The sequence below is a fragment of the Amblyomma americanum genome, chromosome 6 (assembly GCF_052857255.1).
Source record: "Amblyomma americanum isolate KBUSLIRL-KWMA chromosome 6, ASM5285725v1, whole genome shotgun sequence".
NCBI classification, from domain to species: Eukaryota; Metazoa; Arthropoda; class Arachnida; order Ixodida; family Ixodidae; genus Amblyomma; species Amblyomma americanum.
The window spans coordinates 141,110,855-141,182,943 of NC_135502.1; positions in this window are offsets into that span (position 1 = coordinate 141,110,855).

The following is a 72,089-nucleotide window of genomic DNA, read 5'->3' on the forward strand; positions in this document are numbered from 1 at the left end:
CTGGGACCTGGGTGGGCGTTTCCAGCGGAAAGAAAGAAGTAGGTCAGGAAGCTTTGAAGAGAAAAGGGATTTGCAGCCGACTGTTCGCAGCTCACGCATTGTTTTTTCATGTTCATAGGCTCTGAAAATTTCGAGAAGCAAGCGACCAAGCGACGACACGAAGATTGTGGCGCTCCAAGCTGATAGCTGGTCATCGGACCACCTTCCGAGCAGCCTCGTGGCTACAGCCTGATCGCCTTCCATCGCGCAGGCGATCTGCGCCCCTACCCAGGCAGAAGCGGCTGACACCGCACGCAGCGCCCTCCACTCAGTCGCCTACAAAAGGGATCGTCCACAAGCACCGAACGGGATTTGCAGCCGACTGTTCGCAGCTCACCCATTGTTGTTTCATGTTCATAGGTGAGTGGGTTGTGACAACAGCTTCTTCAACTTCGGTACTGTTTAGGCTGCAAATCCCGAAGGTCGTTTGATTCACCATGGGCATTGATCTGTGTACTTACCGTGCGCGGATAGGCCGCTTTGTAGCGCATGGCCATTTTGCCAGTGGTTGTTCGCCAATATTGCTTAGGCCTGCCTTGGCTACTAGTTGCTGGCGCGTGGGTGGACGCTGTTCCTTGGTTTTGTTTTGTATTGCTCATTTGATACTCTCCGCTGGCGACGTAGAGACCAACCCAGGCCCGGATAAGGTGGACCAAGTTCTCGCGCTTCTTAAAGAGTTAACGTTGTCAAATGAAAAATTTCAGAAAGACGCTTCAAACAAACTAAAGGATATTCAAACGAGCGTCACTGACATCAAAAGGCGACTCAGTGGTGTCGAAGAGCGACTAAAAGCAGTTGATAACCTGTGTCATGACGTCACCACCGTTAACTCAGGCGTTCAGGAATCGCAAGAGCAGCTGAAGACCATAGAAACTAAACAGCTGGAGCAGGCCAATCTGGTTGTTGATGACCTAAATAACCGTATGAGCAGAAATAACCTAATATTTAAGGGAATCCCGGAAGAACCAAAAGAAACATGGGTTGACTCTGAACGCATCATCAACCAGTTCGTGTTAACTAAGCTAGGCTTCAATGCAGGCGAAATAGAGCGAGCCCACAGAATAGGTCGACCAATTGTCGTGAAATTTCTGAATTTTAAAGACAAGATTATCATTTTAAGAAATGCTTCCAAATTGAAGGACCTGCAGAAGCCACGCGTGTGGATTGAAGATTTTTCGGCCCGTATGCAGCTCATCAGGAAAAAACTTAGAGATTTCGCTCGCGAAGCACGTAAGCCTAACGAAAAATATACTGTGGTCTACGATAAACTCCTTCTTGGAAGCAAATGTTACACCCTTGATTCATCACAAAACAAAGTAACCTGTCTTTCAACGCGCAATGAAGCCGAAGTATGTCGCCTGAGTGCGCAACCTACTGTTGGCGCACGAGGGGACGAAACAAACCAGAATGATTGACACAGTCATGCTAATCAAGGTGATTCCTTGTCACTCCTGTTGTGCAACTTTCGAAGCATGTTTCACAAACAAGACCAGCTATGTGCATTTATTGAGGCTTGTTCTGTAGATATTGTTCTTGGGACAAAAACTTGGCTTACACCCGATATTGGGGACAACGAGCTGTCGCTCTCTAGAAATTTTACTATATTTAGAAATGATAGGGTGGGCGCACGGGGAGGCGGTGTTGTAGTTGCCGTGCAATCTAATCTATGTGATCGCGTTGTTGACACACAGTCAAATATTGAAATTTTGTGGATTTCACTTCAGGTCTGTCCCTCTGTGACTTGCGCAGTCGGAGTCTGTTACCGTCCGCCTGATGCTACTTCTGAATTCATCGAGAGTCTTAATCATTCCCTAACTTTAATGCAAGACAAGTATCCAACTTCACCTATAATACTTGCTGGCGATTTTAACTACCCCACAATAAATTGGCAGAGGTGTACGCCCCTAGGTTGCGCAAGGAAGAGCGAATGCAAGGAATTTCTCGATGTTCTTTGTTCATTTGATCTGCATCAAATAGTTTGCAAACCAACACGTGGAAAAGCTATTCTAGATCTAGTCCTCACAACCAAACCGGAAAATATGCTTGTTCACGTCCTTGAATGTATTAGCGACCACAACGTAGTACACTGTGAATACCAATTACAAAGTAGTAAACCAGAAAAGGCAACGAAATCAATTTACGATTACTCCCGTGCAAATATCGACGCGATTCTTACAGAGCTGTCATATTTTTCTGTGTGGCTCTTGGAAACCATGGCTTATCGCAATACAAATGATAACTGGCTCGCTATCCGAAGGAAGCTTATTGAACTGAAACAAAAGCACGTTCCCAAAATTAGAATAACGTCATCAACACAGAGCATATGGTTCATGTCCCAAGTGAAGAGAGCAATAAATAAAAAGAAATGCCTTTACTCTAAAGCTAAGTTGTCCCACTAGGATGGTGATTGGCAGCGATACCAAGAACAATCAAATAAATGTAAAGCTGAAATTGAAGCATCTAAAGACAAGTTTTTTAACGGTGACATCGTCAGCATGATATTGAACAATCCGAAAAAGTTTTGGAAAGTAATTAACCCTAAACACTCTTCTCAATCCACTATACCAATCGTTAATAACGGTGTGCTACTCTCACCATCTGAAGCTGCGACTGCATTAAACTCGTTTTTCAGCTCTGTATTCACAAACGAAAATCCAATTCCACCTGACCTTACGTTTCCTTCAATTAACTCATCTATGAATGATCCCATAATTACACCAGAGGGAATAGAATCGGCCATCGATCGACTTTCTAATAACTCAGCGCCAGGTCCAGACGGCATCTGCACAAAGATGCTTAAAATGACTAAACCTATATTATCTCCCGTATTAGCCACCCTTTTCCAGCAATCAATAGATACAGGAATCGTACCAGATGACTGGAAGGTCGGTCGTATCACTCCCATTTACAAATCAGGTGACCGATCAGTGCCCTCAAACTATAGACCTATATCCTTAACTAGTATTCCATGTAAATTACTTGAGCATATCATATTTTCCGCAGTTATGAAATATTTATCTGAACATAACTTCTTTTCTAACAATCAACATGGATTTCAGAAAGGACGCTCTTGTGAAACACAGCTTTTTGAACTTATAACTGAACTTCATCAAGCTGTTTACGATTCCATAATAATCGATGCCATATTTATTGACTTCAAGAAAGCATTCGATAAAGTTCTCCATTCTCGCTTAATGACGAAACTTAGCCGGTTTAACATACATGAAAAAATTGTTAATTGTATCTGAAGTTTTTTAACCGATCGCTACCAATTTGTTTCCGTAAATGATCACTTTTCCGCTTTAGCACAAGTTAAATCTGGCGTTCCCCAGGGATCCGTACTTGGCCCAATCTTATTCTTAATTTACATTAATGACATCAGTAACAACCTGACCTCAACAGTTCGATTGTTTGCAGATGACTGCGTGCTTTACAGACAAATTATCACCTCTGAAGACGCTAATATATTACAGGCCGACCTAAACAAAATTTCACTTTGGTGCGAGCAATGGCAAATGGAAATTAATGTTTCTAAAACAAAAACTATGACATTTACCAGAGCCAGTAACGTTCACTTAAGTTCATATTTTATGAACAGCATATGCATAGAGAATGTGTATACATTAAAATATTTGGGAGTCCATTTAACTTCTAACCTTACATGAAATGATCACATTGATGAAATAATTTCGAAAGCAAATAAAACAGTTGGTTTCATTAGACGAAATTTATATTTAGCAAATCAGTCAACTAAATTATTAGCTTACACAGCTCTAGTTCGCTCAAAGATTGAATACGCTTCCATAATATGGAATCCAAATCAGACTTACCTAATAAACAAGCTGGAATTTTTACAGTCCCAATTAACTTACTGTATAGAATCATGGGGGTTCACTTACATCACTTACATTGAACCTGTTTTACGCCTGCAGAAGCGGGCACTGAGAATAATGACTTGCACAACACCATATACGCCTTCTCGCCCTTTGTTTTTTAGACTCCAAATAATGCCGGCATTGCAGCTTTGAGATTTTCGCGTTGCACTACTCGTACTAAGAGTCCTCTCCGGCACCTCCCCCTTTCCTTTGAACACATTCCATAGAGCCCCAACTAACAGCCGTTCAGCAGCACAGGGAAGATTTCTGGTTCCTACATCTCGCAATGACTATGGCCAGCGCCGCTTCGAGTATCAAGGGGTAAAACCTTGGAATAAAATCCCCTGTGCAGTCTTTGCACCGTCCAATCCTTATATTTCACTAAAGACCTTTTTTCTGTCACAAATAATTACCTGATTTACAATGCAAATCGCTTAGTGATTGTCTCTTATTATTCTCTGTAGTGTCTATGTTGGGTTTGCCATTCATATGTCATTGAATAATCATTTCTAAGGCAACTGCGTTTATTTTGTATAAAAAATGCTGTTCCTGTCTTCATATGTTTTTTTGTCATGAGCCCTCTTGTATTTATGTAATTTGAACCATCTTGCTTGTACGCTTTGCATTTTTCCACCATTCTTATGTGTATTATTTTGGCATGCAGTAGAAATCATTTGTCCTCACTAATCTCTTTGCTTTTATTGCATGGATCCATAACTAGCCTTTGGCTAAGGATCCAGACAGTGATGTTATGTACTGTACTGAATAAATGATAATAAAAAGAATTGAATTGAATTGAAAATAAAGCAGCACGCTTCATCACTAAAACATACTCTAGAACATCCAGCATCACGGCTATCAAAAAGTCCCTCCAATTACCGTCTCTAGAAACACGACGACTGTTAGCACTACTTTCCCACTTCCACAGATTGTATCATGCCCCGTCATCCTTTACAGCATCCCATATCAAACCCCCACAAAAAATTTTCCCCCGCCTCGACCATCCCTTCGAAGTGCGTCCCATGTTTGCGCGTACGAATCTCCTGCGACAATCACCGCTCTTTCTAGCTATTCATCACTGGAATAAGCTGCCAAAAGAAATTGCTCCTATACGTGATCATGACTCATTTGTAAGTAATTTGAAACGCAGTTTTACGCATGTTGGGTAAAAGCAGAATTATATGCCTTTGACGCATTGTAAGTGTATCTACATGCTTTGTACGGAGTGTTTTTTTTTCATCATGTATGCAATTCTCTCTCCTTTTTTCTTTTTATTTTCTTGTATTCGGTGATCCTTACCGCGATGTTCTATATTGCCTTGCCCCCCCCCCCCCCCCCCTAATTGTGTTTGAAATATCCTGTTGTTAACCCCCCCCCCCCCCCTATGTAATGCCCATAAGGGCCTTTAGGGTATCTGAATAAAAAAGAGTTATTCAAATGTGCCGTCTAAGGAGTATGCAGCATTAGTGAGAAAGGTGGTAAGGCAGGAGATCAAAGTCTGAGCCACCGGAAGGGTAGTACAGAAGCGCGACAGTGTTAACAGCAAGCAGGCTGGAGAACTTGGAGGTGAAGAAAAGATTACTCACGTGGTTATCGCTTGCGGCTACAACATGAGAAGGTGCGCCTGAACTTTGTTGGAGCGCTTAAAGGGAGATACGTGGCTGGAACTAGAGATTTTACTCGGGTGGAAGCTGAGGGCGGTGCTGCGCGAGACAAAGGGTAAATTGTCGGATAATGTGGCGAGGCGTACCCTGCGAATGGTCGCAGCCGGACGCAGTGATGATGAAAACATACAGGCGGCACAAGTGATGGAACGATTGGAGGAGGGCCTTGAGGATATGCAGAAAGTTTCGTCGCAGGTACAGACTGTGATCGGCCCGGTGCGGAGAAGGAACTGCAGAGAGCACGTGTTGGCAGTTTGGGATGAGATGGCCTGCGTGTTAGTGGAAGGGTGGAAGCAGACATGGGCTGGCTCCTGGCAAGCCGTGCAGTGGCTGCGTTTCCAGGTCCACAGGAACGCTGTGCGTAGAAGTAGGTGATGGCTAAAGAAATCTACAAATGGAGACCGAGCCCAACAAAATGGCAGCTAAGAAGATCAAGACGAAGCACCAGGATCAGTTACATCAACATGGAATGGGTGGAAAAAGGGCTAAATGGTTAGAAATAGAATAGCTTTGAAATGATTTAAGAAGCAAAGTCCGTATACGCTCTGTGAGACAGATCTCGGGGATCTAAAGGAACCACAGTTTATCGCAGGCTTTGTCTGCGAGAGGTGCACTAGAGCCACAAAAGCGAAAAAAGTGGGATGGTTTGATATGCTGGCCCATAAAGGAACAAAGTGCCGAAGAATTCTGTCAATTTGCAAAGAACATATCCGTGTACCAGGGCCATTTGCCGGCCGAAGGTCATGGCTGGTGGCAGGTTATTTATGAAAAGGGGACAAATTACGGCAAGAAAACACGAATCAAATTGAATGTCGCAATAATGGTATCAAACAGTGTGGAAACGGTGCCGAGACTATTCATTTCGAGAACATGAATGGCTATATCTATGATCTAATTGGATACACTAATTCTAACCGAAAGTTAACGCTACCGCTCTTGTGAGCAACGAAACACTGTTATTTCAAATTTATTGCAAGTAGAGAAATAAAATATGGGGGACAAATCACGTGTGGCAATTCTAGAACAGACAGATGACTATTAACTAGTGCCTAATGTCGCAGGAAATCTGTAGCAAGCTAGAAAAAATGAAATTAGATGACGAAAGGGAGTACAGCTTCGGAAGTGCTCAAAAATGTATTAATCTGCAGATGGGACACTTGGTCAGAAAATAAATGCAGGAAAAGAAAATTTAAGCCCTGAACGTATAGCCTTACTAGCACCAAGCGTTGAGGAAGCAAAAGGGAAGCGCCGTTTTAAAAAGTCGGGCAGGGCGGCACTACAGGTATGCGGTTAAACAGGTGATTGTCACTGTGCTGTTGACGCCGGTGGCCCGGCATGATTCACTGCTACGGTCAACGCCCGAAAGGATGCAACTTGTCTGCGATCACGGTCGGCGCGAGGCTGATACGCTTCCCATCCCGGACATGCGCATCGACCGACTCTACAGCATGGCACTATCTCCGATAACCAATGGTGATGATGACAGCGCCTCCATGGCGGCTGATCGGCCACGGCCCTACATAACAGCAACAGACGAACCCGGATGGCTTTGTGGACACAGCAAGGTAGATGTACACTGGTAGCGAAGGCTCCATAGACGCCCATTGGTCCAAAAAATGGCGGCTCGTGGGCACTCCAGCGCCCCCTGGATTTTGGGGGGCAAACTACGCAAACGTGACGTAGAATGACGTCACGCTTACGTATGCTTTTGGCGCGAATTATAAAGCGGTCTTTCTGTAGAATCCGCGTTTTCGAGCCCGTACCTCTCGAAGGTTGCTGCCATTCAGCGCGCCCCAACCTTTGCCAGTCAAATGTGCTCGAGTTCCTGCTAGTTATGGCCTTGTTAATGTGCAATTGGGAACGCAATGAAAGTGACTGGTAAAGGAGGGGCAGCATAGAAAGGCAGCAACACTTCCAGACACTGGCGTGGCTGGGTTAGCCGGGTATCGAAACAAGGCCTGCAAAGACGCGCTGTAATGCACCGCACACTCATGAATAGGGGGCAGGTCAAGAGTGTTGCAAAAATACAAAATTTGCCAGGTTTTAATAAAATGACTTACCTCTTTCATAAAACAAGGTGCTAATATATTTTTTCTTTTCTATTGGCAGATTACATTTCAATTTTGTAGCTTTATCATTTCTTTATATGAGTGTTTTGCCCCCCATCCTCTGGTTGTGCTGCAGTCGCGCTAAACCACTTTTCGGCCCAGCCTTCGCCACCACTTTAAATCCGCCTTGGACACAGCGGCACTTCAGGCATGCGGTTCACCAACCCGCTGGTCTTTTCAGTGCAGGTGGGCATATTTTAACGGTCTAACGACCCTTACCTTGTAGGGCTCCCGTGCCCAGGGCTGGTGTGCACGGTGTTCTGTGATTTACTGTATGCTTTGAATCTGTACTATTCGCAGGTATTATTAAAAACAACTCCGGACTTCAAATGGTGCAGCTAATGAAGCAGCTACATAGTATCGCCGCTGCCTTATAAGAAATAAAGGAAGAAGGGCTTGTCTCTATAGACACAAAACTAGAAAACTTCCCCGTACTTGACAGTAAAATATCAACGAGTCAGCACGAGATTGGTATCCTACAGAAAACTGTGATAATCCTTGAAATTTGAATAGACGAGCTGCAAAATTCTCACGATGATGTAACGTAATAATGTATCAAATTTATGAGGATGAAGCTGAGAGTAGTGACACACTGGAGAAAACAGTCAACAGGAAAATAATTCTAGACATTCTAAAAATAGAGTCCGTCGCTACCGAAACAATTCATAGACTGAGTCACTCTACGTGTTCAAATAAAGCCGTCCGGTTATCCTTAAACTGCCTAACTCTCAGAATAAATCTCGATTCATGAACTGCACAAAGCTAAAGAGATCGAAAACTTGGTCAGTGAGGATTACTCGGGTCGCGTACGTGCCGTAAGAAAGAAGTTATGGGAGGCTGCGAAGGATTACAAAGACAGCGGAGACAAAGGTTCTCTTGTCTTTTATAAGTTACATGTTCACAGTCAATTATTCTATTGGGATGATGAGCACAAGTGCGTAAGGCCAGTCGAATCGAAAGTCGGTCTTACTGACGTGCGAACGAACTTTCAAAACGATGCAAAAATATTTCCGCCACGCTGCAATCACCAGAAACCGAAATAAAATTTGCTTACTTAAACGTTCGTAGCGTCCTAAAAAAACTTGTTTCCTTGGAAAGCTTACTTATTGGCATCAAACATGATTTTATGGCCGTGAGAGAAACGTGGCTCACGTCAGATATCATGGGCGCCGAGGTTACGCCCCCAATTACGGATAATTCGCAAAAATTGGAAAGCTCATTGAAGCGGCGTGGTCATTTTTGTTAACAAAAAATACAATACACTGTACTTGCCGAACTCCAAGGCATGCAGGTAATCTTTTCCAAACTGATACTCGGTTCCTGCAGTGTAGTGTTGGCCTGCGTTTGTCGAAGCCCCTAAAGCGGTCGTGACTTCATGCTTGCATTTCATCGCTGTATGCAATGTAATCTTGTAGGCACCAGAATAATCATGCTTGGTGACTTTAACTTAACGGATATTAACCGGCCTTCAATGCAACATCGCTTCGCTTCTTCAGACTCTATTTTACGTATATTGCTACAGTTTAATGTCACTGAGATTGTAAATGACTCAACATGTGGGCAAGGTTATTCGAATAACAAGCTTTATCTGGTATTCTGAGTCACCACTTTTCGCTCCATAAAACGGAAACAGAAATACTAGATGGAAACTGCGATCACAAACTGATCTGGCATAGGTTCTCTATTAGTAGCACAATTTATTCGCCACGGCCGCAAACTATTATTCATGAATTCACTGAAGTTGACGATAATAGTGTTGTTTTAAATACCTGATTAATCATGCTTAGTGAGTTTAACCTCACTGATATTAACTGATCAACAATGCAACATCGCTTTGCTTCCTCAGACTCTCTCCTAAATACTATGCTACAGTTTAATCTCACACAGATTATAAATCATCCAACACCTGTGCAAGTTTCTCCGAATAACACGCTTCATCCGGTATTTCTGAGATACCATTTTCCGTTCCAAAAAAACAAAAGCCGAAATACAAGTTGGAAGTTCCGATCAGACTAATCTTGTGTAATGTCCCTGTTAGTACACTTTATTCGCCATGACGGCAAACTATTGTTCATGATTTCACTAAAGCTGAGGATAATAGTAGAGCATTCTAGATCCTCTTTTCTTCGATTTCGACATAGTCAAATAACTTGCAAGCGATGATTTTTATGACATTGAATTCTATAGGCACAGCTCTGAAACGACCGTGTCATATTGCATTCATTAGTTCAATCCTTGCAGAAATAAGGTAATAAAAAAAGGTAACCTTTGGGGCATCCGCACTTCACACTTGCCAAACGTAAATTTAACCGCTGCAAAAGAGCTCCAATGTTCAAATATTTCGTGAGAACAAGGACCATTGCCCTTGCAATACAAAGCATGAAACATCGATTACCTAAATTTCCCTAATTTAATAACACCCTCAATAATATTATAAGAACGTCCCCATGAAAACTTTGGAGTTGCCTAAATCCGAAAAGACGAACTTAAAAGCCGGCCTCAAAAGAAGAGAAGCTTGAGGTAGCCAATTTGCTGAATAATTATTTTTCGTCAATTTTTCCTTCGGTATAATAATATAGTCCCTCACCTGAGCTCACATATAGCGGGACACATTGAATCTATAAATCTAACTGAGAGTGGAGTGCTTAACCTGTTATTAAATGTGACACAAAATGGAAGCACGACCAGATTAGCAAGTATTTGTCCGAGAGAACACAATTTGTTGAAATTAATCATCAAGCCTCCAATCAAGAAAAGTTTGTGTTTGTTGAACTCCAGGGCTGTGTCTTGGCGCCTGCGCTCTTCCTCATTTTCATAAATGATCTAGTGACTTATCTCAACGTTAATATACGACTGTTCGCAGATGACTGCATAATTTATCGAGAAATTAATGCATTATAGGATCATGAAGTTCTTAACAACGCACCGGAAACCATAACCAAATGGTGCATCAACTGGCAAATGGCACAAAACACTACTAAATCTGCTGTTATGACAGTTTCTAGGAAGAGGCATAAATCCTACATTCAATACACTATAAATGACACACCACTTACTGCAGGAACTGAACATAAGTATCTTGGCGTACTAATAGCACATGAGATAACCTTGCGAATTCTCATGTGGATGGAATCACTTCAACATCTCTCAAACGATTTGTTTTATCCGACGACGCCTCAGATTAGGCCCTTTTGGAACTAAGCTATTAGCTTACAATGCTTCAGTTAGATCTTCTCTTCTCGAGTATACTAACGCCATTTGGGTTCCATATGCTAATCAAGATATAACCAAAGTTTAGGCAGTTAAGTGAAAAACATTAAGATTCGTGTTTAAAAAATACAAAATAATTGATTCGCCTACTGAATTGAGAGCAGAAGGAATCAAGTTATTGCAGATTATAACTGAACTCACTCAGCTTAAAACTCATATTACAATTAATTAATCGTCATTTAAAAAAGGCCACTACTAAATATGTCTCTCTCTTCGAAGCAAGATCAACGCGTCATAAACATTCACATGCCTTGAGTTTTATACTCGCTTGAAATACTAATTTTTTCCGCTTTCAATTAGAGAGTAGAATAACCATATTCATTCTAATACTAATATGTCATCAGGGACATAATTTACTATTACTGTTCACACAAGATGTCGGTATTAAGTCCTGATTCCTGCAGTTCTGTTATTATACCCATGCTTATGCCGTTTTTTTGTGTTGAAAATTTTTATTTCAGCTATGCAATGTTAATAGACAACTAAAATTATATGTCAGCCTCTTTGAAGTGTACGTTAATACTATTTCTTGTTTACTTATTGTCACTGTGTTCTAAATAGTACCGTAATTTTCTACATATTGTTATTCTTTGTATTATTCTAATAACAATATTTTTACTTCATGTGACAATAACAATATTTTTACTTCGAACCTGACCCCGGCGGCTGTGTTTTTATGGAGGCAAAACGCTAAGGCGCCCGTGTGCTTTGCGATGTCAGCGCACGTTAAAGATCCCCAGGTGGTCGAAATTATTCGGGAGCCCTCCACTACGGCACCTCTTTCTTCCTTTCTTCTTTCACTCTCTCCTTTATTTCTTCCCTTGCAGCGCGGTTCAGGTTTCCAACGATATGAGACAGATATTGTGCCATTTCCGTTCCCCCAAAACCAATTATTATTATTATTATTATTATTATTATTATTATTATTATTATTATTATTATTATTATTATTATTATTATTATTATTATTATTATTATTATTAATATTATTATTATTATTCCTTCATGGCTTATTTCAATGTCTACGTCAAAGTTGTATTGTATTTGCGTTGTATCATTTGTCTTTTTTTCAATATGTTTACCTGCGCAATGTTTTCATTAATACTACGCACCTTTCTTGCTGACTTTACTATGCCTTCCTGCCACAATTCCAAAAGGGATTAGCAGTATCTTTAAATAGGAAAATACATAACAGACTCATCTATCAGAAGATAAAAGACGTAAAATTAACAAACTGCAGGAAAAGAAAAGAACGCTACGAAGATTGTGGAATAAACAAATCAAGAATCCCATAGAACAACGATGGGTGGCTGGCTTCATGGGAACACAGACAAGCAAAAGGAGCAGTTATCTCAAGAGGAAATTGACCATGAACTGGGAATATTATCAACAGGAGGAACTGGAAGTACAGCTCCTCGTCCAGGTTAAAATAAAACAGTACATTGATAAGTGGACAACTGAAGTCCGCGATGCAAATAGAGGGTGTCCAAGAAAATTAAGGAACCCTGTAAGCAGTCTGGGTAAAAAAATCAAATAAACAAAGAAGGGATTCAAGATGCAGTTTCAAATGTTTAGAGGGAAACAGCTGCGTGAGAGGCCCCGTAAAGCATTGTAGCCTTTTAGCCTCTGCCCCTGCAGCTGGCCTTGAATGTCTATTAGAAACAATTAAATAAACAAAAGTGCTGTACACAAGTTTTAAATCATTAATTTAGGAGCGACGATAAGGTAATCTCTCTGAAAGACGAAGCAGCACAGGACCTCATAACAGAACGGAAACACAGAACAACTTTTACACGAACGATGTGCAGGCGAATGTTCCTAAATGTACCAGCGCCAGAAAAGATGAAGCTCTGATCAAGCTGATTAAAATACTTGGTCCAAGCAGCAACGACGCATTGTAAAATGCAATGAAACCAGTCATACAAAATAAGCAAATTCCGGACTGCTGGCGAAAGCGTGCGATGAATTTGATCTATAAGGAAAAGGGATAGGGCCAACTTAAAGCTCTTCATACCTATCACGAAATCTTTGGTTAGAAGGGTATATGCTTGGGCTTGTTGGTTCATAACTTCAAGGTGAAAAACGTAGCGCAAAGAAACGAGGACGCAGAAAGACGGACAACACACGGCGCTTACTTCCAACAATGGTTTATTTCAGAAAGAAAAAGTGGTTTTATAACGAAATCACGACCAACACGCTGACAAACCATGTGCTAGCAAAGCGTATCAGCCAGATATGCGAGCTCTTTCGCCATCAATGATACAGAGGGGGTACTTACACAATCACCTTTCAAAAGTGATATCCATCCAGCTTCTATGATTTCTCGTGTCAACCGGTTATTGTGCACTTTTCAAACCATGCATTGTTCAAGAAGTGGTATGCAGTGACATGACCGGCAGTGGACTGACAACCCTTTTCCACGCATATCTACGTCACGCCCATGCTCTCGAAGCCTATCATTCAGGCATCTGCCGGTTTGCGCTACATACTCCTTGCCACAGGAAAGAGCAATTTGATAAATGACATTTTCAATACAATGGACAAACTTTTTCCTATGTTTTTTCGTACAACCAACACCGTTTTTAGATTTTTTGAAATGTTTCGTACACAGATGACTCAACTTCTTAGGCGCCGAAAAAACCACTCTGGCTCCCGAACGTTGCGCTATTTTTTTGAGATTATGAGAAAACTTATGAAAATAAGGAATGACGGCAACTTTTCTTTCTTACTCATGGCATCCTGGTTATGCTGGCCTTTTTTATTGCAGACTTTCTTCCAAACACCTTCCGCCACATACACTAGGACATGGGAAGGGTAACCAGCATTCTCAAGCCTCTTACATTGCTGAGAAAAACTTTCATGCATGAGGTGCGGGCAAGACTTCTTCAAACAATTACAAAATGAAAGGCTAGCAATAGATCTTTTTACGAGCTAAGAATGGGCTGAATGAAAAGGTAACAATGGTTTTTCGCCGCGGGGTTTGAACATCCAGCACGTCCGATCATGATGCAATGTGATGCTGATGTCAAGGAATTGGATTACCCTGTTTTCAGGTAGTTCCAACGTTAGTTCAAGAGGACTAAAATGGTTACGAAAAAGGTTGAGAACAATAAGAACATCATCCTTAAAGGAACTGTCACAACTGTTAAGAACAATCAGAAAGTCGTCAACGTACCTAAAAATATTGATTACATTGGTATCTTTTACAATATCAGCAAACGACCTATCCAAACGGGCTAAAAACAAATCGCTGAGGATGGGTGCAATGCAGGAACCTATACAGATGCCATCTTTCTGAAGATAAGGTTTTTCATCCCATACAATGAACGTTGACTTGAGATATAATTTCAAAAGTTCTATAAATCCATTCACCGAGATGCCAGAAGCATTTTGAAAAGCAATCGGCCCTTGCTGGTCTATACATTCTTCAATACAAGATAAAGCATCATGCGGAATGGAATAATACAGATCTTTTATGTCCACAGAGAAAGCGCATAGGCCTTGTCCTTCATGTGACCTGAAAAAATCTAGAACCTGCTCAGAATTACGGACAATTAAGAAAGGGATCTTGAATAGAAAGCAGCTTTAGTTTTTCTTGTAGGCACATGGCAACCGATTTTTGCCAAGTACCATTCTCGGATACAATAACTCGGAAAGGAACATCAGTTTTATGGGTTTTTGCATTGAAGAAAACGTGAAGGAAGTCCTTTTTACAATCCGTAATTCTTTTCAAAACAGAACCAAGGTCTAACTTTTTGCACAGTTTCTTCGCTTCAGCTTTTTTCTTTAAAATGTTTACAGTTGGGTGGCAGTTGAAAGCGGAGGACAGAGCTTCACACGCTTTTTCATTAAACAAACCAGACGGAAACACGGCAAACCCTCCTTCTTTATCCGCAGAAAGGAGGCACAATGAATGCTTCTCGAGATACGACTTAACACGATTTACAGGAAGTCTGGAAGGCTGCCACTTACATCTCACTAAGGTATCGACGCCTGCCGAAACACACCGGTCAGCCTCTTGTTCAGGGACGATTCGGGAAATCTGGTGAACGAACGTGAGCCGCTCTGCTGAAGATGTACTTGGTTCCAGAGCAAACTTAGGACCCAACGATAGAACAGATTTCACATGGTCAGGAAGATCCAGTCCTTGCGGGGTATGGATGACATACCGGGGTGAAGATGGCTTGTTGCCAAGCTGACTTCTGAGAGAGCTCAGTTGTCGCTGCCAAACGAAGTCCGTAGTCTGACTGACAAGCCGCTGGCACTCTCGGAGCTTGTTCCTTGCTGTGGATTGGCTCGACCTTTGGTGAACAAGAAGATGAAGCAATTCCTTGTAGAGACGAGCTTGTCGAAATGACTCAGCCTTCAGAATCTTGCACACTCTGACGCCATGTCCTCGTGAAGGGATAAACCCACCGAAGAGACGCTTCACCTCATCTGGTAGAAGATTATTCCGGCAGCAAAACGAGAATGTCCTAGCGCGACTGGTTGCGACAGCAATGATGGCTATGACAGTCGAAGTATCCACAGAACACATAAAAGGGCCCGTTGTATTAGAAATATATTTCAGAAGGGTATATGCTTGGGCTTGTTGGTTCATAACTTCAAGGTGAAAAACGTAGCGCAAAGAAACGAGGACACAGAAAGACGGACAACACACGGCGCTTACTTCCAACAATGGTTTATTTCAGAAAGAAAAAGTGGTTTTATAACGAAATCACGACCAACACGCTGACAAACCATTTGCTAGCAAAGCGTATCAGCCAGATATGCGAGCTCTTTCGCCATCAATGATACAGAGGGGGTACTTACACAATCATCTTTCAAAAGTGATATCCATTCAGCTTCTATAATTTCTCGTGTCAACCGGTTATTGTGCACTTTTAAAACCATGCATTGTTCAAGAAGCGGTATGCAGTGACATGACCGGCAGTGGACTGACAACCCTTTTCCACGCATATCATCTACGTCACGCCCATGCTCTCGAAGCCTATCATTCAGGCATCTGCCGGTTTGCCCTACATACTGCTTGCCACAGGAAAGAGGAATTTGATAAATGACATTTTCAATACAATGAACAAACTTTTTCCTATGTTTTTTCGTGCAACCAACACCGTTTTTAGATTTTTTGAAATGTTTCGTACACAGGTGACTCAACTTCTTAGGCGCCGAAAAAACCACTCTGGCTCCCGAACGTTGCGCTATTTTTTTAAGATTACGAGAAAACTTATGAAAATAAGGAATGACGGCAACTTTTTCTTTCTTACTCATGGCATCCTGGTTATCCTGGCCTTTTTTATTGCAGACTTTCTTCAAAACACCTTCCGCCACAGACACTAGGACATGGGAAGGGTAACCAGCATTCTCAAGCCTCTTACATTGCTGAGAAAAACTTTCATGCATGAGGTGCGGGCAAGACTTCTTCAAACAATTAAAAAATGAAAGGCTAGCAATAGATCTTTTTACGAGCTTAGAATGGGCTGAATGAAAAGGTAACAATGGTTTTTCGCCGCGGGGTTTGAGCATCCAGCACGTCCGATCATGATGCAATGTGATGCTGATGTCAAGGAATTGGATTACCCTGTTTTCAGGTAGTTCAAACGTTAGTTCAAGAGGACTAAAATGGTTACGAAAAAGGTTGAGAACATTAAGAACATCATCCTTAAAGGAACTGTCATTACTGTTAAGAACAATTAGAAAGTCGTCAACGTACCTAAAAATATTGATTACATTGGTATCTTTTACAATATCAGCAAACGACCTATCCAAACGGGCTAAAAACAAATCGCTGAGGATGGGTGCAATGCAGGAACCTATACAGATGCCATATTTCTGAAGATAAGGTTTTTCATCCCATACAATGAACGTTGACTTGAGATATAATTTCAAAAGTTCTATAAATCTATTCATCGAGATGCCAGAAGCATTTTGAAAAGCAATCGGCCCTTGCTGGTCTGTACATTCTTCAATACAAGATAACAAAGCATCATGCGGAATGGAATAATACAGATCTTTTATGTCCACAGAGAAAGCGCATAGGCCTTGTCCTTCATGTGACCTGAACCATTGTTGAACCATTGTTGGAAGTAAGCGCCGTGTGTTGTCCGTCTTTCTGTGTCCTCGTTTCTTTGCGCTACGTTTTTCACCTTGAAGTTATTAACCAACAAGCCCAAGCATATACCCTTCTGAAATATATTTCTAGAACAACGGGCCCTTTTATGTGTTCTGTAGATACTTCGACTGTCATAGCCATCATTGCTGTCGCAACCAGTCGCGCTAGGACATTCTCGTTTTGCTGCCGGAATAATCTTCTACCAGATGAGGTGAAGCGTCTCTTCGGTGGGTTTATCCCTTCACGAGGACATGGCGTCAGAGTGTGCAAGATTCTGAAGGCTGAGTCGTTTCGACAAGCTCGTCTCTACAAGGAATTGCTGCATCTTCTTGTTCACCAAAGGTCGAGCCAATCCACAGTAAGGAACAAGCTCCGAGAGTGCCAGCGGCTTGTCAGTCAGACTACGGTCTTCGTTTGGCAGCGACAACTGAGCTCTCTCAGAAGTCAGCTTGGCAACAAGCCATCTTCACCCCGGTATGTCATCCATACCCCGCAAGGACTGGATCTTCCTGACCATGTGAAATCTGTTCTATCGTTGGGTCCTAAGTTTGCTCTGGAACCAAGTACGTCTTCAGCGGAGCGGCTCACGTTCGTTCACCAGATTTCCCGAATCGTCCCTGAACAAGAGGCTGACCGGTGTGTTTCGTCAGGCGTCGATACCTTGGTGAGATGTAAGTGGCAGCCTTCCAGACTTCCTGTAAATCGTGTTAAGTCGTATCTCGAGAAGCATTCATTGTGCCTCCTTTCTGCGGAAAAAGAAGGAGGGTTTGCCGTGTTTCCGTCTGGTATGTTTAATGAAAAAGCGTGTGAAGCTCTTTCCTCCGCTTTCAACTGCCACCCAACTGTAAACATTTTAAAGAAAAAAGCTGAAGCGAAGAAACTGTGCAAAAAGTGAGACCTTGGTTCTGTTTTGAAAAGAATTACGGATTGTAAAAAGGACTTCCTTCACGTTTTCTTCAATGCAAAAACCCATAAAACTGATGTTCCTTTCCGAGTTATTGTATCCGAGAATGGTACTTGGCAAAAATCGGTTGCCATGTCCCTACAAGAAAAACTAAAGCTGCTTTCTATTCAAGATCCCTTTCTTGTCAGTAATTCTGAGCAGGTTCTAGATTTTTTCAGGTCACATGAAGGACAAGGCCTATGCGCTTTCTCTGTGAACATAAAATATCTGTATGATTCCATTCCGCATGATGCTTTGTTATCTTGTATTGAAGAATGTATAGACCAGCAAGGGCCGATTGCTTTTCAAAATGCTTCTGGCATCTCGGTGAATGGATTTATAGAACGTTTGAAATTATATCTCAAGTCAACGTTCATTGTATGGGATGAAAAACCTTAGCTTCAGAAAGATGGCATCTGTATAGGTTCCTGCATTGCACCCATCCTCAGCGATTTGTTTTTAGCCCGTTTGGATAGGTCGTTTGTTGATATTGTAAAAGATACCAATGTAATCAATATTTTTAGGTACGTTGACGACTTTCTGATTGTTCTTAACAGTAATGACAGTTCCTTTAAGGATGATGTTCTTAATGTTCTCAACCTTTTTCGTAACCATTTTAGTCCTCTTGAACTAACGTTTGAACTACCTGAAAACAGGGTAATCCAATTCCTTGACATCAGCATCACAATGCATCTAGATCGGACGTGCTGGATGTTCAAACCCCGCGGCGAAAAAGCATTGTTACCTTTTCATTCAGCCCATTCTAAGCTCGTAAAAAGATCTATTGCTAGCCTTTCATTTTTTAATTGTTTGAAGAAGTCTTGCCCGCACCTCATGCATGAAAGTTTTTCTCAGCAATGTAAGAGGCTTGAGAATGCTGGTTACCCTTCCCATGTCCTAGTGTCTGTGGCGGAAGGTGTTTTGAAGAAAGTCTGCAATAAAAAAGGCCAGCATAACCAGGATGCCATGAGTAAGAAAGAAAAAGTTGCCGTCATTCCTTATTTTCACAAGTTTTCTAATAATCTCAAAAAAATAGCGCAACGTTCGGGAGCCAGAGTGGTTTTTTCGGCGCCTAAGAAGTTGAGTCATCTGTGTACGAAACATTTCAAAAAATCTAAAAACGGTGTTGGTTGTACGAAAAAACATAGGAAAAAGTTTGTCCATTGTATTGAAAATGTCATTTATCAAATTCCTCTTTCCTGTGGCAAGCAGTATGTAGGGCAAACCGGCAGATGCCTGAATGATAGGCTTCGAGAGCATGGGCGTGACGTAGATGATATGCGTGGAAAAGGGTTGTCAGTCCACTGCCGGTCATGTCACTGCATACCACTTCTTGAACAATGCATGGTTTTAAAAGTGCACAATAACCGGTTGACACGAGAAATCATAGAAGCTGAATGGATATCACTTTTGAAAGATGATTGTGTAAGTACCCCCTCTGTATCATTGATGGCGAAAGAGCTCGCATATCTGGCCGATACGCTTTGCTAGCACATGGTTTGTCAGCGTGTTGGTCGTGATTTCGTTATAAAACCACTTTTTCTTTCTGAAATAAACCATTGTTGGAAGTAAGCGCCGTTTGTTGTCCGTCTTTCTGTGTCCTCGTTTCTTTGCGCTACGTTTTTCACCTTGATCTTTGGTTACCTACTGGATGGCAATAGAATCAATCAGTATAAAATTGCAAACATAGATAGCAGGCAATCATATGCAGGAGATACGTAAGGACGGGTTCAGAGGTAGTAGGCGCTTTAATGATAGCCCGTTCATGCTTCCCCAATGTATATAAATAGCTAGAGCGCAAAACAGACCTCTGTATTTAGCCGTTCTGGGCTACGCCTTGCGTAAGACGTAGTGAATAGGGAGCTCCTGTAGATCATACTAAAAGCTGAAGGTATTGGCCATGAGTTAATATAGTTTCTGAAGTAAATATACAGATCTTGAAATTCAAAATTACATAGCAACAGCCAAGAAATGTGACAACAGTCGACGTACACACAGGAATAAGCTAGGGTTGTCAGTTGTCACTGCTGCTGTTCATGCATTATAGGATAAATATGCGAAAAGGCCTACAAGAAAGTTATATGGGTTAAGGCGCTTGCCTACTGAGCCGGCGAACCTGGGTTTGAAACCGACCATGACGACCGCTTTTCGATGGTGGCGAAAACCAAAAGGCGCCCGTGTGCTGCGCTATGTAAGTACACGTTAAATACCCGCAGGTGGTCGAAATTATTTCCGAGACTTCCGCTACGGCCCCTCTTTCTTCCTTTCTTCTTTCACTCCTTCCTTTATCCCTTCTCTTACAGCGCGGTTCGGGTGCCCATGAAGATACGTGAGAGGGTTGCTGCGTCATTTCCTTTCCTCAAAGGCAGTATTCAAAATCTGTCGTAGAAATTTGGCGGAATAGAGATACAACTGAGGCTCCTGGCTTTAATGTATGTGGACGATATTGTACTCTTAGCTGATTGCTTTGAAGATTTACAGACATTGATTGATACATTTAGAGAAGGAGGAGGCTTTCTGGGCTTTACATTGAGTCCTATTAAGCCAGGATTAATGATGTTCAGTGATACCACACATAAGGTTCTTACAGTGCAAGGCCATTAGGTACAATGGCTTTCACAATACAAATATCACGGGTTACTGCTAAGTGAAGGACAGATATATATGGAAATTGCTATAAGTATACTAGGAAGGAGGGGCGAAGAGATGCCGTGATAATGAATGTTTTAGTTTATGGGGGTTTAGCGTCCCAAAGCGATTGAGGCTATGAGAGACGCCGTAGTGAAGAGCTGCGGAAATTTCTACCACCTGGGGTTGTTTAACGTACACTGATATCGCACAGTACACTGGCTTCTATAATTTTGCCTCCATAGAAATTCGACCGCCACTGCCGGGATCGAACCCTCGCCTTTCGGGTCAGCAGCGGAGTGCCATAACCACTGAGCAACCGCGGCGGCCCATGATAAGCCAGGAGCATTACAGTAGCACAATAGGTATAAACTACTAAGAGGTATTTGGAGAACAATACAGATGTCAGAGCTTACTTTTGTGACTGTGGCTTTGCGCCTAGGGCTGAAGTTACGTGAGGGCTAGAAATAAGTTAGAGAGCTGTTGGCAGATTAGCACTAGGTGCCCACGTCAAAACTTCAAACGAGAAATTACAAGGGGACAGGGGCTGAATATTGCTGGAAGCAGGAGAAGTACAATGTAAATAATTAATAGTATAATTAATTCTTTTTATAATATGAATCACATTAGCGAGAAAAACAAGAAAGCTTAGTACTAGGTGCGAAGGAAACCGGGACGAAAAAATAATAGGTTCGTTCTACAATAAAAAATGGAGAGGGAAAGAGCAGGATTAATTCAATAAACAAAATCAGAATCTACACCTGTATCAAAAATGGAAAAAGAAAATCAGGAAGCAGTTCATCACGCATAACTCAAGAGGTAATGCCCTAGTGTTCAAATCAGAATGCAATATAATGCGAGATCAGGATGCAATATAACGCGGAGGTAAAAACTCTGAAACATGCAGGCACATGTACAGTGTGCTGAAAATTTGTAATAACTAATGAAGGTATTTCACTAGAGTATGGCAGTACTAAACCAGATGTCAATAAAATCACAATCTCTCTCCATTAGTATTTAGAGAGCGAAAGAGAGAGAAAAGGTGATGTAAATGAATCTGCATTACAAGTTAGCAAGAAACTGTGAACTTTACGTTACGTGGTCGGTTAGAAAAAGTAACACTCTTTTTCCGCGTTTGATTAGAGCGAGCGATTCTGTGATCGCGAAAGATGTCGCTTTTTAACTGTAAAAGAAAGATATATTTATGTTGCTTTCTTTAACCATATTTTGTCCTAAAAATTCCTCCCCATCCATTTAGCCTACCATGTGGGCCGAGTTTCTATGTCAGTGAAGGACAAAGACACGTTAAAGATAACGGCATTGCAGCGAGGAAGCAAGAGTTTTTAAAAAAGGGGCTTTTATTTCAGTCATCGTAAACGGACTGAGAAGGAATGAGCCCGAAACGGAAATAGCGCTTCGGCGGTCCACAAAATGTGGTTCCTGTGTCTTCCAGCACCATTACGCTCCTCTCACAGCAAACAAAAAGGCAGTACTGCCGCCTCAAGGCAGCGCATTGCTCTCAAGGAAGCAGCATTAGCGCTGGGTCCCGCTCCCATATAGAAGATCGCCGCGACGACTGCTTAGGGAAGGGCGGACGGAAACGACGGCGCACATTGTCACTGAGTGGCTAGGGGGAGAAAAAGGCCAGACAGACCGATGAGTATCTTTATTTTGCGCTCTTAAGTACTTCTACTGCCCTGCTTTGTTCCTTCTGTCGGCCGTATGCTGGCGCTATGAAAGGAGCCATTTACATGTCTCACCTCAAAACGTCGCCGCCATCTAATATTGGCTGCTTTGTGGCCCGGAGAAAGATATACCCACGATATTTTACGCGCTGAAGACGGCAGCGGCTCTATGCGTTATTAAAGGGAATAGCGCGACCCCACCCCCTAGAAGAAGGCAAGAGCAGCTAAAGGCTCTTCCCCGATTGGCTGAGCGCCGCTCCATCGGATTCACCAGCAGTGATCGTGATGAAAGCAGAGACAGTCGTTATTTCATTTTTTGTTTTTGTTTTTTGAGGAAAGGACATGGAGCAGTAATTCTCATCTCGATGGAAACCCGAGCCGCGCCGTAAGGGACGGAAGGTAGGTTACAGTAAAGCAAGAGAGAAAGGGGTGCAATAGAGGAGGGCTCCGTAACAATTTCGATGCCCTGAGGACCTTTAACGTGCACTGACATCGCACAGCACACGGGCGCCTTTGCGTTTCGCCTCCATCGAAACGCGGCCGCCGCGGCCGGAATCAAACTCGGGAACTCCGGCTCATCCGGGCGGCCTAACAACTGAGCCACTCCGGGGGATATATTACCTCTTTAGAACTTGTTCTCCATGCGCCATTGCCTGTGAATTGGCATTCGCCGGGTCAGCTGACTGTGATCAACATTTTCGAACGCTCCCTCAACGTGGGCGCGAATGAGGACATTCGCGCCCAAAGGGCGAGAGCAATCGGGAAGCCAACCTTGCCCCGGACTGAGGACTTTGACAAGACGAGGCGTTACGAACCCCTCAGACCAATGAAGTTCTTCATAATTATCATAATATCCTGAACTGTCCATGACACCACCGTTTAGATATTCCACAAACACATATACCTCCCTGTCCTAAAACCTGAGTGGTTTCGATGGAGGCGAAATGCTAAGGCGCCCGTGTGCTGCGCGATGGCAGTGCACGTTAAAGATCCCCAGGTGGTGGAAATTATTCCGTGACGTCGACCACGGTGCCTCTTTCTTCCTTTCTTCTTTCATTCCCTCTATCTCTTCCCTTACGGCGCAGTTCAGGTGTCCGCCGATATGTGAGACAAATACTGCGCCATTTCCTTTCCCCAAAAACCAATTTTCATTTCCACCAAGTAACGGAGGACCTTTCTTTAACGCAAATAGTTTTTCGAGGTGAATCGAAGCTCTCCATGTCCAAGTCCTTTTTTGTCTCGGAATTATGCAGAAATAATCTGTCATCTAATATGAGAAGCTGAGAAAAAAAATTGCCCTTTCTGCCTCATAATGGCGAAGTATGCGCTGAGAACTTGCCATGCGTTCATGCTTTTGGTCAACATATAGGCATTTGGAGACCTACTTTGTAGAAACCTTTGCATTTCTAGTAAATGAGTTAGTGTGTTGGCCACGCGCTCATGCGAAGCGTCCAGCGTCTTTTCTGTGGAGTTAGCGAATAATTTTTGTTCCCAAGAGGTTGCGTCCAGAGGCCCCCCCCCCCCCCCCCCCCCCAACCCCGAGGCTTCTCAAATACAGCACTGAACGGCACTATGGCATCGAGCTACACACTATTTCACCGGGGAATACCAAGCTGCGATCCTCGGCAACCTGATGTTGTCGAAATTGCCGCTGCTGTTGCCGCTACCGTAGTCATCCCGGTCAATGGAATCTGCGCTGAAATCTCCTCTGAACTGGGAGACGAAACTATTATAAAGTGTCATTTGAATATTTTTTAATTGCTGAGAAAAAGTTCATCACACCAGGGCACGATCACCACATGCTGCTCTTAAGTTCACACCAAAAAAAAAAAGAAAAATCTTGGCTAGTTCGATGAAATTTCGCACGCAATGTTATATGAGCATAAATTCTCATTAAGTTACTTGGAGTTGTCATTGTGCACTCTTACAAGGATGATACCCAAGGATTGTAGGCGTCTCTCATATACAAAGTAGGCTAACGTAGAAAGAAAGATACATAGAAAAAATAGAAAATATTAATCTGAAAAAGAGTAAGAGGCATGGCGACCTAACGTGGTTCTTTTCTTCTACTGCGCAATACACGATAGGGCAAGGGGATGGACTGATAGCGGAAGAGACTTAGAATAAGCCGGGTTGACGAACAGATGTCGGCGACTTGGGAACTTTTCATGAAAATAATGATACATTTGTCTTTCACTTCGCGCCTTTATTGCGAATAAAAGTTTTGTGTATACACTTTTATATTCTCTGCAATAGCTATGGTGCCTGTGCAGAGGAGCATGTAGTCTTGTGCGCCCTTAAAATACGACAGCTTCTCTTCTCTGGGCGAAGCTCTCCGCGCTCGCAATAAACGGCCTGAGGATTATGTTTACGGGCCATCCGCAGTGGCCAAGTCGGCATCACCTCAGGAGTCGAGCACACGGTGTATCCACAAGCCCGCACAGAGTCCAGTACGATCAGTAGGCCCCAAATGTTCTGCAAAAAATTCAACTTAATTCAAATTTCACTCAAAGCCATTTGCTCTGAATCGCTTTTCCTCCAATATGGCCTAATCGTCCAGTCGAGAGCAAAAGATTAGCGCAAAACAAATTCTTGGCAATGTTGTCTCGAGTTTCGAAGATTTGGCAGTGGTGGATGTCATGTGTGATGAGAGAGATTAAAAACCACACCTTCGGATGATTTTAAGGCAACGACGAGGCCGTTTCCAAGGTCTTGACCACCACATCAAAAGAAATGGCTGTGGGTCTTAGCAAGTACCTTCGAGATAGCCGGCGTCTTAACCTATCTGGGCCTGTTTAGATCTGATTTGAGCCCGTTTCACATCAAATACGTGCGTTTTAGATCAAATACGTCGCCTTGGCTGCAACCAACTAGAAAAAAGAGAATTCAAAAACGTGCAAACGCTGGGTGCGTACAATTGCGGTCAAATATGTGGTTATTATTCTCTTTTTGTTTCGCTTTATTGAAGAATACATGCAAAAATACGTGTTGGTCGTAAGAAAGTAGTAGTAGTTCAAGGGCGTCGGTTTTGTTCTTAATACTTCTGGCGTTAAGGGACAACACACGTATATCATGTGCTTGGGCCTGCAACCGCTATCTTTCAGAAGTCTCGCCTCCTCTAATAGCCACTGGAACAAGTGAATTCGAAGCATCGTCCCACACGTAGTAGGTGTTATCAATACGCAGTTTGTCATGCAGAAGACAAACCTTTTTGCCACTATAAGCTTCATTTCTTGCAATAAGCCAAAGTAATTTACACCTTTTAACTGTCTCCGCAGAGTAGTCGTTTTGGATAGACACTCCGGTCCTCTTTAGGTTTCCAACACTGCTCCAAACCTGTTGTTTTTTTAAGTAATCCTGAAAGTATAAGATAACTGGTGAATTTGCACCTCGGCGACCAAACCTGTGAATGCGGGAAACAGAAGTATACGTAAGTCCATGTTTGTCGTAGAAAACTTCGTCGATCACGTTTCGGCGCAGTATTTCTGCAGTCTCGTTTTCTTCCTTTTTAATGCCAAACACTCAAATTGCTCCGGCGACTTCTATCCTCTTGATCAACCAACCTTGCACTCTGTAATTTCAATGATACTTTGACTTCTGCTAAACTTTCATATAGGCCATCTATTTCCTTCGTTATTGTGGCTATTATTTTCACGTTTTCCTCGAGTTCGTTCACGTGCACGCCAAAGTTCGCAAAAAGTTTTTTCTGTCTGTTCTAGCCTACTGATAACATTGGCCAAGTCACTGGGTATAGCTTGCTGGCCTATAACGAGTTGCTGAAGAATTTCCGTGACAGAGGGATCTGGACCAGGGTTTTGCTCAACGTCTCCGCAAAGCAATAGCATCGATGTACAGAAACACTCATAAGCAAAGGTCAAAACCATATGTGGGCTCGGCATAACGACAAGACACCTTTCGTCACTTCTGTACGAGAAAACACTACTGGGCACGGCGGACCACACGGAAAACTGGCCCTAAGCATGCCTCCCCTTGTGCTTATCCAGGTTCTGCTGCTTGGCTTCGCCGACGAAAACGACACGTGCTACAACCACCCCGGCTTGCCAGTATCAACTGATACAACTTTCACCGATCCCCCTGTCCATGACACAGCAAGGCTAATCCGTCCCCCTGCCGGCCACTTTGGTTGCGGAGTGACGTCATTCTCAACAACCGGTGTAAGAGCAAATCGCCAGCGCTTCGACTTCACAGGGCACGGCGGACCACACGGAAAACTGGCTCTAAGCATGCCTCCCCTTCTGCTTATCCAGGCTGGTTGCTACTCCTCATGCAGAAGCGATAACCGTATGTTGCTGGTCGTGCCGTGCCCACGGCGTTTGATGTGCATTGCATATGAATGCTTAATTGTGTGCAAACTGCTCTTTGCGGTGATGTAGAAAGCAATCCTCACCCCCCTGTTCAAGAAATGTTCGATAAAATCATGGAATCCCAATCCATTATACAGCAGGAAATTTCGGAACTGAAAGCTTTCCAAAGTAAGCCAGATATATCTCTCAGCTCCTTAGCAACTTGACTAGATCGCATAGAACATCTGTTTGGCGACTTCAAGGCCGGTATTGAACCACTTTCTCCAATCGAACAGCATATGAATTCGATAAAGCAGTCATTTTCCAAGCAATATCAAAAGCTCACTGACCTGGAGGATCGCAGTCGTCGCTCGAATTTTATTATACATGGCATAATGGAAGATACCTCTGAAACTGAAGAGGAACTTAAATATAAGGTGATTTTTGAGGTCTTTGAAAAACACCCTGGTGTCTCAACGTCATCCATTGCCCGTATACATGGAATAGGAAAAACAAATAACAACTCAAACCGTCCTGTAATTGCATTATTCCAAGATTTTAATGAAAAAAGGCCCTCTATGCAAGTGTTAGTAAACTTAAAGGTTAGGCTTTTTCATACAAAATGATTATTCTCAGGAGACACTAAGAAAACGAAAATTGCTCTAGTAATCTTGAAAAACCGAAAGGAAGGATGGAAAGAAGGCTTATCTCGTTCATGACAAGCTCAAAATTGCAACAGAATGCACGCTTGGAACGATTCAACTGAACAACGGATTAGCCTTTCTCCTCTCTCTTCTAGTAAATCTGATTGACAGACTACCTTAGATAACCCAGCTCTTCGTGACCCTGTTATCTTAAACATAAATGCCCAAAGCATAGTGAACAAGGCAACTGCCCTTGAGATCGCTCTGATTACTCACAGCCCTGATATAGTTGTTATAACCGAGACTTGGCTTCACTGTGATACCACAAATGATTGCATCTTTCCTCCACCATACACTGTATTTAGGTCTTATAGGGGGTCACGAGGAGGTGGCGTAGTCATTTTATTAAAACCGAATGTTTCCGCTATAGTTCTAAATTCACCAGAAAATCATGAAAGCCTTGCTCTGAAAATCACGTATCTTGTCTACACTTTCATCTTATGTGCACTGTATAGGCCCCCTAATTAAGACCTGGACTATCTGCATAAGTTGCAGGATTTTTTGTTCAATTACAGAAATAAAAATTTGATACTTGCAGGGGATTTCAATCTGCCAACCATAAACTGGTCTAACGAAAATCTTGGATGTTCTGAAAATGCTGACGCTATCTATGATATAATGTTATCCCACAACCTTCAACAAATAGTCACCGAACACACAGTAATACATGGTTCTACTGAGTCAGTCTTAGATTTAGTATTCATAAAACGCTCTTATTGTGATTACACAGTATCTGTTCATGACTGGATATGTGATCACAATTAAGTTAGTAGTCGTACCTTTACCTGTAGTCCACGGACGTGTAGAAAAAGCAAAGCTTAAGAACGTAAAAGATTATTCAAAAGCACTGGATGAATCCACCCTTGATGACTTGGAATTGGCTTATGAAAGCTTTGAGGGAACCAGTGTCACACAGTTGTGGAACACTTTCAAGGAACGCTGTAAATATTGTTTCAATAGCTTAATACCCGATAAGAAGAAGCCCTTAAAGAAAGCAAATAATTGGATAAATTGGCACACTATTCACCTAAAAAGAAGGCTTAAACGGCTGAAAAAAGTTGAGAAAGCCAGTTCTAGAGAGTTAGCTATTTTAGCAGAAGAGCTTTCTTCTAGCATTATCTTGAACAAACAGCGCGAACAAAGACGAGCACAAAAGACAAGAAAGCGAACGACACGGCGCTGGTCTTGTCTTTTGTGCTCGTCTTTGTTCGCGCTGTTTGTTCAAGATGCCTAACCAACTAGCCCGCCAAAACGTGTTCTAGCATTAAATGAGCAAAAAAGCATTACTTTACAGAGAGTCTTCAACAATTTATACGAAATGATCCCCATGAATTTTGGGATCACCTTCGAACTTCCCACAAGCAAATAAATCAAATCACTGTGCAAAACAACGTGATTACGTGTCCTCAATCAATTGCTACGCATTTCAATGTCTACTTTTATTCTGTATTTTCTGAAGAAAGTGCCAATGAATATGTGTTTGACCTTCCACCTGAAGAATCAATCATTGTATCCTACGAAGGCGTTGTTGAATCCCTACTCCGGTTAGATACCAAATGTTCGCATCGTCCAGATGACATACCATCATCATCATCACCATCACCATCATTTAATTTCCCTTAAAGGACCCAATGGGGCATTACATAGGAAGGGGGGGAACAAATGGTAATAACGGGTCACAAAGATAGAACACAAATATAAATGGCAAGCACAAATAAACACAGTAAACGCATTGAAATTACCAAAACAATAAATAGGTAAATAAAAGGCATTCTACAGGAATTGAGGGGAGAAATAAGCAGTCAATAAGTGTTTAAATTTTACTGAGTTGGTTTCATTGACAATATCGTCAGAGAGTACATTCCACTCGAATATAACAGTTGGCAAAAATGAATTATTGAGAGCTTTAGTGGTACCATGAATACGCTGAACACTGTTGCAATTAAACAAACGTCGGAAGGATCTCAAGGGGGGCAGAATAAGGCTCTCACGTAATTGCGGGAAATTATAATAAAGTTTGTGAAATAGGCAAAGTCTTGCTATCTTACGTCGTGATGACAGGGGGGTTAGACCAATTGAAGATCTGATATTAGTAACGCGCTCAGCCGAGAATCATATTTGGATGTTATGAAACGAGCAGCTCGGTTTTGGACTGCTTCTAACGCCTGGATTAGGTATTCTTGATGGGGTTTCCAAATAGTCAATGCATATTCAAGTTTGGTACGGATAAATGTTTTATATGCGATTAGTCTAACCATGGGCGGAGAAAATGTGAGAGATCGTCTAATGAAGCCTAGTGATTTGGAAACGCGTGCAGCAAGTGACTTGATGTGGTTTGACCAGTTCAGAATACTTGTTATTTCGATGCCAAGATACCTGCAAGATTCAACTTGCGATAGCACGGTAGAGTTTAGCGAATATGAGTAGAGCAAGTTAGATCGTTTCCGGGACACGTGCATAAACTTACATTATGTCACATTGAACTTCATGAGCCAGGTAGAGCACCAGTTTTGGATTAAGTTTAAGTCATCCTGCAGCAGAGACTGATCACTATTAGAACAAATACGACGGTAGAGAACACAATCATCTGCGAACAGACGAATGGATGACGAAATTCCAGCGGGAAGGTCATTAAAAAAGAATAAAAGCAGAAGCGGCCCAAGAACTGATCGCTGAGGGACTCCAGAGGTAACATTTGTAGCGGCGGAAGGATGACTATCAATGACGGTGTATTGCGAACCATTAGTTAAAAAGCAGTGAATCCATGATAATAATAGTGGGTCCAGAGACAGGCAGGAAAGTTTAGTCATGAGGCGTTGGTCGGGAACGCGGTCAAAAGCCTTAGAAAAATTGAGGTAAATTATGTCTGTTTGAAGGGATGAGTCTAGGTTTGAGTGGAGGTCAGTCGTGAATTCGAAAATCTGAGTTTCACATGAATAACCAGAACGAAATCCGTGTTGTTTAGAGAAGAAATAGGAATTATTATCTAGGTGCGTTGCAATGTGAGAGTAAATTATATGTTCGATGAGCTTGCATGCAATGCACGCTAGCGAGATAGGCCGATAATTGAACGGATCGGAGCGATTTCCTGCCTTAAAGGTGGGTACAACTCTGCTTAACTTCCACTCGGACGGGATTTGGCCACTGAAAATAGACTGCGTGAAAATTATTTCTATGATACGGCTGGATATTTGTTTGGTAGCTTTAAGAATTTTGGCAGATATGTTGTCGGGCCCAGGGGCACTTGATACCTTTAAGTTATCTATTAATTTACTTATTCCATTAACAGAGATATCCATTGGCGCCATTTGAGGAAAATTTAAGCTGGGCGCTAAAAGAATATTTGTAACCAAACGCCTTCTTACGCCGTTATGCTGAATAATTAGCTCATTTCTTAACAAAAATTTTCTGTTCATCATTTATCGTCTTTTTCATTGCCCCCCGACTGGCTAACAGCCAGAGTTGTGCTTGTGCATAAAAAGGGGGACCGGGGGACCGTACTTGTTTAAGCAAGTACCGTCCGATTTCTTTGACGAGTACCTGCTGCAAACTAATCGAACACATTATCGCTAACCACGTACTTGAAATATTAAACTCTAAAGGATGCTTGTCTCCATTTCAACACGGCTTCAGGAATGGTTTTTCAACTGTCACGCAGTTGGTTACTGCTATCCATAACTTTAGTTCCGTATTAAATAAATCTGGACAACTGGACATAATTTTTTTAGATTTCAGCAAACCGTTTGATAAAGTTCCTCATAATAAACTTCTTGAAAAACTGAAATTAATAGGCGGGCTCTAGACCTTAGTAAACTGGATTGCTTCCTACCTATAAAATCGAACACAGTTTGTGGATATTGGTGGCACCTCCTCCACGTTACTTCCAGTGACCTCTGGCGTGCCCCAAGGAAGTGTACAAGGTCGACTGTTATTTTTGGTTTATGTAAACGACATTGCGTGTTTCAGTGATAGAAATGTTAAAATTGGATTATTTGCCGATGACTGCATGCTGTACACCCCAATATGTTCTGTGGCTGACCAAATATTACTGAATGATGCTTTTCGCGAAATTGTGGCCTGGTGTGACAGATCAGGAATGGTCTTCAATTCTGATAAGACTGTGCTTTTGCACATGACAAGAAAAAAACGTCCTATCCACTTTAGTTACTCTGCTTGCGGCACTACTATCTCGGTAGTCGAAAAATACAAATATTTAGGCGTTTTAAAAAATTCACAGCTTAACTGGAGCGACCATGTTGATTACATCTGTTCACCTGCGTTAATAAAAATTGGACTTTTGAAACACAAGCTCAAAGGAGCACCCAGTCACGTCAAGCTATTAACCTATAACTCTCTTATTCGGCCCAAACTTGAGTATGCGGCCATAGTGTGGGACCCGTACACCAAAAAAGATATAGCAAAAATAGAAAACGTGCAAAGGCGGGCTGTGCGCTTCATTTACAGTAAATTCAAGAGAACTGATTCCCCATCTGCTTTAATGGCCTCCAACAAAATTAAACCTCTTCATATAAGACGGAAAATTGCTCGATTAACGTTTCTTCATTCACTCTTCCAGGGAAAGTTTGGAATTTCTTTTTCACGTTATGTTACAGCTTCAACTACACGAAAACCCATCGCCAACATACCCATGCCCTAACACCATATTTTGCGAAAACAAACTTGTTTAAATACTAATACTTTCCGCGCACAATAAACGATTGAAATCCACTGCCTGAACAGATTCTCTGAAGTGACAGTTTTTAAAGAAATCTCAGCAATGAATTTTGATGTGCAGATTGATGTGCAATGTATTTCCTTTGACTTGTTTCGCTCATTTGTGCCATGTGTCAAACCTTTTGTCTATGTAATAACTTTATGGCGTTTGTAAATATGCCTTTTTATCTGCCCTTCCGGCTTGGACCAAATGAGGTCTGCAGTATTATGTAAATAAAAAAAATAACCTTTACAGTAAGCAGGAATCTTTGCGTTAGCCACATGATCCCCACCGCCTTGCCGAGCCCACTGGTGAAGTATCGCTGGGGACAGACTCTTATAACCCATGCTGGAGACGTCACTGATGCGCGGAATTCCTGAAGTGGAACACTGCGCATCTCAGGCAGAAAGTCCGAATCCGGTTAAGGGCAGCTTTCACCGACAGAGCCACCTTTGCTGTTATCCGATCCCAAGTGGCGACACGTTCTTGAAATCGTTGACGCACCGGCTGTGGCAAACAGGGAAACCTGGACAGTAAGCAGAAATCTTGGCATTAGCGACATGATCCACGCCGGCTCGCCGAGCCCAGTGTTGAAAGCCGCTAATCGAAGCAAACGCTCCTTTATCTCAGCTCCCATCATAAGTACAAAAGGCGCCTCGGGAAGAGCTGTTGCATATTGCTAAAGCTATTAGTGTTATAGCACTGTATGTGAAGTTTCAGCGCATCCGGGTACGATTGTATCCAATTTGGCGAGAGTGCTCGAAGCAGAAAGTGAGTCAGCAACCAAAAGCTTTGAAAAGTTAGTCCATATGGCGTCACTGATCTGCCGGTTCTGTCCCGATTTCTCCTTCCTCTTTACGGTTGATTGGAAGGTAGTAGGTGGCAATAAGTACTACACGGGCATGGGCCAGCACCGCCTATTTCAAGAGACCGAAGCATCCTCGTAAACCCCAATACTCTGAGTTCGGTTTCTAAGTTCCGACCGATGTTTACAGCCGAGCTCTGAGAACGTGGAGAGAATTTTGTAAAGAGAGAGTATCGGAGAATCACAAAAAACACTGCAAAGTCGATGTGTACAAAATAACGTACGACTGTCCCAATTGAAGTCCATTGCAGACTATTATGAGACGACTTGGGAAGCAAACGCAAAAAGTGCAGGATGTTCGACCTTCGACTAATGTTCTTTCGGCTGTTTAGACGTGAGGAAGTCGCACAGGTTTTCTTCCTGCAAAATGGGGCTATACATTTGTGCACGCTTTAATGCCTAATGAAAAACGTAAAAAATGTATTTCATTTTTTAGCATACATTTTAGAAGTAATGTAGAATGCGTTTCTTGAAACGGCAAGGATTCTGTAGATGCGTGTGGAACAAAAAGCCTTCTCGTCAGCTTTTAAGAACTTAGCTCTGAGAAAAGAAAGTTGTGAACGTCACCATGTGGACCAATGCCAAATATTTATTTGGGCTTTTAAAAAATAGGAACCAGATCAAGTAACTTTATCCTAATTATATTAGTTATCATGGTTATTTGTATGCAGTTGTATATAATGAATAAATATATCTACTACCAAATGCTTCGAGCGTGAAGCATTGCTGTCAAACCATTCTCACACATACGGAGATCAGCCTAATTATCGTGAAGTTTCGTTCATCTGTGATTTGTAACCTAAAAATAAAAGAACCTCTCCAGGGAAGCGTCAACATCATACGCGTCATTTAAGACGGCGAAACTGATCGTGAAAACTGGTTTGCCGCCTTCATTCTGTGCGTGCGATGAACAATTAAGTAAGGCGCTGCCATTTTTCAGACAGTCATTATTGAAGTTGTAGTCTTTTTCCGCAGGAAAATAATCACGTGTCCGGGTCTATTGTCGAATATATTAGCGTTGCTGCGAATAACACCTGAATAAATAGCAGCGTAGCTGTCATTGCGGTGCCACAGTCTATGCGGAGCCACTGCAAGGCTCACTAGACCGTTTGGGTCAACGTTCCGGACAGCTCCCGCGGAATACATCATATATCAAAGGATTAAGACTTCATCCGGTAGCTCCGACCACCGACACCAGCAGCGTCATCAGCGACTAAGAAAAGCCAGAGAGCTCGGGCGTCTCAGCTCCCATACCGCCACCTAAACACATGGTGCGCAGCAGTGCGGGAGATAATCTCGAAATTGAATCCTGATCCCTGCCTCCGCTGGTTTGCAGATAAGCTTTCCCGAGAAGAGCGGACACTCGGACCTCGGCTCACTTGTTTGCTCGCATTGCGTCAATGTGTCAAAGTTCTTCGAGTCAAAGTCAAAGGCAAAGTTCTTCGAGTCGGCATAACCACGCCGCCGCTGGTTCTGGGCACACGAAAGAAGGGGAGGAGGGGGGGAAGAGCGTTGCTGATGGCTGTCGTGTCCATTTTTCGTGGCTTTGCCGGCCTTTTTAGCCCCGGGATTAGAAAAGGGGCTTTGGTCCCTCATCGCGTGCCTCATCGCGGCTGCTCCTGTTTGCGTTGCATCACCGTCTGTATGCCTCCATGTCTGTGCTTGAGCCTTGTGCGTCGGCGATGGAAGCCGCTCTCGTACTGCAGTGCGCAGCGCCTGAAATAAGGGACGAGAAGGAAACGACAACCGGAACAACGTAGTAAGTCTTGAGGTCAGCGCGCAGGCGTATGCTCCCGCTTAGAGACGGGCGCTGTGGCGCTGTCACCTGATTGTCAGCTGACAAAGGAGGGATAAGCAGGGGACAGGGAGGGGAAAAGTGTATGCGTTGTTGTCGCCGATGCACACTTGTTTTACCACACGGAAACCGCTTTTGTCCGCAGCAGCCGGCACAGGCCTGGACCGCCGGCAGCACCCGCGCCGGCCTTCGAGGCACGTGGTCACCCAGCTTGATTTATTTCAGCTTTTACGCGCACATTTCTTCGGTTTATGTTGCGCGTTGTTTATATTGCCACGTTACTGGAATGACATCAGGGAAGCAAACGCGGAGGCAAAAAAACACTATTGAGAAACTCTAAATGTTTAGTGGGCGAAGTCGTGCCCGAAAAATAAATTCAACTCGGTGACGGCGTTAGCAGGAACTGCGCTCGGTGGTTCCAAAAGGGGAAAACGAACATTCGACGTAAGTCGTCTATGATGCCTAAAATATTTTAGAACACCGTAAGACCAGTTTCACGCGGCTGCAATCATTCCAGAGAAATCTAGTCGTTATTTGCGGTTCCAAAAAATTTAGAGAGGCTCGTGCCGGCTATTCTCAACTAGGAACGAGAAAATACAAACCTTACAAGGGGTCACGAGATTACAGGGTGCTAATAATATGGAGGCCGCTGTTGCTGGCTTGGATGCATGTCAGCCAAGATTCTCGGGATATAGAACACGTTTCTTGCGTATGGATTAAAAGTGGGTCCATCGTTCATTGCGTTTTTGTCCCACATTCTCAAGTAGCAATGTATTAACGGTGGCAACGCTGCTTACACAGCGGTCCATGGAGCCATAAATGGAAGTGAGGTTCTGTGGGACCCTGAAACGCCTGCTGTTTTCCCCTGATGCAGCTTGTTATGTAGAGGAAGCAGTTACCATGAGCATCTCTTGTTGAAGGTCATGGTCGGTAGCTCCGGAGCAGCGGATCGAAGGGCCCAGATAGAAAGTAGTAAAAAGCAGGAACACGTCTAACTTAAGGGTGGAGACAACGATGCATATGAGATCCGCCCGGTCTAAAGGTTAAGAACGCGAAAACGGCCACAAGAAATTGGGAGTGAATGATGACGTTCTCTGCAGTAGGGGCAGCAGGCCGCGGCAGTGATTATAGCTTGTTAGCTGCAGAAAAAAGGACAGCGGTGATGGCTGCACAAGGCACGGTCACTCTTCCTAAGGTCATAGTGATTTGGCAGTGAACTCCAGTGCAGCTGTGGTCCTAATAACATTCTGCTGGGGTCACACGCGCTCATTAGGAGAAATTTTATGCCTCACGAGAAATACAATCGCAAAGTTTAGGGAATTACATCACTAAGCTTTCCATTTTTCTCTGCTCTGTGATCCTTGCTTTGCTAGCTCTCTTCTTTAGGCTGCGACAGGTCGGCCTCTCAGCTTACTACAAGGAATATAGAATCAGAGATTGTGCGAAGTTACACTACAATGATGTAAATGGCCACCTAGTATAAATAAGCTTAAATAGTAAAATATTTGAATATCTTAGCAAACACCACGAGGCATTCAGTACCGCCAGGTTCGTGAGCTTTCGTGGCTGTTCCTCTATTTGGAGGGCTAATAAGAGATAATATCGTCGTCGTTTGAATGTGGCTTATTTGGCGGAATGCAGCTGCACGCCTGCTTCGCGCCATGAAACAATATGTGGGCTGTCAAGGGCGCTGAAATGAAAGGCTCCGGATTAATTTTGACCAATCGAGATTCCCTTATGCGCACTTTCACACGGAGCACACTGGTTTGCATTTCGTTTACATTATAATGAGGCTACCTGCTACACTTTGTTCCACAACTGAACGCTATCACAACTCAACTGAACACTTTCTTGTTCTTTTTTCTAGGTGCGCGCTCCATCACCGTCATTCTGAGTAAACAAACTGAATTGAAAAATCTTTGAAGCATTGGAAAATCAGTCTTTGCGGAAAATGGAGAGCCAGAGATACACCAGGCTTCCTACTCTTGAAAACGTTTTGTGCAGTGCTCATGCGCCGAAGATGAAGTCCGCTCTTTGTCTTAAGCGTGCCACAAATATTTCCGTACAATAAACACGGCGCTGAGGGGAAATTCTTCTTTCGATAGTGCGGTCTGGGAATAAATTGAATACAACGGGAGGTTTTATGGGACTTCGTTCAATTCGGGCGTCAAGTGATTTCCTGTCCATGTACGCACTGGGGACGGAAATGGAATTCGCATTGTTCCCTTGTCCCCAAGCAGTTTCGTTTGAATATCGTGCGATTAAGAGCGCGTATCGCGCTGTTGTTTCCTTTCGCCCACGGCTCTTTTTAATCTCGCACCGTGGAGCGAGAGAATTTCTTGGGGGTTTCAAGATGTTTTTTTTGTGAGCAGAAATATGCGAATGTTGAGGAAAGGAAATCGTCGATGCGATAAGAAGAGCGCACTCGAGCAGGGTTAATTTGCTCGTCATGAAGGATTTCTTAGCAGGGTTACGATTTATCATGGTTCTCTTACGAGGATTTTATTTGTTTTTGTCCCGCATGTATGCTTCTTGTTTGTTCAGTCAATGTCTTTTTTCTGTCTACCCCTTTTTAATTTCTTTGAGCCTAAAAAGGTGGTTAAAGACAAGGAAGCAGGTGCAATGCTTTTGGAGATGTGTTTGGGTTTTAAAGAATAGCAGAATCATTCCAATCCTTATTTCGCAGCGAAACAGATCGCTTGCGTAATGAATGCCAGGAGAAATAAGAAAGCAAAACACTGACAGCTTTGATCTTTCTAAGTATACAATCTAGAAAGAGGAGCGTACCAATGATCTAAAAGGTAGTTCACCTTACTTGCGTAACACTTATCTTTCTCAAACTTTCCGAAGTTAAATGATTGCGTGAATAATATCTTGAATATTCCCGTATCTCCAACACAATGTAAAATAACAAGTTGTTTTGATGCTTATGATCTGGATCATGAATTGCCGAGCAAACTTATTCCTTGATCGCTTTAATATTTCTTGCGCATTAATTCGTTACTTAGTGACATCGCATGGCATGTTTGTCTTCAGGCGCTTAGCAAATGAATCTTGAATTATAATATTTGGTAATTGATATAATTGATCGCTTCGTTGTTTAATAAGTTCATTAATTCACTCTTCAGATGCTCAATAACAAGCAGATGGTGTGTAAAAAATGAATTTAACACAGAAGGGGCTGGTGTCAGATAGCTTTATGCAGCGTCTTATTGGTGCATTCTAGTCTTCACTATACTCATTAATTAAAAAATATGATTTGATTCTAACTCATCTTTTTAAGAGATGTAGATCGTATTTTCCTTTAAAATAAATTAATAACATGCCGTCCCCTGTCGGAAACAGGGTGCTCCTACGCGACAAAATCTGGACAGCAAAACTAACAAAACTTCTCCTTTGCACTAAGGTTCGCTTTGTGGGGCACCAACATAAGTAGTCTCAATTTGATTTCTTCGGAAGCCAAATGTTTAGAAAATAATAGAAGTCCGAAAAAAAGGAGAACAGAAATGACGCCTCTGCAACATAATATGATGTGTAAAAACCCTCTTCGTAGAGGACGGTCAAAGCGAGCTTTGGTTGGCAAAGGAACGTGCCGTTGCCAAATAGAATGATTTTGCACGGTTTAGGAAACAGAAACAAAAAATAAGTGTTGTATGACGCGACTGATTCGGAGGGGAATACGTTAACACGTGAGCTGCAATTTCTTGTGCGCACTGATTCGTGGCGCCCTCTTTGCGTTATGGTGCAATCCAGCATAGCTAGCATATCTGTGCCACCCATCTTTGCGCAACTGCGACAACTATTCCACCCGTGTGGGAGGCTGGCAATTTAATACATTAGGGGAAGATGCGATTTGGCGTGTTTTTGCAATTGTTTTAAATCATCTGGAATATTTTCGTATGTGTTACAATGAGATGACCAGTTTGATCAAGTGTCATCAGGAGTTAGGTTTAAACCGACCACACGCGTTCCAGTGCACCTGCGCTCTATTGTCTTCAACCAGAAACACGTAACCGCCCACGCATTCTAACTAGAACTGGCACATGCAAGTGCCCGCATGCTGTTGGGTTTGCAAAAAAAATTTGATGAATACTACGAATTCCAAACCTCACTACGAACAGGACAGACAGACAGAAAAACTTTATTCAGCAAGTGAGTTTTAGACCCAGCTGGGTCCCTGGGCCACTGCGCGGTCCCGCACTGCATCAAGTAGGTCATGCCGGGACATGACGTCGGCAGCCCGAGTCACCGCAGCTAGCTGCGATGTCGGGTCTGCAGACATAAGCACGACCTCCCAGTCCTCCCAGCTCGAGATGGCGTGCTGTCCCCGCGGGGGAGGGTCAGCAGGGCAGCCGAAAAGGATATGGGAGAGTGTGGCGTGGGGGTCACCGCATGGGGAGCATGCAGGGGATGTGCCGCAATAGTGGGATAAAAGCTGAGGGGATGACAGAGAGCGAGTCTGGAGGCGTCTGAAGAGGATCTGTTGGGAGTGCGCAAGAGAGGGGTGGGGAGGAGGGTAAGTCCGGCGGTCCAAACGGGGTATTTGCGTGAGCTCCGCAAAGGTGTGCGCCCGCTCCCTCGAGAATCCCGGATCGAGACTGTCCTGTGCCCGGCAAATAACACCTCGGGCCAATTTATCGGCAGCCTCGTTTCCAGGGTTCCCAGAGTGAGCCGGCACCCACTGAAGCTCTACCCTGCGCGGTAAATTATGAGTAGGGGTGTTCAACAATTTCCAGGCAGGGGCGTGAATCCTGCCGCTTTCAAAGTTGGACAGAGCCGTTTTGGAGTCGCTGAAGATGTATTGGGCGTCCGAATGTGCAAGGGCTAGGGCGATGGCGGTCTCCTCTGCCTCCTCAGGCGTAGAGCCCGAGGGAAGACGGTGAGTTAGGGGGTGAGGTAGGGTTGGATTGTAGGCAACTGCTACCACTTCATACGCTGTACATGCGGCATCTACCCAAACGGCATCGTGGGCTTGCCCATAATACTTATGGAGGGCATAAACGCGAGCTACGCGGCGAGGGATGTGATATTGGGGATGGACATTTCGAGGAAGGGGTTTCACAACGAGAGGTGTATGGATGTGTCGAGGGATGGCTATAAGAGTTGACTGGTTAGCGGGCATGTTGATGCGAAGGGAGGAGAGTATATGGCGGCCAGTGGCGCTCGTGGCAAGTCTAAGGTACTGTGTCTGAAGGTGCGCGTCAACTAGTTCCTGAATGGCGTTATGCATGCCTAGTGCAAGAAGTTTGGCTGTGCTAGTGCTACGAGGTAGGTTTAGGGCTGCCTTAGTCGCAAGGAGGATCATTGCGTTCACGCGTTCAGTTTCCGTGCGGTTCAATTTAAGATATGGGGTTGCGTATAGAATGCGGCTAAGCGTAAATGCGTGCACTACTTTCATGTTGTCCGCTTCGTCAAAACCCTTGTTAAGGGAGGACACTCGGCGTAGAAGGTGCAACACGAATTGCGTGGAGGCCTTGAGCCTTTTAAGGGTATGTTCATTTCGTCCAGAATCCTGCAAGTGGAGGCCAAGGATGCGGAGGGCGGGTGTGATGGGGATAGGGGATCCTTTTAAATTGATTTGGATGGGCGAGTTAGCGCTAGAGTTCGGCATAATTAGCAAGAGCGCGGACTTAGATGGAGAACATTCGAGCCCGATGGATGACGCGTGAGAGGAGATGGTGTCTGCTGCTAACTGAAGAGTTTCCTCAATTTCCCCGTCAGAGCCATGAGTGGTCCTTGTGGTAATATCATAAGCGTACAGGGTATGCTTTAGGTGTGGGATTAGAGCCAGTTTGTGAGCTAGGGGGATGAAAGCAACGTTAAAGAAAAGGGGAGAAAGGACCGGCCCTTGAGGAGTTCTGAGCTCTCCGAGTGTATAAGGGGATGTGGTAATCTGATCTATGTGCAGGGAGGCAGTGCGGCCTGAGAGAAACGCGCGAGCGTAATTGTAGGTTTTAGGGCCTACCTGAGAGCCTGCTGGTCCCGTAAGATGACATCGTGTCGAATTCTGTCAAATGCCTTGGTGAGGTCAACTGCCAGGATAGCTTTAGTTTGGTGGGGGATGGTATCATCAAGCACGTCATGCGCAATTTGAAGTAGGGCGTCCTGCGCAGATAGATGGCTGTTTACTACGCGGGGAGAAAGGTTGCGGCGATGCCCATGAGGTCAAAAGCTGGGGAAAAAAGTTGATTTTCTAGCAACACCACGAAGTTGGATACCGCTTTGGGCATAAGTACGCACGTTTTCTCCTGTTTTCTGATAGGCTGCTCACGGACCGATGGGAGGCCGTTCAATGCTAATGCATCAAAAATCCGGTAATCCTAATCCATACTGACACGGATTTATAGTAGATTCACCAAGATAATCGTTTCTGTGGGTCATAGGTGGGTCTCCTGAGGACCTAATCAGTGCCACCGAGGTGTTCGAAAGAGTTACCACTAAAATATTTGTAGGTTTGTAAAGTAGTTGAACAGAGTAGACGTGCGAAAGAAGATGTTTAGCGTGGTTGGTTAATGGTTTTGCTTTGATGACTCGTCGCCGAGCCTGACGACGATATTAGACTCAGGTTAAGCCCTCATAGAGGTTAAGGTAATCTGATCTTTTCGAGCCGCAGATGGAAAATTATGAAGGCACGACGTGTTATGCAAAGCGCGAGAAAGCGGCGATAGTCTAGTGCTCTTGCGCAGCTGCCTGTGAAGCTGGTCTGGTTCTTGTAAACCAGCGCAACGGCTCGAAGCCTAAGACGGAATGGACAAACATCAGCGCTGGTTTGTTCCCTCCTTGTATGGCTTCGAGCCGCTGCACTGATTTAGAAGAACCAAGTCCGACCAATTCGCCCACCTCTTCATGTTGTGAAGCTGATCTGTTTGCTGCGCCAAGCGTTCGACTCCCAATTGTGGGTACTCATTTGATGTCTTTTAATTTAACATGACGTCGCAGTCGCCAATTAAGAGAACAAGAGAAGTTGAGACAAGCTACATGTTCGGCGCTGGTGAGCGTATGAGTTCTTTCGCTCTAAAAGACGCCTCCATAGTTGTCAATCGCCAGTGCAGAAAAAGCGTTAGCTGCATTTAGTTTACGGAAACCTTAAAGGTGGTTAAGCAGTTTTCTAGTCAACTCTGTCACTGGTTCTCGTTCACCTTTCCTCATCGATTGAACAACAGACGTCGTGAATAGAAGTTTTGCTTCAGTCTGCAGAAATATTTCACTGAAGAAAAGCATCTGAAATTGAAAAATAAGAGAAATTTCCCAGATTTGTATTATTCATTAGGGTGAAGTGACAGGGATGGCACACTACGTCGTTAATGTTCGTACAACACATGAGAGAACCTGCTGAGATATTTTTGCTGTAGTGGTCTCAGATTTGACACCCGCTAATGAGGCGAATAATGTGCAACTTTATCTGTACATCGCATGAACGGGCACATTTGCAATAGAGGCTCAAAGCATACCTTCTGTTCTTTGTCACTGTCGCAAGATCGATGTATTTGGCTGTCAACTTAGTGGCCACACACAATACTGCCTCGATGGGTCTAAAAATTAACATGCAGAGAACCAAGGTAATGTCCAACAACCTAGCAAGGGAACAACAGTTCACAATTGGCAGCGAGTGCCTAGAAGCTGTGACGGAATACGTCTACTTAGGCCAGGTAGTGACAGCTGATCCGGATCATGAGAGGGAGATAACTAGAAGGATAAGAATGGGGTGGAGCGCATATGGCAAATTCTCGCAGATCATGACTGGCAGTTTACCAATTTCCCTCAAGAGAAAAGTGTACAACAGCTTAATCTTACCGGTACTCACCTACGGGGCAGAAACGTGGAGGCTAACGAAAAGAGTTCAGCTTAAGTTAAGGACAACGCAGCGAGCCATGGAAAGAAAAATGCTAGGTGTAACGTTAAGAGACCGCAAGCGGGCAGAGTGGGTGAGGGAACAAACACGGGTTAATGACATCCTACTCGAAATCAAGAGAAAGAAATGGGCTTGGGCAGGGAATGTAATGCGAAGGCAAGATAACCGCTCCTACTTAAGGGTAACGGAGTGGATTCCAAGAAAAAGTAAGCGTAGCATGGGGCGGCAGAAGGTTAGGTGGGCGGATGAGATTAAGAAGTTTGCAGGCAAAAGGTGGATGCAGCTGGCAAAAGATAGGGTTAATTGGAGAGACATGGGAGAGGCCTTTGCCCTGCAGTGGGTGTAGTAAGGCTGATGATGATGATTATGATGATGATGATGATGGTGATGATGATGATGATGATGAATCTATATCGCTTCCTTTGGTTTAATTTCATTATATCCCAAAAGCCAGAACCAATTTCAAAGAAAATTGGCAAAGAAAGATGAGGAAAAAGGAAGGTGACATCATCAGATGGCAAAAAAACTACAACACGGGCTGTTCAGACACTATTCGGAAAGCATAACAGTTTGAAAGCCTTGTTGCTTAGGAGCAGGTCGAGAATAACGAACATGGACATGATTTACTGGCATTCATAGCCATACTTTCAGGGTCCCTCTTAACTGGTGTCTGCGCCCAGCAGTGTACAATGTTTTAAGAACAAGTGTCCTATAACACTTCAATAATGATGGAAGCTTATGTCACATTCCTATTATAAGAGATGTTTCACATTCCTCTTCTGACTCAATCGTAGCCTAGTGCGCTGATTGCAGCTTGTGTTTAGCTTATAAAGTGTGGTGACTATGTTACATGCTCATCAGGTGTCATCTGTGACTTCTGCTAAAAAATAGTGAGTTAGCCTATCTATGCCTTAACTTCAGCAAATATTAATGCTATAGGCATTTTATTGTATGAAATGCTTATCTCACTTCAAAATGCAGAATCTTATTTTAATAGATGAACACATTTTTTTAACAGCAACTTCTGAGCCACTGTACCATATAGGGCACTAGGCAAATGCACTACATGCTGATTGCGTAAAGCTGGAAACAATTAACATCTTGCCGAATCGCAACGTAGTGGATGCGGCCGAATCTGCTGACTGCATTAAGAGAGGACTGGCGACTACTTCTGTGCGCACACAAAGCGAACAACTTAACGTCACAGTGCAACGCTTATAAAGGATATGTCCAGAGCCTCTTGAACATACGCTAGCGAGGCCAAGGCTTTTTAGAATTAACGTTTGAAGTTAAAGCGCAAAAAAACGATCCGCTACATGTATTACACTAAGCATATACGGATATCTATGAATGACAAGGCGTACGGTGCATTGCCTTCGTGACGATGCTTGTAACAGATTCCTGGCTGCGGCAAACGGCTGATTAGAAGCCGCGAATAATAAGTGGCTTTCGTAGGAAAGATCAAAAGAGCATAGCGTTATGGGCAAACAGAGCAGCCGATGCTTTGACGCTTGATCTATGGGTGCTTTTGCAACACCCGTAGCTGCGATTAGGGCTCAGCTTTTTTCTTATTGTGGGCCTAATCTGCGAGACTGCAATTAGTGAAAAGCCGTATGACAAACGGACGTTTGTTTTCGCTAATAAACATCAACGTTCGGGAACGAATGCGTACACAATGTCTGGGCTGGGGCTGCAAACACTGCTAAGAGCAATGCGGAATGTTCTATAGGGATGCCACTTTAGAAAATTCAATACTGTGCTGTGAGACGAATTTTATTGAGTGGCTGCTCTTCGTAAAAACTCGCTTACAATATTTTCCACATTTCAGCAGAGCAGCCCTGTTCAGACTCAAATTTAAGGATGCTTGCAATGGCCAAGCAGAATATGTTATTTTCACAACGCATCCCTTTAGTCATGAGTTGGTACGCGTTAACTTAGCACGTACCAACAAGTTCGATACGTTATTCGTACTCTTTTATGAAGACGTTATGAAGTGAATGCTTTGTTTACCACTAAACACGATATCAGATATATTCAAACTGGCGCAGAATGCCGCTTTCGAGCTTTTGAACATGCTGTGAGCAGGTGGTTCAGTTTTGCGACCAGTTTCAGAGAGAGCATTTTATGAGCACTAATACATGTTTTTCTTAGAAACTGTCGAAGCCTTGAAGAGAAAATAAGCAGGTACCAGCATAGAAGCAAATATACTGAAAGATTAATCTCAGAAACTTGACTGCAATCTTAAATAAAACGCTGCGCAGGCAGATGATAATGACCGCCGAATTTCGTCCAGCGGATGGAGTAAAACGAGTGCCTATTGAACACTGAAACTTGCGACTTTATTCCTGGTCCTCATTTTGTCGTCGACTTCCTGAATTGCCTTCTTTAGAGGGTACACACCGTCGTGCTCTTCAGTTTCATTCATCACTATACGACAGGGGAAGCTTAGATAAGCTGCCCATTTCTTACTTTTAGAGCACAGAAAAGGGACTCCATTGTGTCGGTAGTTATTGTTTGCAACAAGCTGTCTTTTGAAAGAATAAAACGTTGATAGCGTTTCTTCTCCGCTTTCGTTCTCTTTACACACGATTGTGAAGGCTTCGGAACGATGTTTAGCTGCCTTTTGCAATGCAAAAAGTATTTTCACTGGACCGACAATACAGAAGAAATGAAATTTTCTGAAAAGAATATTTCGGAGAAGTTTGAAACGAAGACAACGCACAGACATGAACGCACGAACCGAACGGTATTAGGTTCTCTTTTTCTGGAATTTTACCAACCGAAAAAATGGGTAGAATATTTTTGGCTACTATTCCGACCCATTGACGTTGTCATGAGCGTCTAATCATCTGTGGTCTCTGGCATGAACCTCTTTTCGCCTTTTTTTCTGTTGTACACCAGCGCCGTATGCACGCCTCTTTTGCAGTATTGAAATGATTATAAATCAGCAGCATAATTGGGAATGTTTAGAGCAGAAGTGTAACAAAAATCCCGAGCATGTGTAGGAATCCACTTCCACTGACGTTAGCAGCCCGGCGGCATCCTTTGCAAAGGACGCTAAAAGCCTGTCTCTCAAAAGTCTTCCTCTTCCGCGGATGCCGACAATCCGCGAACTAAAATATGGCGGCTCGTGTATACAAATCACATAATCATCTTCTCACCAAAGTAAAATAAAAATGCGAAGCCGTTCTCTTCACACAATAACGACCACTCTTTTCCGCCAAGGCAGATAGCGAGGCCCGCAAACCTCTTTCACTCGCTTCGCATCGCGGGGCGTCTGAGTCGCTGTTACCCCTGAATATTTGATGGATCACTTAGGGAGCGGTCCAAAGCAGCGGCAACCGCGGCTGACAGTGAGGGGGATTGCAAAAATAAAAAGCGAACTAAGTGAAAGAATAAATCGAAAAACGCTGTTTTAGCGATGTTCGGTCAGATTGAAAATTATCGGCCCCACGCTGCGCGATAGATGTCACCCAGTTAATCTAGTTACTAAACTGTATAATACTTTCAGCGAGTTTCTCTATTCAAAAAAGTATCGACAGCGTATAAAGCACCACGCGTAATGGAATCAAGGGGGTCACGTGTTTGAGAAGAACAAAGCGAAAACAATTTTGTTCTGGAGGCAATGTGAAGACGGCGCTTTCAGGGGATACAAACGGAAATCAATAGCAGCCTAGGTGGTCTTGTATTTTGAGCACTTAGTTCGAAAGCCGGAATCCCGGGTTTGATTCCCAGTACAATCGGGTGCCCACCGATCATACAGTGGCGACCAGCATTTAAGACTTTGAGAAACGGACGCGAAATCTGAAAGGTAAAAGAAGAATTGACCGGATGGGTACCACTCTGTAACCCAATATTCAGCGCCACATGCTAAGGCTCTTATATTTTACGATATTCTAAGGTAGATGGTATGCGAGAAACTTCATACGTGTGTAGTTCTAAAGCGTACTTTTTTAGTTTTCACCACATATTCTCTCTTCTCTCTGGTCTGTTGCTCTAGGTACTTCGACGCCACTGAGGACCCTCTCCTGGGCGGAGCGTTTCGCACACACCTGCCGCAAATCGACCTCGCTACGATATTCATTCTCGCCATATCCTCCCTCATGCTTTCCTGGAAGCCACTCTCCGGGTGGTTGCCGTGGTAACCAGTCTGGTTACGCATTCCTGTGGTATCGCCACCGACTCCTCTATCTACGGTAACCATCCTCCTCCTATTTCCGTGGTAACTACCCTCCGTGCTGTTTCCGTGGCAACCACCTACTGGTTGCGCCTTCATTCGCTGCCGTTATACCCTCCTGTTTCTGTTTAGGATGGGCCATGAGCAGGCACACAGAGACTAAGCTATTTGACGATAGATATAAGGGGCTTTGTTGTGCGCACCCTAACTCAAGATGGCGCCCTGAACGTCCCGACGGGCGCCCCCCGGCGCACACTCCCCGCTAGCTTGGTAGCGAAGGCGATGAGAAACATTTAAAGGGACTATGAAATAAATTAATTGAGATTACGTAAAGCAGACGAGAGATAGGCATTCGATCACTCGTCACCCCAGTGCAAGAATTTTTGAGCTAGCATCAACAACGGTGAAGATATAGACGATTAAATATTACGCTCCTCCTCTCCCCCCAACTCGTACACGAGGCGCACCAGAAAAAATAAATAAAACAGCTCTGAGACTGGGCAACGGCCATGAATACGTCATCCGCTGACGTTTATTTTGCAACTTCCGGTTATCGCTCCTAGCCCCCCAGCAGCAGAGTCGGCGGCGTGGCGGCATCTCTCCGGACTGGATTGGGACGCACGTCGGGTTTCTTTGCTTGTCATCCGTGATAATTAGCAGTAATAAACCCGGACCTCGAGGTGCGACTGCTCGCTTTTACGGCCGCGATGGGCATCGAGCCCCATGCTTTCGCACGAAGAGCCGTGCGAGTGGCTCCGGAACTCCCGGCAGAAGGAGGCGGCAGAGTAAAATTGAAACCATATGCGCGAAGGCAATGCCCTGGCCCGCGCTTGCCCGAGAGGTTCGCGCGGCGGCACGAGCAGACGATTTTCACGGCTACCGGAAGTGTGCCCGTGACGTCGTGGCTGCCGTGGCTCCAGCGAATGACAGCGTGTGGTGGCCTGGCGACGTCATGGTACAGTGACGTCTTTCTGCCACAATTGTAGTTCCAAAATCGGTCACTACGAGCACACCAATCGGCCCGCGAATTTAAAAAAACACGGTTTTTAAAAGTTCATAATAAATTGCCGGCTCAGTTCTGAAGATTCATACTTTGTGTGAATGCTTCTTAGCATCATTTCTAAGCATTGAAAGCATTTACAAGTGGCTTTTTATTCGTTGCATAGCCCCTTTAACGCCTTCCACGGTAACCATCTTCCGGGTCGCAATGGTTCCCATCTGGCCTTATACTTCTTCTTTCAAGGTAACCACCCTCCGGACGGTTCTCGTAGTAACCACACTCCGGTTTTGTCTGCCTACGCTGTAGACATACCGTCCTCCTTTCACGGTAACCCTGATCCCCCTTCCAGCAAAACTACCCTCCTTCTGATTCCCGTGGCAACCACCCACCTGTCGCACATTCTTACGATGTCGCCGCACCCGTATCCTTTTCACAGTAATGAACTGCATCTTTCCAGTGCAACTACCCTCCGTGCGGTTACGGTGGCACCCGACAACCTGTTTAGCTTTCTTACGTTTCTACTCATCCAGCGGTACCAAAACCCGAGTGATTGTCATTGCAACGCACTTACCTCTTACGCCGCCTACTGCGGCATAAAACTATTGCTGCTAATACTACTACACTACTGATACTGAAACTACTGATACTACTACTGCTACTACTACTACTATTACTACTACTACTACTACTACTACTATGACGACGACGACGACGTGAATCCTAGGAAAGAGCGATTAACAGCTGTCTCTGTTAAAGGTGTTGCGTCGGAACTCGACGGTGCGGGAGTTTCACTTCATGTTTCAATAGCTGGCATTTTTTAGAGTATATTTTTACGACGAAGTGGCAGTGGAAGACGAAGTGGCCTCTCGCATGAAAGGACGAACGAAGAGGAGGTTAATGCAGCTCCCTGTTCGTGTTGGTGCTCCCTGCTAGGAGCACTTTGCTCTAACCCCCAGCACTTGTAAACAAATGTAAATAGTATTTCCCCGTAACATCCTTGGTGGAGGTGCGGCAAGACGGAACTACGTAGCGGACGATACCTACCACTGCCGACAATGACGGATGCATCCCCCCAAGATTCGGCAGCATCGGTGTCCTCCGTCGTCCTCACTCACCCTCGTGATCCTGGACCCTTCTCGGGCGACGATGACGCCGCCGTCGAGACTTGGCTTCGCAGGTATGAACGGTGCAGCGCTAACAACCGCTGGGACCAAACTTTCATGCTTGCGAAGTTTTTTTTAATTTAAGGGCATGGCGTTCAAGTGGTATGATACCAACGAAGAGACACTGACCAGTTGGGCTGATTGCAAGGAGAAGCTTGTCGACCTCTTTGGCAAATCACTTGGACGGCAGCTTGCTGCTAAAAGAGATCTTGCCAGACGCGCCCAGTCATCCACGGAGTCCTACGTCTCTTATATTCAAGATGTGTTGTCTCTGTGCCACACAGTGGATGCAAAGATGAGCGAAGCTGAAGTTGAGTTTCCCTCTTCAGGTGGTGATGAGAGAAAACACCTTGTTGATGATGAGATCGGGGTTTCTTGATGACCCGGTGGTTCTAACTCGCAAACATTCACGTTACTCGAAGAAAGGAGAAGGATAACTATTTATTTACTACATAAATAAAACAAGAATAATCAAAGCAAGGAGAAAACTATTTACATGACTAAATCGTTGATCAGACGAATTCAGCCCTCGTTGAACCCAGCGCGCTTGTTTTTAAACCCTCTGTCTCCGCCCTTAGCGGGGACAGCTACCAATAAGATTACAAGCGACACACCTCCCCAATCAGTGGTGACGGAAAGGAAAATAAGGTTTCCGCCAACTAATCACAGATTGGGGAAAGAGTGCCGGTTAAACATTTGGGAAAGGAGAGGTTGCAATCAAATACACAAACAGCACAAACGCTACCACCCTCTCCCACGGCACCCACGGCCCATCCGTTACCACTTTCCTCTCTTTCGACAACGCGACAAACATATGCCGACGAAACAATCCCTAAAGTGTTTACAGAACATACTGCAAGAGACGAACACAGTTGTTACGGGAATTGTGGATTTCCGTACACTCGGCTAATACTCAGCCGTATCTCGTGCGCCCCGAAACGTCGTCAACTCCTTGACAACGAACACATGTCGACAGCTGTACATGGTTAGGCTTCTTAAGGCGGGCTATGCCCGTGACGGCGCGGAGTAAACAAGGACGTCCGCCGCAAGAAGGGGAGGCAGTGACGGGACGGCCCCCTTTGTTGGCGAATTCCGACCCCACTGGAGTGGCCTTCCTTGCGAACACAAGACCAACGAGCTCGCGGAAAGGTCAGCGAACGTCACAGCTGACAAAGTCGGTGTTGTGCTCAAGGGCATCGCAGACGACGCCTTCAATCTGCTCATCTACAAAAACTGCAACAAGATCACCGGCATCATAAAAGAATGCCGCCGCTTCGAGGACGCCAAAAACCGAAGGATCACCCAGCATATCGCAAGCCTGCCCAACATATCTGCGTCTTCCTCCTGCCAAGATCTTTGTTCTCGGAACCAGCCGACCTCTCCTGAGAACGTGACCCGTATTCTTCAACTCCCTCCCTTATCCCTTCCCTTACGGCGCGGTTCAGGTGTCCAACGATATATGAGACAGATACTGCGTCATTTCCTTTCCCCAAAAACTAATTATTATTATTATTATTGTGCGCCGTGAGCTTGAAGCAATTGGTCTGGTTCCCTAAGCAACTCCTGTGGCCGACCAGCCGTTAACCCTTCCTCTTATTCAAGACAGGAAATTGCTAACTTGGGTTTCAACTCAGTCGCCGCTATTCATACCCCCCCCCCCCCCAACAAGTACCCGAAGTCCCTCCTCTTTATCCTGTCCGGCCTGTTTACGCCACTCCTCGGCCACGCCATCCCTCCGAGTGGCGTACGCCTGACGGCAGGCCCACATGTTTCAACTGTTCTCGTGTAGGCCACATCGCCCGTCATTGCCGTAGTCGATGGTACTCCTCCCAGCGCACCCGTTCATCGACTCCCCCGTCTCGCCCCGACGCTGCCCGCTCGAGCACTTTCTCGCGATCCTTGGACCCATCAAGCCCCACCACCGACGTCTCGTCGCCCTGCTTCAGCCGCTCACCATCCGCACAGCACCGCCAGTCCCGTTCGCCGCAACGACCACGCGCTACCTCTCCTAGCCCCTACGGACGACCACAGACAGAAAACTAGATTCTGCAGCGTCTAGAGGTGATGCTGCAGTGACGACACGGTCCCAAAATCTTCGCTTAGTTCTTGGTGCCCCGCTGAATTTACTGACCATACAATTTGACGGAGTTGCCGTCTCTGCTCTGGTTGAAATGGGCGCCCACATTTCTGTGATGAGTTCCGACCTACGTCGCCGCCCTCCGCAAAGTACTGACGCCTGCTCCTAGAGCCGTTGTTCGAGTAGCCGAAGGCACGTCTCCAGTCCTCGGCATGCGCGCTGCTCGTGTGACGATTTCTTATCGCCAAACCACCGTGCTCTTTACCGTTCTCAACCACTGCCCTCATGAAATCATACTCGGATTTGATTTCCTTAGTGAGCACGCAGCCCTTATTGAGTGTGCTACAAGTGCTGTTGAGTTGGGCCTACCGTTCCTCTTAGAACCACCTGCCCCAGTTTTGCATCATCTCTGTACTGCCGAGTTCACCCACTTACCACCTACAGCCGCTATTTACTTTTTGTTTAAATCTGTTCAACCTCTTCCCAACGGCCAGTATGTCATCACTCCTTACCTTCATTTGCCCGTCACAAAGAATACTGCCCTTGCACACACAGTTGTCACAGTATCGGCAAACAGCGCATGTCTACCTGTTCTCAACTTCAGTACGCACGCCCAGATGCTTCCTCAAGGCATGAGCCTAGCCACGGTGTCCACGACCGAGGAGTACGTGATCTCCGCAGGCACACACTGTGTATCGACCTCTTCGGACGATCATTTCACAGCTATTTCCAGACTTGACCATTATGCCAATATGATCGCTTCCGATCTCTCCGCAAACCAAGCACAGGCGCTTACCCATTTACTGGTGGCATCCTTTCAGGACATATTTGATTGCAATGACCGCCCTTTAGCGCGTACGACTATTGTGCAGCATCGTATCAACACCGGTGACACCGCTCCTCTGCACCGCCGGCCTTACAGGGTGACCAGTTCCGAACGCCAAGTGATACAATAAGAAGTCGAAAAGATGCTCGCTTAGGACATCATCGAACCATCCTCCAGTCCTTGGGCCTCTCCCGTCGTCCTTCTTAAAGAGAAAGACGGCAGATGGCGTTTCTGCATTAATTACCGCCACCTTAACCTCATCACAAGAGACGTGTACCGACTCCCAAGGATCGATGACGCTCTCGACTGCCTCCACGAATCTCAATACTTTTCTTCCATTGATCTTTGTTCCGGTTATTGGAAAATTGCCGTTGATGAGCAGGACCGCGAATAATAATAATAACGTCCAACTTTTGTCACACATGACGGTTTCTACCAGTTTAAAGTCATGCCGTTCGGACTTTGTAATGCACCAGCTACCTTCGAAAGGAGGATGGACTCGCTCCTTCGCGGATTTAAGGGGACTACGTGTATGTGCTACCTCGACGATGCTGTCTTCTCGACAACCTTTGCTTCGCACCAGTAACGTCTTAGCAGTATCCTGACTGTATTTAGTACTTCTGGGCTACGCCTAAACTCGTCCAAACTCGACCACTTGCGACCTCTGTCAACGCGGGAAGAAGCCTTCGGCACCACCTCCTGGTCTTCTGCACCCTATAGACGTGCCCGCGGAGCCGTTCTACCCTGTAGGGCTGGACCTCCTTGAACCATTCCCGACCTCGGAATCCAGAAATATGTGGGTCCCAGTAGCCACCGACTATGCCACTTGGTACGTTATCACCCGTGCATTGCCTACGAGCTTCGCGACCGATGTCGGTGACTTCCTTTTGCACAATCTTAATCTGCAACATGGTGCCCCTCGTCAATTACTCATGGACCGCGGACGCTGTTTCATGTCTCGAGATGTTGACGACATCCTGTGGTCGTGTTCAACCAGGCACAAGATTGCCACAGCATACCACCCACAGATAACGGGCTAACCGAGCGTTTGAACCGGACATTAACAGACATGTTGTCTATGTACGTCGCCCCCGACCACAAAGACTGGGATCTCGCCTTGCCCTATGTGTCGTTCGCTTACAACACCTCCCGGCATGACACAACTGGTTACTCTCCGTTCTATCTTTTATATGGGAGACACGCCGTCCTGTCTTTGGACACACTTGTCCCATCCGCTGACCGTCCCGTCACCGCCTACGCCCGTGACGCCATTGTTCAAGCTGCAGACGCTCGCCAAATCGCCCGTAGTCGGCTCCAAGCGTCCCAGCAAGCACAAAAGTCTCTGTACGACAATCGCCATCGCCACGTCAGCTACGAACTGGGGTCGCTCGTTCTTCTGTGGTCTCCTTCCCGCCGCGTTGGTCTCTCTGAGAAACTTTTGTCCCCTTACCATGGCCGAGGTCTCCGCCGTGGAGCAGCCACCGAAGCATTTAGTTGGAAATAACGTTTCACTTTTATTATTTTTCTTGCCCAGTGTGTCTCTTTACCGTGTTTAGGGAAGTGTTGTTAACGTAGAGACAGTTCGCAGTCGTTTGTCCAGAAGCCATACGCGTTTGGATACAGTACAAGAGGGCAGAGTAGCAGCGTATTGCAGATGTATTAGCAGCTCTCATTTGGTGACAACATAAAAGTTGGACGTACTTTTTATCCTTCTGATTTTACGCAGAGTTTGATAAGTGTGTTCGAAAAGCGTATTCGTCCTCTTGTTTTCGATGACGTGATCAAAAATTCGTTGTAAGCACTTAGATATTGCAGTGTTTGTTCGTTTTTCAAATCTGCCGCCACACCACCTTATCGCTTTCTTTGCGACGCAAGACGCGACTAGATTTATCTCGATTGATCGCAGCCAGGCAGAGCTGATTCTACATTGTTCCAGAATGTTCTAGTAACTTTGCACGCTTTATCTCGAAAGTCCACTAAGAGCTTTAAATTGAGCACGGCCGACAGCGGCGGGCATTCTGTTCGACAACCGCCGAGCACGCTTGTCGCTTCGCCGCCGCCGAGTGATTCAGTCTATTTTGGGTGCAAGTCAGCTAAATAAAGTTTTTTTTTAGAAGACCCTTTCGTCCGTCTTCATCGCTGCTTCGACTGCCGTCACCGCTACGTGACAATATATCTGAACTGCGGGAAGGCGAGACCCGTTTGTGACTCATTGCACTGATTTCAATTTGAGCGGGTGACGTCTCGCTGCACCTGCGCAGTTGTTGCTTGGCGGTGGTTCACACCACCTGAAACAGTGGGAAGTTTTCTCACAGTCCAGTTGGCAGGTTGTGATCCCGTGGCAAGGTCACGTGACCTAGGATGTAACGAACGGAAACCGCGAGGTCACGTGTCCGGACGGGCGGTCACCGGGAGTATGAGCCATTAAAGGTTTTCGCCTTAAAAGAGACAATTCCATACACGTACAAAGTGACTCAGCCTGCTTCCTGTTTTCTTCATTATCGCCGTGTTCTAACTCATCATCGGCGCCTGGTTGAGCATCGAGATAAAAATTCCCTTTCCTCCTGTTGTTTTGTCTGCCATCAAAGTTGTCCTTGTTCTATTCAATTCAATTTCAATTCAGTTTATTTCGCATTTTTTTACACGAGTACAAAAATGCGAGGGCAAGCAACGAAGAGCTGCTGATTAGCAGCTTGACAAAGGTTGCTGCCCTTATATTTGACAGGTTGAAGGGCTATAACATACAGCATCTCATTAAAGCAGAATTGACATCTGAGCTAGTTGGTTTTTCATTTTCAAAAATTATGAAGCGCACTTAGGACAACAGACAAGGGAGACCAATGAGCACTTTTCCTGTTACGCCTGCGCGATGGCTTTTGTTTTGTTTGTGATTGTTCTTCCTTTTGTGTGTTTCTCGAATAAACGCGCAGTTGCGAGAAGCGCTTGTATTGTTTGGTCTCCCTTGTCTGTTGTCCTAAGTGCGCTTTATAATTTTTGAAAATCTCATTAAACAATTAAAGGTGTCTGGATTAAAAGCAGAGATCACTTATACATATGTTGTAGACATTCTTATTAGACACATATCAAACTCACATTTTCAGAGTTCACTCTGACGAAGGCCGGACCCCGGCCGAAACGTTAGTAATAAAGTGCTTTTCGCCTGTGCCCTCTTCTCATAAGCTACATACCCCAGAAAACAACGTCTTTTCATTTCGTATATATATATATATATATATATATATATATATATATACAATTTTTTGCGGCGTTGAAGAGAAAACAACGTGACCATGCACTCGCATACAGCAGCAGCAGCTGTCTGAAAAGTGGAATTGCACACAACACTATAAAAAAATTGTAATGCTAAGTGTACCGCATTTGCGCATTATTCAACGAAATGTCTTATAGCCTTGGTAAAGCCATATAAATAATTCCTACCTTCTATTTCGGTTTCCACTCCCACTTCTCCATCCTTTCCCCTAAACATACACAAGAAGTCTTTCCACTCTTTTAAAGCGACAGCCTTTCTAGGGACATGAGTGGCGTGGATGGAAGTTGTAGACGGAAGCTGTAGACGGAAGTTGTCCGCACGAACTCTCGGTCATAAGTTGTGTGACAAATAAAACAAAAATGTAAAAGTTGATTAAGCAACAGTTCTTCAGCAATGTATATGTAATAAAAGAAACTATAAATTGAAAAATGAAATCAACAAGTAAAAATGAAGAATTATATAAAAACTAAGAAGTAATAGCAACAAAAGCGGAATGAATATATGGAAGGCGTTTAAGCTTCATAAGAGTGGGACGCGACAGCGTGTTGCAGCGTTGCCAAGGGGTCCGCGGAACGCCATTGGCCGTTCGGCGCGGTGCCTTGCTCGTTGGACAATGTAAGGCAAGATAGATAGATAGATAGATAGATAGATAGATAGATAGATAGATAGATAGATAGATAGACAGACAGACAGACAGACAGACAGACAGACAGACAGACAGACAGACAGACAGACAGACAGACAGACAGACAGACAGACAGACAGATAGATAGATAGATAGATAGATAGATAGATAGATAGATAGATAGATAGATAGATAGATAGATAGATAGATAGATAGATAGATAGATAGATAGATAGATAGATAGAGAGATAGATAGATAGATAGATAGATAGATAGATAGATAGATAGATAGATAGATAGATAGATAGATAGATAGATAGATAGATAGATAGATAGATAGATAGATAGATAGATAGATAGATAGATAGATAGATAGATAGATAGATAGATAGATAGATAGATAGATAGATAGATAGATAGATAGATAGATAGATAGATAGATAGATAGATAGATAGATAGATAGATAGATAGATAGATAGATAGATAGATAGATAGATAGATAGATAGATAGATAGATAGATAGATAGATAGATAGATAGATAGATAGATAGATAGATAGATAGATAGATAGATAGATAGATAGATAGATAGATAGATAGATAGATAGATAGATAGATAGATAGATAGATAGATAGATAGATAGATAGATAGATAGATAGATAGATAGATAGATAGATAGATAGATAGATAGATAGATAGATAGATAGATAGATAGATAGATAGATAGATACATACATACATACATACATACATACATACATACATACATACATACATACATACATACATACATACATACATACATACATACATACATACATACATACATACATACATACATACATACATACATACATACATACATACATACATACATACATACATACATACATACATACATACATACATACATACATACATACATACATACATACATACATACATACATACATACATACATACATACATACATACATACATACATACATACATACATACATACATACATACATACATACATACATACATACATACATACATAGATAGACTGCGCATTGCGAGAAGAAAAAGGAAAGTCCTGCAATCCAGTTTGGCTCTTAACAAATGAGGTCGCGCGCCCAACGCGTCTGTTGTCTGTCTGTTGTTGCCAGGAAGAAAGAAAAGGAAAGTGCACAGGCCTGCTCACTGGCTCAAGACGAGCCACAATCGCTACCACGTGCAGATAGCAGGAGAGTTGAAAAATCGGATAGAAAGACAGGATAATAATGACGCGCTAAAGACAAGGCCGATCCCGGAGGTAGTGCAATACCGGGTCAACTGGTGGCGGGAGTGAAGCATCCTTCAAACTCTCCGCCACATTTTCAAAAATAAGTCCAATTGGAACCGTAACAGATACTCTACGGGGTACGGACATTTATGTGAAAGGCAAGAAAGTGATGCCTGTCTCATATATCTCGGTGGACATCCGAACCACGCCTTAAGGGAAGGAAAACGAAGGGAAAATTGCAATTGAAGGAAGGAAATGAAATGACGCCTGTCTCGCATATCTCGGTGGACACCCTAACCGCGCGGTAAGAGAAGGAATATTTCCCACGCGCGGTACCGACAACACCTAAAACTACTACGACTAATACAGTTTACTACGAAAGAGGAAGTAGATGGCCGTCTGCCTTTTTTGGACGTTCGGGTGAAACGCGACGGCCCTGGAATATTTCAGTGTATTCCGGAAGGACACGCACACTGGCATGTACCTCAACTTCAGTTCCGTACACCCGACCTGTCACAAGAAGTCCGTTGTAGCCTCGCTTGTCCGCCGATCGGAGAACCTCTGCTCTACGCTGGAAGAGAAAGCGACAGATCTGGACACGGTTCGCCGCGACCTGATGGCTTCGGGCTATGCCAGTTCTTTTATACGAAAATCCGAGAATCGCCTAGCCCACCCGCCGCCACAGCAACCCCAGCGAAAGAAGAAGAAAAGGATTACGATACCTTACGTCCCCGGAGTAAGTGAAAGTTTATCCCGCATATTCCAGTCGTACGAAGTCGACGTCGCACATGTACCCACACAGAAGCTGCGACACGGGTTGGTTACAGTAAAAGACATGATAAAGAAGGAGAAGTTCCCGGGCATCGTGTATGGGGTTCCCTGCGCTGATTGTGAGCATGTCTATATCGATGAAACAGGTGATTTTCGGAAAAGATTGCAGCAGAACCACAATGATGTCAAGAACAAGCGCATGGCAACAAACGCACTTGCTGATCATGCTATCTCCGAGGGCCATGACATCGACTGGGACCGCACGAAGATAATCGGAAAATAAAAGAGCAAGACGACAAGGCTTTACCTAGAGTCTTTTTATACTCAGACGACGGCGAACACGCTTAATCGCAACGAAGGCAATCTACCCCCGATATACTCCCGCTGCTTGCGTCATATCATGAAACCTATATAACTTACCTTCACTCCTGTCTTTCTTTCATTGTGAACAAGGCCCCCGTAAGCCGGTGCCGAAACGCCATCTTATTTAACGATTGGTCGGCGCTTGAAGATTTTCCGCCATAAACATACCCGACCAGACGGGTTTCCGTCGAACCCTGGATTTCTTGACAGAAATGAGACGGTGGCAACAAAATCACATAGGTGACCGTGTATTTCAAGACACCGATGAAATGAATGCTTTCGACTCCTATTCAAGCCTGCCGCACCTTTATATTACCAACATGCCTGCCCCGAACACAAGAGCAGGGTTCGAATTTTTTGATCGAGAGACTTGAATTAAAATCTAAAAATTAGTCTTGCATTATTTTATTTCCGTTTCTGCATGTCTACCTGAAACTGCAAGCAATATAGTACAACAACCTAACAGGACACGCAGTTATATGCTCTGCCAGTAAAGGAATCAGCGGCTGTGTACTTCACTTCTAGCCGAGAGAGAGAGAGACTCTTTAATGAAGAAACAGAGAATTTAGCCGGCGTTTCAATATCGCTGGCATGCTACTTTGCGTAGGGAGGGGAATTTGGGAGATAAAGACTGAAGGAGAGCAGCGTGGAAGAGGTGGAAAAAAAAAGATTAAATGCAGCCATGAAATGGGCACTAAGGATGCAGTGGCGAGTATTGATGTAACCTATGGAATGATGGAGTGCATTGTCCGACGAATGGGCTGACGAAGTTCACTGCAAGAAGAATGCATGAAGGTAACCTGCAAGTGAAATTAGAGCTTATCGAGATGTCCAATGTCTTTTAAATATGTAAAAAGAAAGTTCATTGCAAGTGTCTGTTGCCTGAAGCAGGCTAAGGGGCCTAAAACATTGTCCATTGTTAGGGGCACTGGGCAGAGCTTCTGCATGCAATGTTCATAGTACGCACGCTCGTTAGCATACGCAGGGCACTCAAGCAGGATATGTTCCAAAGTTTCTATCGAAGCACAGTTGTCACAATGCGGACTGTTCATTTGCCGCATTCCTCGAGTTTCAACGGTGTGTGTCTGTGCATGTGTGTGAAGCCTCTGAGTAACATATGCAAATGGCTTACAGGGTCAGTGGACACCTCAATCGCACTGTGTAAGGCAGTGGCGCTCGTCTACAAATTGAGGCAGTTGAGCGCCTTTGCTTAAACTGAGCAGGAGGTTTACACTCCATTAATCTTGAGGAAATGAAAGCCGCAAAGATCGATGCCTGGGTCAGTAAGCACCTCTGTCACAGTCCGTGGTACAAGGCGGTGCTGTCGACCTGCAAAAAACCGTGCTTCCCCAGTTCCTGCCCGCCGCGGTGGCTCAGTGGTTAGGGCGCTCGACTACTGATCCGGAGTTCCCGGGTTCGAACCCGACCGCGGCGGCTGCGTTTTTATGGAGGAAAAACGCTAAGGCGCCCGTGTGCTGTGCGATGTCAGTGCACGTTAAAGATCCCCAGGTGGTCGAAATTATTCCGGAGCCCTCCACTACGGCACCTCTTCTTCCTTTCTTCTTTCACTCCCTCCTTTATTCCTTCCCTTACGGCGCGGTTCAGGTGTCCAACGATACATGAGACAGATACTGCGCCATTTCCTTGCCCCCAAAACCAATTATTATTATTATTATTCCTGCCTTCGAACGCGTCCTCGGCGGCCTCGTTTCGATGGAGGCGCAACACAAAAGGCGCCCGTGTGCTGTGTGTTGTCAGTGCACGTTGATCCCCAGATGGCAGAAATTATTCCGGAGCCCTCCACTACGACACCTCCTTCCTTCCTTCCTTTCTTTTTTCAATACCTCATTTATTCCTTACGGCGCGGTTCAGGTGACCGCCGATATGTGAGAAAGATACTGTGTTATTTCCTTTCCCAAAAAACCAATTTTTATTTTCAATACGCCCCGCCGTGGTGGCTCAGTGGTTAGGGCGCTCGACTACTGATCCGGAGTTCCCGGGTTCGAACCCGACCGCGGCGGCTGCGTTTTTATGGAGGAAAAACGCTAAGGCGCCCGTGTGCTGTGCGATGTCAGTGCACGTTAAAGATCCCCAGGTGGTCGAAATTATTCCGGAGCCCTCCACTGCGGCACCTATTCTTCCTTTCTTCTTTCACTCCCTACTTTATTCCTTCCCTTACGGCGCGGTTCAGGTGTCCAACGATATATGAGACAGACACTGCGTCATTTCCTTTCCCCCCAAAACCAACTATTATCATTATTTTCAATATAATTGTCTGGCCGAAATAACCCGGTCGTTTGCACCAGACGCGCTTTAGCGGAGCTTTCGCAATGACACGCTAAAATCACAAAACAACGGATACGACTGGAAGGCAAGCAAAACAAAAACGAAATGTGATCGAGACACGCAAATTAAAAAAATGCAAAGAAAACAAAACAGTTCCAGAATTGCGGTATTCAGAAAGCTGAGCTGCTTTGATAGAAGGAGGCTCATGTAGGATTTATTATTTCGTTCTCTGGGCGCGCTTGCCGCCCTAGTGACAAGCACCCCAGCGCCCACGTTCTCACCTCCTGACTCCACTTTCCTTCTCTCCTATCTTTTCCTTGTCTTTGCCGACTTCAAAAATTGTGCTCTGAAATGTTTCACGTTTAAAGTACCCAAACGAACAATGCTGACGAGAACTTGAAGCTGGTGCCGGCCACCTTTAGGTCGGTATTTGAGCCATAAAGTCAATGTAAATAAGACTCAATGATTGCTTATAGTAAGAAGAAGTTTATTTTCAATAATTCCCCTGGCTCATTTTCCAATGCCGCGGCCAGCTGCAAAGAATAAATGTCTCTTGTCCAGCTTCGGCTACACAGTGTTCGATTTGTACCTTTAGGCAGTCTCAAAATTCATTATCTAGTACACTACATCAGCATTTAGCGTACAGTATCAGAACTGAAATGGCTTCGTTGAATGAACAGAAAGAAAATTTCACGCACATGTTTAATCCGATAGTCAATAGCCTAGTCATTGGCCGAATGCGAACAAAAACATGCAGATCATCCGTTCAGGCGAACTGAGAAGTTAAGGTAGCTACCACCCTTACATATGCTTCAAATGTCGCACGCATGAAAGTTAAAAAATTGTAGCCTGTGTTAATTCAGCAGGCTATAATTTTCAAACTTCTTCATGCAGAAAAATCCGTTCATCTTAATCTAGACACTTTGCGACAAATATGAAGGTTAAAACCAGGTTTGTTGGCTTGGCTGCAGTTGTGGACGGGTGCGCTAACATTCTTAAATGTAGAGGGCGCTTGATTATAACGGTATTACTGAACCCGAGATATATTTTTAGCAGTGAAAATTATGAACGGCATTACCTGCCACAGATCTGCTGTTATCTGATCCTCACGAGTGACTGGTCCCGTTTGCATTTTTCCTAACGATTACTTTACTTCTCCCTTGGTTACCGGCGGGCTGTCCAATTGCTCTGAACTTTTGTCTCTTTCATTACCGCCCTGATTACTTCGGCTACAGTATAGATCTATGTAGAACTCCTCAGTTACATTAATTATCTGATCGAAATTGATAATGCTATTGCTCTTCTTGTCTCTTATCGCATACATCTGATTTTTGCATATGACTAATGTCCTCTCGACCGCTTTTAGGCTATCTCAGTTCTGCAGAGTAGGCCAGACACTATCTATATTATACTTCTTGAGTCGGCTTCCTTGCGCTTACTGATATAGCATGGGGCAGCAATTCTCAACACCATCGATCGCCTTCTTTTTGACGCCTCTAAATTTGTGAACCAAGCAAGGAGCGTCTTTCAGGTCAGGTTATTGATGAAGTTGTGTTTCTGAAAAGGAATCGGTTACATTGAAGAGGTCACGTGAGTGATGACAGTATAAATTCCAGGACTGGTCAGAAGCGCTTTTTCAGTAAAGTTATCTGCCAGTTGGCATGTTATGTAGTACGCCACCAATAGACGGCGTCGCAGGCACTCACGACTACAGTGAGCCACTAAAAGCTTCGAAGAAAACTACGCGCATCGCTCAGTCCATGATGGCATGCAAATTCAATCTCGTCGTGCTAAGGAGTCGATGCCGCCTCTCCCGAAGAAAATTCCATATTTCGGTCGTTGCAATAAATTACCATATGTTAAATCAGTATCGTCAGCAAGGTGTGCTAATGCCTCGTAGTTAAACAGCGCAGAATCACACAAGCAGAGCATACCACAGCGCTGTGTTCTCTTTGCTGTCTTCACAGCGTGTTCAGTTCTATGCTATTAGAGTACTCTTGTTTTCACATTACCTGCCGCGTTCGTTTAGACCATCTCTCCATTGTTTTCTGCCAGTTTTTATCAATGTATAGTTCACGATGCTATGAGATCAACTATAGGACACTGGATTGAAATGTGTTTTAGAGCCTACGTGCTTAAAACTGAAAGACAGAAATATTTCACTTCTCGTGGAATATGTATGCATTATATCGCTCCTAATATAAAAGCCCAATTGTTATTTCTCAGTCAGCATTTCCTCTGAATACCTCGTGCTCTCCTTCCTAGCCTCAGTAAATTTAAAGCGTTTTGCTTATTAGAGGCCTGGTTATTCTTTTTCATTTCATCTCGAGCAGAGCTTTCGGAAGATTGGCTAGGTTGCGAAGGTATTCTTGCCTTTTCCGTTCACAATGCTATGAACCACCCTATGTAATGGAACACCTCGTTTACTTTGCGGTGTTTCAGAATTAGGATTGGCCCAGCGTGACCAACAATAAAGCTGCCAGGAAACAGCGTCTTATCAACGACGTATGTCACACTACTACCACGTACCATTAGCTTTATTCATTATATCTTTTCAGTTTCTCCAATCTTCTATTTTCGGTGACGCGGTCTATCAAAGTCTCCTCCAAAAAAATAAAAAGTTCACTTCTTTCCACGCCGGACAAACCTGCAATGCTACCTGCCCGCCTTGCCTTGCTTTCTTTTCCTGCTGCTGTGTTCTCACCTAGCCCTTTATTGAAGCGCTTTGAACAGACCGAGTCCCTTTCAATCGGCTTTAGGCAACATACTGTGCCGAACCATCGGCAATGTGGTGTGTGATCGTAAAATAAATCAAAGATATGGCGGAAGACAAGCTCTAAGTCATTCCGCCAGCCGGTCTCCGGTCTCCGGTCTGGTCTGTTGGCATTGACACTTACGAACTGCCTCCGCCACGTGAATTCAGAGAGGCATTGTCACCGTTTTATGCGGCTCAAGACCAATATGCGATTTACTTTGCTTATTTGCTTTACGAGACGTAATTATGAGGGCGTTTCGTGTTCCTGAGGCGCTAGAAAACTAAGGTCTCCTTGTGACCGGCAGTGACAGGCCTTCATCGGTCACACCGTTACTAATCGTCGACTGCAGGCGAAGCTCGAAACTAGAAAAATGGCTGTTACATCTTTGTACGTTTTAAAGTGACCGCTTTAAAAAACCGCTTTCCAGAAAATCTGGCGTCGGCGTTGTCGGCACGGCTTTGGCAGGTGGGCCCCAGGGAGCAAACTAGAAGGCAGAAGGGCCACATAGGTTGCGTGGCCTTGTGGCATCAACAAATTCTGTCCACTTGATAGTGACCAAACTGCCCGCCGTAGCAGCTGGCAGTTAAATGAGTGATTGGTTGCTCGGGAAAAGCAACATTAGTCGCACAAGGCCCAGAGCTGGGAGCACCTGCCGCCACATCGCAGGTAAGTGGTGTATTACTAAACCGCAGCACCTCTGCGCCAAGAGGAGGATGAGGCCTTCAAGAAACCTACCTATGAATGTAAAGTAGAGGATGACCTTCATATATGAAGAATTAACCAATTGCGCTTCCACCTCATAACCAAACACATTAGGAATCGAGCAAGACAAATTAAAATCAGTTGCTGGGCGAGTTGGTACTTCATGCTAACATTCACAGCGCAAGACGAACACGGACACGAGGGGAGACACCACAAAGCGCCGTGTGGTGTCTCCCCTCGTGTCCGTGTTCGTCTTGCGCTGTGAATGTTAGCATGAAGACAAATTCCCAATATTATCGGTTATCGGTATATTATTCAGTGCATTGTAAGACTGGCTTTCAGCTTTGGAATCTTCAGAGGCTGGCGCTTAACGAAGAAGACGACGAGAAGCGCCGAGCGCTCCGTCCGCAGGTAAGTGGTGTATTACTAAACCGCAGCACCACTGCGCCAAGAGGAGGATGAGGCCTTCCAGAAACTTACCTATGAATGTAAAGTAGAGGATGACTTTCATATATGAAGAATTAACCAATTGCGCTTCCACCTCATAACCAAACACATTAAGAATCGAGCAAGACAAATTAACCCAATATTATCGGTTATCGGTATATTATTCAGTGCATTGTAAGACTGGCTTTCAGCTTTGGAATCTTCAGAGGCTGGCGCTTAACGAAGAAGACGACGAGAAGCGCCGAGCGCTCCGTCCTTCCCAAGTTATTTTGTAGCCTGGATTTCTGTTTTTTTGGAGAATAGAGAATCTTACTGCTGCCAAAATGGTGTTTCCTCAAGGAGATTTCCACAGACAAGAGGTGTACCGCAAGGATCAGTTCTCTCACCTGTCTTTTTTAACATTTTTCTAAGCTCAATTCCATGTATTCAAAATGTGAAAACATGTGTACGCCGACGATATTGCAATTTTTGCATCAGCAGGTGACATTTACACTCTTTATCGAACCCTGCAAAATTACCTCAATGTTCTTGACAACTGGTTAGGAAGAATTCATCTGTCCCTTAATGTGAAGAAATGCGCATTGTTAGTATTTCCAGTTTCTGTTCTTGTAAATATCTGCCTGGTCTATAGAAATAACATAATACCTCAAGTTCTGACGGTGAAGTATCTTGGAGTAATAATATACGACTCTACTCTTTCCTGGCGGCCACACACTGAGCAAGTTTCTGCAAAAAGAGTTCGGGCCATTGGCACCCTGCGCAGGCTTTGTAGTGCCAGGTCAGGCATGAGAAGGCGTACACTTCTGATGGTTTATAAAACGTACGTCAGCCCAATTTAGGAGTTCGGGTGTGTTTTATTCTCAGGAGCTCCTGCGTATAAAATTCGCCCTCTTGTGCTGTTGGAGCATGAGGCGTTGCGCCTTTGTCTTGGGCTTCCAAAATATGTCGCCAATGCTGTCCTGCACACCTTGAGGCGCGAATGCCATCGTTATCAGCTAGGTTTCGCATTTTAACAGTTCAAACATTTTTAAAATTGTGCGACTGTCCTTTTCACGCTTCCAGTATAATATTTCTTTGTCAACCTTCCACCTTTTTTAGTGCCGCCCGGTCTCGTTCTCATACCCTGCAGATATGTTACGTGAAGTTCCTCCTTGGTCTCATAAATATTCATTTCACAGATGTCCACCAATTGTATAACAATTCATCATCTGTCCAGATTGCATTCGATGACATTTTTCCATAGAATTCAAAGCTGCAGCCCTTCCCGCTTCTTCAGAGTCTGTTGCAGGATCACCTAAGGTCCTTTACCTCTAATGTTCTTATTGCTACCGATGCCTGGCAGGATCGCGAGAAGGCAGTGTGGGAATTTTTTCGCCTTCACTGGATTGATCTTTTTCTTTCCGTCTTCCTGACTTCACTCCAATTTTTCTGGTTGAATTATTAGCAGTAATCTTAGCCTTACAAAAATTAGAAACTACCGTTTCCCAGGTCGTGGTTGTGACAGACTCTCTGTCCATTTGCTCTTCCTTATCCTCACCCACTGAGTCTCGGGCATTACGCCTCTTTAATTTCCTGATTCCGCTCCATCTAAATTCGGTAAGGTTGCTTTGGGTTTGCTGCCTCGGCTCTTACAGCACCTCCCGAATATCAGCATCTTCTTCATCCTTGGAGTAGCAAAGACTGGAGCTCACGCAGACTAGAGGTCTGTTTCACGCGCTTGCGTTACCGGGTTCCCATTCTAAATTTCTACCTTCACAGATCTGGCCTAGCGGCTTCTCCACTATGCCCTTTTTGTGGTGAACCTTAGGCAATACATCACTTCCTGCTGTTCTGCCGCCGCTTCTCTCATTTGAGGAAGCGTCTTTTGCAAATTCCTTTTCTTCAACTGGGCTTGCCTGTGTCCTCCGCGGTTCTTTTCATTGGCGCTTCTTTGCTTGGACGAAGAGACAGGAGTGTGCGCTCTGCTTTTTCCCGCTCTCAGTCAGTACGACATTGAAACATTACAAGCATCGTATACTATTATGTACATTAAGCCGTTGTCCCGTCCTCCATCTCCAAGTTAACAGGACCCCTGTACTTCCGTCTTCCAATCTATCAGACTACATACTATTACCACTCATTTTCCCGTCAAAACTTTCCTGTGTCCAGCAATTAACCGCCTGTGTCTTGGCCACTCCCCCGTAGTGGGTATGTGCCAGCAATGTCTGAGGCCTTCCTTCCTTCCTTCCCTCGTGCGTGCTCTGGACAGACCGCTGCCTCTGGTCTGTACGTGGACTGTACCGCTGGTTGTTCTTGACGCAGTGCTTTGCAAGACGTTCCTTATTGCAATAGGTGGAGGTGCCAACGATCCCTTCGACCTGGACCTTCGCACCCGCGCATTGCCTACCGCTTCTGCAATGGCTGAGACCGTCACCCAAACCGCTTCACAACTTCCGTCAGCTGTCTTCTATTCCGGCGCCGCACGGCAGCGTGACACGGCCATCTTCAGTGGCAAAGATGACATGGATGTGGAGGATTCGCTGGCTTCCTATGAACGCGTAAGCGCATACAATAAGTGGAATGATCGCGTCAAGCTCACCAACGTTGCCTTGTATATCCGCCCTGTCTTCTTTGACGTTTGAGTCCAGTCATATGGGTTCCGATCAACGCAAAGACCCATGGATCACTTGCCTCTTAGATCTCTTATCTGGCCAATCGTATCTACCTCCTTTCCGTGCTCTCCGTCGTCAGTCCCGCCAGTTCACCATCCGAGACGAGCTTCTTTACCGCCTCAACTACCTCCCGGATGGTCGCAATTGACTTCTCGTCATTCCGACACATCTGCGCTCCTACATTTGCTCTTCCTACCACGATGATCCCCAGTGTGCCTATGCCGGATTCATGAAGACCTTCATCCGTCTACGACAGCGGTACAACTGGCGTGGTATGGCATGTTATGTCCGCCACTTCGTTCAGTGCTGCACCGCATGCAAGCGCCGAAAACATCCACCTCACCGACCCGCCGCTTCTATGCAGCCGCGCCTTGCCCAGCGCAGTCCTTCGAGCGTGTTGGCATTGACCTCCACGGCCCTCTTCGCAGCACATCAACCAGGAACCACTGGATCATGGTTTCCATCGACCACCTTACACGCTACGCTACGTTGCCTTTAGCATCCTCTACAGCCCACTACATTGCATCCTTCATTCTCTATCACATCATTCATCGCCATGGTTCTCTTAAAGAGCTGCTCAGTGATAGAGGTCCGGCCCTTCTCCCTGAAGTTGTAGAAGCCCTCCTTCAGGAATGCGACATCGTTCATCGCACCAGCTCCGCCTACCATCCCCAGACAAATGGCATGGTTGAGCGTTTTAAGCGCACCCTCGGCGACATGCTGACCATGTATGTTGTTTCCGACCATTTTAACTGGGACCGCGTTCTCCCTTTTTCACAAACGCTTACAACTCCGCTGCTCAAGCTACCACCGGATTTTCTCCGTACTTTCTCCTGTACGGCCGTGAGCCATCTTGCACAATGGACCGCATTCTACCTTACCGCCCTGATGCTTCCGAATATACAACTCTTTATCAAGCCGCAACATATGCCGAAGAATGCCGACAGCTTGCACAGCCCTTCACTTCTCACGCCCAGCAGCAGCAGAAAAGCACCCGTGATCCCCCCCTGCACTTCCTCCCGCTTACCTTCCTGACCCTTTGGGCTGGCTCTGGGTACCCTCCTCAGGTCCCGGCATTTCCTCCAAACATCTTAGCAAGTACCAGGGAACCTACCGTATTCTTCAGCAGACATCCCCCGTCAATTACCTCATCGAACCCCTTGCGCCATTTGCTGATTATCGTCGCTGAGGCCGCGCCATAGTCCACACGACCTACCTTAAACCATACTACGATCCCGCTGTCGTAACATCGTTCTAGGCCGCCAGGATTGCGCCTTTTCGTCCGGGGGAAAATGTAAGACTGGCCTTCGGCTTTGGAATCTTCAGAGGCTGGCGCTTAATGAAGACGACGAGAAGCGCCGAACGCTCCATCCCTCGTGCGTGCTCTGGACTGGCCGCTGCCTCTGGTCTGTACCTGGAGTGTACCGCTGGCTGTTCGTGGCGCAGTGCTTTGCAAGGCGTTCCTTATTGCAGCGTATATTACACGTGGTTATGGAAGTGGCCTTTGAAGGCACCTATGGCTAGGGGATTGAATGGTAATGAAACGCGACCACGGGAGTAGGTTGCGACAGTAATATATACGCGAAAGGTTAGTTGATGCTCTCGCAGCATTTTAGTGCGAGAGCATTATTTTGCTCGTTGTGAGAAATCCGCGCCGTAGCCATAAAGCCGTGGCAGGCAAGCATGGTAGGACCGCGTGGCAGAGACGCCGAAAGAGAGCGACGCTATTACCAACAGTGCAACTTTTCCCCTCCGAGAAGGGCAAGTACACTTCCGAGATGAATGGAACAGGTTTGGCGTTGCTCTCCTCCCTCCTGGGGTCGCTATATAATACCCTCACCCGTGTAACAAAGCAGACCAGGCTCAAGATGGGAGCGGCTGGCGTACTCCGCCGCACGGACTAGGCGAGATGCCACTGTGATGCGTGACCTGAAGTGTACACGTAAACAGTGGCGTGTCGCCTGAGCGAGATGCGCTGGGAAATACGATGCGCTACTGTTGGATTAATGTAAACGCGGCAACATATTACACAAGAGCTAGGGTGGCCATCATAAAAAAGGGAATGTGCTCGACCCGTTGTCAGTTGGCCTTCAGCTTTCGCAGAGAAAAGTTGGGCAGCTACGGAGTTTTCATCGTCCAAGTTGAATAGCTGGCGTCTACATCATCAGACAAGACAGCAAAGCGTGGCTGGAGGCGGCAGTTCAGTGCCGATGAAGTACGCGACCAGCGCAACGTAGCGAAACAGCGTTGACTCCCAAAGTGTTCGACAACAACTCAGCGGTACTCTCAGCGACAAGCAGTGCTCTCGCAATTGCAGATCGTGAGAATTTCTTAGGATTTTTTTAAACAATATAATTGAACTCTGCCAACCCGTACAGCCTAAGCGTAGCAATCGCTGCCCGCGTAGCTCAAGTGGTGCTTAGATGTAATGCTCTAATTGATAATGAAATGATAATTATTAAATAATTATAATTGTTAGGCGCATCAACATATCGAGGACGGAAAAATGCTTCCTATCCTAAGTGTATTTAAGCAGACTACAACGAATACAATGTTGTACCGTCGGATCAAAAAGTTCTGACACTCTAGAACGAACAATGCAATTCCTAACCCTTTTACATACAATCAAATGACCAACATGGAGGTTAATAGCCCAGATCTAAGTTTTACGCTAATCACCCATCAAATACAGAATGCTTGAGAAATGTGAATACTAATGGCTCTTAGAAGCGGCTACGAGAACAGATATGAGTTCTTTAGGTGCGTCGATAACAAACGTAACCATGGCAAGAAAATAAGGGTGTCCTTCCCAAACGCTTTACACGCGTCTTCTAGTTAGCAGAAATATGTAACGTTCCCATCCAACGAGTTAGTTCATGCAAAACTTTTCCCTGCTTTAATGATGAAACGCGTGCAGCGCTGTTTGCGGGTTGCCTATTTATTGGCTGGCTGTGTGAAATATTGTAAACGAACGACGTTCACTGTGGGTCGATCCTAAAGAGGGAACCGCCTAAACGGCCGCACGTCCCTACTCGACAAGTGAGCAGGGCATTCACATCAGCTACCCTTAGCCTCCTTCTATACGAGTCGTCTAAATGCAAGACACCTGACGAGAAGAACGGAGAGTCACGATAGAAAACTGCCTAGAAAACGAGATCAGAGGACAATCGATAATCGATATCCGAGCGGTACCGTAAATTTTTGTATTATTGCAGCTCTACAATTCTAGGTGGGACGACGATGTTGCTGATGGGAAGACTAAGAAAAAAAGAAGTGGACGTCGATCAGCGAAAGGAAGCTTTCACGAAAAGCCCGGACTAGAATTCGTATTCTAAAAATGGCACATAAATCTTCTCATCCCATGTCGTTGACGCTAGAACGGCGTAGGGAAGCGGTGGAGGGGAGGTTGAAAGCTGGAGGGGTGTAAAAGACATGCAGCAGGACGCTTAGCGGACACACGATGCGTCATCTCTTCGAACATAAAAAAAGCCACACGCGTTGTGCAAAAAAGCAACGGCATGGCGACGCGCAGTAGAGATCCGCAGTCCTAGCAAGCGTTGTGCAACCAATGGGAGTCTTGTGCAGCCCTTCAAACGGCTGCCGTGACAGTGCATATGCAACAAAGCTTTAGAAGTCGGAAAGGCTGGACGAGGCCAAGAGGGATGGGTCTGCGGCCTGCTGCCTACTGCGTCTGAGGCTCCAGCTCTGATCTTTGCATAATTGTCTGCTCATTGCATGCGAGCGTGGGCGTGGATCATCGCATAGAGCTGCCCAGCGGAATCACATTTTGCCATAAATTTGTGTCGACCCTAAGACAGAGGCCCCGCGACGGCGGTGCTTGAACCAGTACGGATCGAGTCGGTTTTTTTGTGCCTGCCTCTCGTTTTCTCTCTCTTAGCTCTCCTCTCTTTGAGTCTTGGAGGATAGAGCTCCGTTATGCTGCTCGTTTTTGCTTTGAAACGAAGTAGGAGAGCTCTCGAGTCGGTTTGTTGCGGCTGCGACACTGGCCGCCTTCCCGCGCTGGCCTTTGGGCCGCATATATCGCTCGATATACTGCGCTATTTTCTGCTCACTTGTCTCTGGCGTTCCGTTAGCCCCGCTGTTGTTCTCTGCTCCCAATTGCTTGTCATTCATGCCACGGGGCGCCCGCACTTCAAATGGCTGTGGTCGCCAACACAGCAGTCAATTCCGCGGAGCGTGCCTTTGGAAGACAGTCTTCATGTTTAATGTTCCGTTCTATTCATTGAGGCCAAAGAGAAAACATTTTTACTATTACAACAATCTTTTTGATTCCGTGGGAATTTATCAATAGTGGCTTGGTAAGCTTTATGCTTTGGCCGACAAAAGGTGCCATGGCAGGAATACAAGCATACAGCTAGTATTCGGTGGCACTAGCACCACGCAGAACGTCACGATGCCTTGGGTGTCAAAAGCTGCTTTGAAGGTCACAAATTTGGAGCGCCAGATTCTCTGTAAGGCATAGGCGTTTCGTGCTGAGAAAGTGCTGGTTTAGATTTCATTTGTTCGCTTCTCTTGACCGTGATATCAGCGTACAATGAAAAATATCAAAAGTGTGAGTATAGTTGCAATGTTTGAATGAAAAGGATCCGAAGGAACATTTGTTCAGAGCTGTCCTTTCTTCGGAACAGAAAATTTCTCTTTCCTTCGTACTTCGTTCGCATGCTCAAGTCGCACGCCTTGCGCGGCACGTACAGTTCTGGTAATCATCAGCCGCCCAAAAGAGCAAATAGAGGATATATCGGTCCTTTTTAGAAAAAGTGAAGCGCTCGAAAGAGAAGTGTAGGATGTTTTGGGGGCATGGTATTTTTTCTGTTACCGTAAAAGGAACGCTCATGGTACTCTAAATGGCCAAATCTGCAACCGTGATGATGGAACCATATCGTATTAACAGGAAAGGTTGGCCAGTAAGGTTTGATGATATGGAATGGTATGGAATGCTAAGGTACGATATGGAAATCAAAACAGCATGGTTCCGCACATACGACTGATAGGACCACCAAAAAGAAGGTAACCATTATGCCTTACTTGCATCGCAATTCGCGCAATATGAAGAAAATTGGGAAACGAGTTGGCGTTGAAGCCTTCTTCAGTTCTCCCGAGAGACGTTCCCAGCTTTGAAAACATGTC